The sequence below is a fragment of the Diabrotica undecimpunctata genome, chromosome 9 (assembly GCF_040954645.1).
Source record: "Diabrotica undecimpunctata isolate CICGRU chromosome 9, icDiaUnde3, whole genome shotgun sequence".
Classification (NCBI taxonomy): Eukaryota; Metazoa; Arthropoda; class Insecta; order Coleoptera; family Chrysomelidae; genus Diabrotica; species Diabrotica undecimpunctata.
In genome coordinates, this window is record NC_092811.1 from 43,778,953 (window position 1) to 43,851,041 (window position 72,089).

The following is a 72,089-nucleotide window of genomic DNA, read 5'->3' on the forward strand; positions in this document are numbered from 1 at the left end:
TGCGGCCGAGTCCAATGTTTATGCTCTTTTCCCCATTTTAGTCTATTTTTCTTTTGTTGTAATGTTAAAAGTGGCTTTTTATTAGCCTAAAATTAAATAAAATTTATTAAAAACAATTTGTAGGTACTAATTTTTAAACTACTATAAAACTTACTTCTACGATTACTTATCTAGAAACGTGTCTTCCAATAACGTCACTTCATAAAACGCTTAACTCCGTATAATTTTTTACTATATTGCATCTTAATGCCCTTCGATTTGCTTTGGTTATTTCACTTTTTCGTATGTTTCTAGGTTTTGTGATGACCGAACCTGCAGTTTTGTATCTTCTGACTATATTTCTGACTACGGCGTGACAATTGCAACATGTTCGCGATTTTCGAATTGGATTTTCAAGACTTAAAAAATCTAATAATGATTGAACAAATCTTATTATCGATAACTTTACCTCGATCCATTGTACAATCCACAAACGGCACAAAGCTTTACAATACTACAAAATACATTTGATATTAACTGACAATATTATTGTTTTGATGTCATTTTTCTATACCTATCTCGGGATTTAATGTAATTATGAAAAAATCAACGTATGTTGACATAAGTGAATGTATAGCCAGAGTTTAGTAATTTTTTTGTTGAAAATAAATAAAAAACCATAACGATAATGCTTTTAATAAATATTAATAAAAATGCCATATTAATTAATATGGGAACTTATAAAAACATGCAGAGTATAACTTGTTTATGGTAATCGACTTAAATTGCAAATTCCATAGCTGGGCCAACTGATATAAGAAGGGGCTCGTATAGGTTACAGAGTAGATGTTAGAAGGTAACTGTTAATCATTACATTAGAAATTTATAACCGCTTGACGGTAAAGTGTGATAAGTTTTGTGATAAGTTTTCTTAGGCTATATTATAGTTCACCGGTTGCACTTTAGGAGAGTTTGTAGGACTTTTTTGACTTATTTTAAAAAATCTTTTGTAGTGTTCAAATAGTTAGGCTTCTGAATATCAAATAGTGATATAAATAGTATTAAAAATGATACTGGTGAGTATTTTGAAGGTCTTTGAGTCTTGCGTATAATTTATAATATGCTGGCCAATCGTGGTAACTAATCAATATTGTTTCTGTTTTATAAAAAATAACGAAAAAGAGAAATTCTTATCAATATTTGAGAGTTTAGAAGATGACGATACTTTGGCTCAGGAAATTGACCAGTGTAACGAAGTTCAACTCACGTTGCATTATCCAAATGACGGAAATGATTCTGAGAGAGATGATGACGAAAGTAATGGGGAAGACCAGTTCAATTACACTTTTCAAAGTATTGGCCGAGGTACAATATCTTAAAGCATAGATATTACAGCAATTATGGCCCGACCTATCATGAGTGCTTCATTAACTATTGTTACGATAAATATGATTCATGACTTGAGCTGTAAACATATTGTTTCTAACATTTGTTTTCTAGTGGATTCCCCTACGATAAAAACCTGTCTGGGTCGATGGCAATCGAGAACATTTAGAAAGATTAAAATCCGTTCAAGAAAGGTCAACACAGGTCGCCGAGGGGATTCCAGAACAACGGTATTTTATATAAATAGAGGACCTTTTCATTTTAAAGTTAGTCTGAATAATAATATCGAGTTTTGAAATGTAACGCACGTATTGTCGGGGATATAAATTGTAATAAATGTTGTAAATAAATTATATAATTATAGTGTAAACTAAATTAGTGTATTAGTGTAATAAATTTGTATAAATAAAGACTTTAATAAACTAAGTGTTAGAACATTTTTTATAATAAATAAAGTTAACAAATTAGACTAATAAACTCAGTTCACTATTAAAAACCAATGTTCTAAAATAAAATAGATCCAAAATACTTATAAGAAATAGATAGAGCAAGGTTTGAACTTGAATTTAGGTTCTATTAAAAATACCTTTTTATTTGTGATTTTGAGCCTTGAAAGTCGTAACTTTGCGTTTTTCTCAAATTTAAATTATTTATAACTCAAATTTGCAAAAAAACTACAAGAAACTTATTTTGTTGAGAATAATCCAAAAAGTAAAAGAAAAACTTGACCGGGTCAAAAAAATGGATTGTTTTAAAAATTAAAAATTTGTTTTAAAAAAATGTTTAAAAAAATTTAAATAACTTTTCGTCTGGGCGATATCGTGAACTTTATTTTGGGGTATCTCATGAAAGTGATTAAGCAAAAAAATCACAAGGGAATGTTACTCCAAACGAACCAGAGCTTTTCGCCTTGTCTGATATATTTAGTTTATCAATTTTATTTTAAAAATATCGTTAAAAACGAAAGTGACGATGTAACAAAGAAGGTTGATGAGCCATAATTTTTAAATTAGAGAGAAAACAATAGATATAAAAAAAAAAGCATTATCAATCTTAAAAAGTGAATTACGAGGACGTTTTATCATAGGGTTAGGCATTTTATTTTATAAAAACAGTGCAGTTCAATACAAAACTAAAAAGGGACTGGTATTAGGAACAAATCAACGATTTAAATTTGGTAGAAATTATGAAGACTGTAATGTTAGAGAGTGTAAAGCTCATATTGCTTTATAGAATTTTACCAAATTCGCACAGTTTTAAGGAAACATGCATATTATGTGTATTACACTGCTAAAATTGTTTATTTCGACACAAAGTATTTCCCCGCACATGCAGTTATTCTTTTTGTTTTTCGAGAACTATAGAAAGTCGGCACATTCACTGCTTTTTCGGGTTTTCATAGAAAACACCCGATCTTTATCCACAATTGCACATAGTACGCCGTCAAAAAATGATCCCGGTAAAATCAGTAATTCAGTTAAAAAGAAATTAGTATTTTTGTAATGTTATAAACGTCACATCTTTATTAATTTATATTTAAATAATTACTTTATTTTAATTTCTTTATTAATTTATTAATTCCTTTACATTTAGTTTCTTTTTTATTATTTTTTCTTTAAAAAGTTGTTGGCCCCCTCTGTCTTTCTTTTCTTTCTCTTTCTCCCCGGTAGAATAAATATTTACTCTCTGTCCGGTAGACTAAGTATTCTGTTCTATGTTGACAGAAAAGCTAATTCCATCATATAGGAACATATATGATGAAATTAACTTTTATATGACATACCTATGACATCTGTGCTAACTTCATGCAGTCCCTTCCTACTTTTGTAAATCACCTTTAATGGTGGGATTATTTTTTGTTTATAATTAAAATTTATAAAAAGCTTCATTTTATGGTCTACAACATTCTCTTGGGTTTATTGGCTGAATTAATTATCCATATTCACGGTTTATTGACCGTATTCCAGACTTTATTGGCCACATAGGATGACAATTTATTGACCATTGGAGGACCTAACCACTTAATTTGGGAGTCACTCACATGGTATAACTGCAGCACACAGAAGGACCTAATCGTCCAATTGGGAGGACACACAAGCAGCCTATTGATGCCATCGTTGCCTTAAGTATCATCCTTACTATATTTATTGTTAAGCATTGGAAGGTTTGATTGTTTCCTGTTTTTAATAAATATGAGTGGTTAAAATTTGTTTTATTTGCTATTAGCTGGGTGTTTAGGTTTGATTCCTAGTTTAAGACAAGACGAACTCACACTTGAGATACTGATCTAGGCAAAACATAGACGATAAACTCCCATGGTTGATTGAGGTATTATTTTTATAATAGCATTTCAATTCTCTTTGGTAGTCTTATTAAATTGATTTTGGTGTTGAATTTTCAGCTTGAATAAGTTATTTTAAATACGAACCAATTACCTCTGTTGATGCAGAAAGAAATTTCTCCAGTTATAAAAATATTTTTTGACATCAAGGGCAATGTTTCCTCGTAAATACTTTGGAAAAACACATTGTAGTTAATTATAATCAAATGTACATATAGTGATATTGTTGTTTGCTTCTAAATAGGTAGGGTAAACTGGTCCATAGTGGGAAGTTTTTTTTTTCAAAAGTGTATAGCACCGTGATTAAGCGTTTGTAAATTATAGTAAGGGTACCTATGCATGGGTATGGCTGTAAGGAAGCAAACTAATAATAATTTCAAGTAATCCTTTATTTATAATAAATGTTATTCAACAAGTTCCACTATGGACCACTCGTCCCACTATAAACCCTTATATGGGTCCATTGTGGGAATCATAGTGGTCCATTGTGGGATTTTTAATAAAAAACCATTTTACCCTATTTTAAATTGGAAAAAATTCAAAGGGAACATAAACTGGCGAGCAGCCCTAGCTGTACTTCCACTATGGCAGGAGGGGACAGCTTTAGGAGAATATCTTCTGCTTCTACTATATCTACATCGGGTTTGTCGGGAAAAACAAATTTGCTGGTCACAATTCTCTTAATGAAAGAGATATTATATTCATCTCCACTTATCTTAATAACCTGACCGACATAATGTTTAACAATTTTTTTTTGTCATGTATCTTACTATAACATAGTCATGACTTTGAATAGGCAAATCTTGATTTTCTGATGTGAAGCTTTTTAAATCGCTAGAATCGTTGCAAATCTCTTCACTAACATCATTGTTTGAACTAATGTCGTTATTAAAAATTTGACTCTTAACTTTTTTAGCCTTCTGATTTTTTTCTTCTTGAAGTGTTTTTTTAACCAATCTTTCTTTATGCTGTTCCTCTATGGCATCTTTTATGGGGGCGTCTGTTATTATTGCCGACTGTAGCTTCTTTCTGCTTCTCCTAAGGTTTTTCCTAGGAGCAGCTTTGGCATGTGGCCTAATTTGCTGAGGGGTTATTATATTGGATGGGCCATTATTTGGTCTGACATGTCGTGGTCCTTTTACATCCTGAACATCTACATCCTGAACATCTTTCACATCCTGAACACCTTCGTTAGCCTTATATTCGTTACCATTTCCGTTTTCATTTTCTTCGGGCCTCTCTGTGACATAAGAGGACATAAAATCACTTTCTGAAAAAATTTGTAAATTCAGGGGTACTATGTCTGATTTTTAAAATCCGTTGAGTATGTTGACAGGAGTGAATGTTTTAGGGTAGGCGGTACCTACAATATTACAAACATCATAAATACTCATAGGTATGGTGGATGATTTAGCATCCAGTTAACAACTCCTTGGTTATAATATCTTTTAAATGGAAAAAAGCAGCTCACGTCGAGCGGTTGTAATTTATGACTGCAATGGGGCGGCAATATCAATAAAATAATCCCATTCTCTTTACACAAAATCAGCACATGTATATCGTAACGGCTCCCATGGTTGTCAAGAATTAATAGAACTAGGAATTCTTTAGTGCATCGCACGTGTTTGATAAAGTGCTCTATATACTTCAAAAAATTATCTCCTGTCATCCAACTAGAGGGAAACGCTGCACCGGCTGATCCTAGAAGACTCCCAGTAAGCATGAAAGGCTTAAATATTTTCCTCGGAAATACAAGAAATGGAGGCACAAAAGTCCCATTAGCGCATATTGCAGTACACATTGTTATTAATGTGCCTCTTTCAGCGCTGGTCACTTTTCCAATTTCTTTTTGTTTAATGCTAGCAAGTACCTTCCCGGATTTATGCACATTGGTGACACCAGTCTCATCACAATTGTATATCTAGTTTGACTGGATATTATGTTTTGTTATCACACTTCTCAAGTTTGTGAAAAATGTAGCCACATTATACTTGTTAAAGCTGGTGGCCCTGCCAAGGCTAGTTGCTATTGGTTTTCGAAGCGATAACATGGGGTGTCGTTTCCTAAAATTATTCAACCATTCGACTCCAGCTCGTTTTTTCTCGTGCCAAGTTCGAGGCACCGTTTTATTGTTAGTAATGGCATACTTATAACCCAATTCACGAGTATGTATTAATGTTAAGCCGTAGCACATTTCATAAGCCTGAATTATGTACGCGCACAATAGCTGTTCCTCTCTACTTGTAAATATTGCTTTGAAACCATGGGTTCGTCCATATTCAAAATCATTTGTGTTGTTTTTATTAGCTTCATTAGCTAATTTAAACTTATTCACTTTGCGCTATAGAGCCGACTTCCTTACACCATGCTTTTTGGATGCACTCATTAATAACATTTGATTTTTTACAACATCTTCTACTGCAGAGTGCATAGACCTTGCATACAGAATGCATATACTTCAAGATTCTTTATACTTTTTTCGAAAACTGCTAACAATTGGGATCTTGGATGTCTCGGCATATTCTATTCTGCAAAGAATAAAAATGTTTAACATGTTTTAGTATATTTCAGCATAGACCGCATTATGTTATCATATCCCAGTATGGACGGCTTTTTTATTCCCACTATGGACCATGGAGCATCAAAATACAAATGATCAAAAATTTTATCAAAGTGGTAAAGCTAGGTTTAAAGAGAATAAGATGATATTGAGGTTATGTATGTTTTAGATATCCGAAACCAAATTCAAGTTAAATAGGATACATTTCGGCGAATTATTCGAAAAAATCTGAAGATGGAAATAAAAATTTTTAGCTGATAATTCACCTCAATTTCCAAAATATCGAAAAGCATAGTACTAATTAAAAAACTAACATGAGATTCGGAGGCGGCACTTTTATGATAGCACACATACTGAAATATAGCCCTACCGCGAAAATAAAATAGCCAGGAGAGTGAAATTCCCACTATGGACCGCGTCCCACTATGGACCAGTTTACCCTAACTACTTCATTAATATCATTTTTTGTAAAAAAGGTGAATAAATTGCGTATATACAGGGTTTCCAGAAACTCTCCTGACAAACAAAGACCGAAGATTTCTCAGATAATTTTAAGACGGTTTATTCCAAATCACCAGTCCAAAAATGCTTACCAAGTTCCTAAATGCCTTGTAATTAGTTTTTTTAATACCTCCAGAACGCTTTTAGTTAGAAACACGAAAATTGTTACAATTATTTATCATCCAGAGTTAAATCGATTGCATTAATTGCAAATTATAGGTCATAGGCTTCCGTTAAGGGTAGGTCAGCGGTTATTTTAACGCATAACTTTTTGTCTTTAACTTTTAAGCATTTTGTGATAGTACATTATTAAATTATCAGATATTCTAGTACTAAAAAGTACTTTTACCTTGGTTTTTTTAAGTCGGTGGGATACACCGTTTTCTAGAAAAATCGATTTGAAAAATTTTCACCTAACGAATCCGGTAAAACATCTTGCAGAAAATGTAAGTAATCAGCACCATTTAACCGTTATGTCAATACCCAAGTACCTGATACGGGAATCTATACCCGTGCTACCCAGGTACCCGGCATTGTTTCGGTAAACTTCGCTTGTACATTCCGAAAATAACAGACAATTGGGATTTTTCTTTGTTTGCTATAAGTGTTTATTTAACTGTGCTTACAAGTTTTTAATATTTTTGTGACTATATGCGTGTTTTATGTTGTAATTACTTGTAATAATGGCAAGAAGAGAAGTGAGTGCTAGCGAATTTAGAAGGTAAGTTATTACTGTTTATTTTTACAATGTTTTATACATAGACCATTCAATTTTAGAATGACGTATGAAAAGCAACAGAAGTACTTGCAACAATTTATAGACGATATAGATGAGGAAGTAGACAAAAATATCGAAAACCAGGAATCAGATGAGGACTATGTTTCGCAAAGCAAACCGGATGGAGATGAAGCTTCTGACGTAAAGGACGTTTTTACTGATATCAATAATAAGATTGAAATCGATACCGACGGCGACGATAGTAGTGATGAAGATTTTGACGATTTTCAAGAAAGTTCTTCCCAAAGTGATGTTCTGGTTGCAAAAGATAAAACGATTTGGCAACGAAAACCGTTTACTGCAAGTCGAAAACTGAAACGTAACCTTTTGCGTGACAAAACGGGCCCAGTACGTTCTACTAAAACTCTTTCGATTAGAGATACATTCAAATGTGTTTTCAGTGACGTAATGTGTGACATAATTATACGCGAAACCAATCGAAAAGCTAATAGCGTTTGTGAAAAGTATAATGTTGAAAACCCCGACAAACCTCGAAATGTTTGAAAGTCACTCACAACAGAAGAATTTGATGCATACTTAGGTATTCTTATTACAGCAGGAGTACGGCATTCAAATTCAGAGCACTCGAAAGATTTATGGAAAACAGACTCTCATCCTTTGTACCGAGCAAGTATGGGCATAAATCGCTTTTGGAGCATCAGCAGATTCTTACGGTTTGACAATGACAAAACACGTGCAGAACGTTTGCAAAATGATAAAGCTGCAGCTATTACAGATATATTTCATCTTCTCAATGATAATTTACGTCGTAACTATGTACCGTCGGATTCTCTTACTGTGGATGAACAGTTATTTCCTTTTAGAGGTAGGACACGTTTCACGCAATATATGCCAGCAAAACCTGCCAAGTATGGCATCAAGGTTTGGTGGGTTTGTGACGCCAATAATTCGTTTCCACTTACTGGACAAATTTATACTGAAAAAAATTCGACTGGACGTTAAACTTATCAAGGTGAACGCGTAGTAAAAGATTTGTGTTACCGATACAAAAATTCTGGACGAAACATAACAATGGATAATTTTTTCACAACTCTTTCACTAGCCCGTCTCCTGTTGTCTTGGAATTTATCATTAGTTGGTACTTTGAAAAGAAACAAACCATATATTCCACAAGAAATGCTGCCTTCGCCAGAGCGTGAGCCTGAATCGTCATTACACGGATTCAGTGCAGATCGTGTTACTATTTGTTCATATGTACCAAAAAAGAAAAAAAGCGTTATCTTGCTGTCGACAATGCATGACAACGATAATGTAAGTGGCCCAAAAAATAAACCTGAAATAATTCAGTTCTATAATACAACTAAAGGAGGCGTAGACAACATGGACAAAATGGTTTCTCATTATTCCACTAAACGCAGAACTTTGCGTTGGCCAGTAGCCTTCTTTTACAATATCCTAGACGTAGCTTGCCTAGCAACCTATATAATTTATACAGAGAATAATTCACAGAGTTCTACTAAAACCAGTAAGCGTAGAATTTTTCTACAAGACTTAGGGAAACAACTAGTGATGCCTGCAATTTCTGCTAGATCTAAGGTACCAAATCTATACCGAAATTTTTCATCAAGGTCAGGAATTGAGTGTATGTTAGGAAAACCTCTACCTACAGATTCAAGTAATACTGCAGAGTCATTACCACTTCGAGATTTTACTGGACGCCTCAAAATTGTTGGAAACTGCTACATTTGTATGTCTTTAGCGAAAAAGCGGCTAAGAAAGACACGAAAATCATGTAATGTTTGTAATCGTCCACTATGTAACGAACACTCAGTAAATATAAGTAAGTGTGGACAATGTTTTTAAAATGTAACTTTTATTTACGTTTCCATATCACTTTTATTATAAAAAAAAAACTAGACAGAGCTTCATAATTTACTAAACATTAGTGTTACCCGGGTGCCACGGGTGTGGACGTAATGGTGTAAAAACTTTGACAGGTAATTTTAATATATTATATGCATTTTTTTCTTTGGTTTTTATTATAAATCTCTTCGTTCTAAATAATTTTAGGAATAACTAGAAGCTCGAATAAAAATATTTATACTATCGTCAATGATTCAGATAAAACAATTACCAAGGATACCCAGGTACCTGGGTATAGACACAAAGGTTAAACGAGTAGGCAATTCCACAGGCCCAAGTAGATAATTTCCTCTTCAGATATTTATACTAAACCTATGCTGATGCTTAAATTCTTAAAAAACGTGGGGATTGTCACCAACGTACGAATAATATTGTACATTATGCACATTAAAAATTACGTTTTTGTATATGTAGCTTTGTTGCAAAAAAATGTATCTCAAAAAATCTTCATTTTGATTTTTCCGATTTCGTAACCTAGCAGGAATCTGATCTGGTGAATTCTTCACAAGCAGGAAACCTTTTTGTAGCAGTGCTTGTAAATGTATAAAATGAAAAGGATATAAATTTTCATTGTGTAAGATATTTCCTACGGAAGATTTTGAAATTGAGGGATACATGGCAGAACGATAATTTCTAAATTTTCCTCAACTTCCATTAAACCAATATATGTCCATGTGCTACTGTTAAATTGTTACGTTCCCTCTTTTATTATTTTATTATTTTTGGGAATACTAAGCCTGTCTCTCTGAATCGTTGATGAAGAACTTTCAGTGTTAAGTAAGTGGGATCACGATTGGAAAATTTTTCAGGTTATCTACGTAGTGCGTCTCGAGCGTTACACCCCATTTTGCCATAAACTAAAACATATTAGCGTATTTCTCGTTAGTAAAAACCACTTTTGTTGAATTGAAATTATTATATTTGAATGTCAAAAAGTGAAAAACTAAAAGATAAACTTCCAGAACTGACTACAATTTGACAATGAAAATCGTAATTTAATACTTCTATTGATAGGTCACGGCCAACTAATGCAAGAAATATTAATTTAACTCTCATGACGACAAAACGGAAAATTTTCAAATCTATTTTTCTAGGAAACGGTAGAGTAAAAGTATCTTTTAATAATAAAATTACTAAAATTTAATAATCTAGTTTTACGAATTATTTATTTTATTTTTATTTAGCGTATGCCTACATCACAGGTTCATATACAGTGATGAGTGTCTTATCACCCGGACAAAATAGCGGAAAGGATAGAAGACAGATTAAGTTGTGAGATAGTACGAGATAAAGCTAATTTTTAGACTTGGCTATTTTACTTCAGTCATAATTATACGGATGACCTCGAAAATATTTTATTTTAATAATTTTTGATGTTAGAATAAATGATTGAATAAATTAAGATATATTATAGTAAAAAACATTAATTAGTAGCGATTTTAAATTATAAATCTTTAAGTTTATTTAATAATAAAAATAACTCAACTGAAATACTTGACTAAACTAAAGGTAAGTATGTTCCGTCAAAAAACAATTATTGTATGTAGAATTGGTGTAATAGTAAGAGACGTGGTCTATTGACAAGAAGATTGGGGTTCAATTCACATCAAGGATAAAATTTTTGTTTTACTCAATCAAAAAATAATAGAAAATATGATACATATTAGGCAACAAGTTTTTTAAAAACTCATTATTTACAATTTATTCTTATTCCAATGTTATAAAATAGAACTACAAAATAATTCAAATTCAATTCCAGTTTTACAGTCTTCAGTTGTGAATGCAAAATAATCCGGTGAATCTCAGTGTTAATATCAATTCCTCTGTACAGGTAGATTTACAGTTCTGTCCTCTGTACAGTTTATTTTTGTAGAATTTTTACTTATTTAAACATTCTTTAAACGTTCTTTTAATTTTGAAGAATTTTTACTTTATTTTCGAAGTACAACGATACTGTTTTTTCAAGATATTTATGTTTAACTTTAAAAACTTCTAATACTAGTAACGAGTGACATAAATGTTTATTGATTCAAAGCAAAACGATCTCTGCATAATTTCAAATTATTAAAAAAAAAAAAATAAAACCACAATGTGGGTTTTGAACTCTAATCGTCTGCGACGTCTGTGTCGCAGTGCTGAATTTTTACCACTAAGCCACGAAGAATTCATAATTATTCTGTGACAAGAGTATATAAAACTCCTTAAATCATAGTAGTAATTATCCTTGGTTAATAATTTAAAACTTTAGATTAAATAATCACTATTAATTACATTATTTTATTCACATTTTTGCTTTATTGTGGTGAATCACATTTTACTTTATGCCAAATTAAAAATGGAAATACGTCACACAAACGACATTACACATAATAATTATGACCGAGGTGATTTAGCTCGAAGCTAACGTCTAAAGGTGTGAGACTATCGATGGTGGTAATGTAATGTAATGTAAATTATAGGTTTCTACCGATTATTTCCCACCTCTACGAGTTTTATCTCTTTTTATTTCACAAGGTAACTGTGTTTTCTATCTCTTACGTTAAAAAGCCGGGTGGTAAGACACTCATCACTGTATATACATATATATATAAATTATATAAATTACAAACAACAGTAAATACAAAAATTATTCTATAAACAAACATCTAGATTATAAATATATTCGATTGACTCCAGGAAATCCGAAGGGTTGCCGTTATAGGATCTAATCGGGCATTCCTCTACCATGTGTTTTACTGTTTGCCTTTTGGCGCCGCAGTCGCAATTTGATTGTATTTGTATAGTGATTGTATTTTTCCCCATCTAAAAAGTGAGTCGGAACATCTTCCACAGTTCGTCCTTATTCTATTGAGTGTGGTCCAAATTCGTCTCGGTTGGTTAAAGCCCTCAGGTTTGCTTGTAATACATGGCATGTTCCAGTTAGCTGGTGCAGCGTTATTCTCCCATTGTTCTCTCCACCGTTCAGTTACATTAAAGTTTTGATCTACTAGCCTTTTTGCTGTTTTTAGAGGCGGGTGTCTTGAACGGAGCCTATTTATGTCTCTGGCTGAAGTTCCGACATGGGAGCGGAGCTCAGGATCAGTATTGATTTTTAGGAATGCTTAAAAGGTACAGACAAAAAAGATGTGCGTTAAAATAAACGTTAATCTACCCAAAACGGACGCCTATGATCGGTACTAGAAATTCACAATTGATGAAATCGATTTAATTCTGGGGGATAAATAATCGTCCCAGTTTTCGTTTTTCTAAACAGAAGCGTTCTGGAGAAACTTAAGGAAAACTAATTACAAGGTGCCATCTTCAAAGAGCTCTTGTTCTCTTAGAAAGAATTTTCGGTTTAGGTGAATTGGGTTAAATTATTTTAAAATTATCTGAGGAATTTCCAGTTTTCGTTTTCCCAGGAGAGTTTCTGGACACCCTGTAAAAAAAAATGTTTTCAAAAATAGAACAGAAAGTACGTGGTTTCTCGAAATGCACGTTTTTAAAATTTTTGTGCATATCTTGCACATATTTCGTAATTTTTTATTGCATATGTATGCACCTATTTCATCAAAATTGATCGCATATAAATCCGCTCTCTAGTAATGGTCTTGAAAGTAAGTTATATAAGATTAACAAAGGGTCTAGCCGGTTAAAATAGTGAAAAATGCCCCAAGCGATATTTCAAAAATAAAAATACCGTGTTGGTCCATATCAAAAAGTATCCGACCAAAAAATTTTTAGACCCCTAGACCCAAACATATCCTCAGAAAAACTTGTTTTTTGGTTCTTTGAACATATCTGCGAATGTAATCACGATAGAAACTCATTATTTTTTTAGTTTGTAGTGTATTTTATTATCTATATCATGGTATTTTTTACAAAGTTTTTCGAGGAAGATTTACATTTTTAACCCTAGAAAGGTGGACTATCGTAAATTTGACGACGCTCCTCGGTTTTCGCCGCAGTTCGGGTGCAGTCGCGTAACCTCTGCCCATACACTTCTCAGTAGCTGTTTCTTTAGTCTTGATTTAACAGGCGGTGAGTGCGTTTCTCCACTACTGTATTTATGTATTAGATTTTTTGAGGGCACGTCGTCAATTTTACGAAAGTCCACCTTCTACGTTAGTTTTTTTCTCTCAAGTTTATTTGGACGCCGGTGACGTTTTTGGTAAGTCATTATCTAATTCTTTTTTATATTTGTAGTAAATATTATTTTATTTAATTGTAGCACTATGTCATCACGAAAACCTTTAACGGCAAGTGAAATAAACGATGAAATACAGCGTATAATGAATGGTGAAGATAGTGAGCAGGAACCTTTTGAAGATAGTGGAAGTGACTGGGAGTTAGAAGAAGATGCTTTGGAGTTTGAATCGGACGATTCAGATGAAGAAGATGACTCTAAAAATAGTGATAATTCCAAAATTTTCCAGCCATCCAGTGTATCCAGTTCATCTGTAAATTTAATGGATGCAGATATAAAAGCAATAGTGGTGGAAAGCGAAAAATCTACAGAAGAAGTACCTGGAACATCAGGTGAGAACTCCACTGTTTCTCAGTTTATTGTAAATCCGGGAAAGGCTCTAAAAGGTAAAAACGGGCATAAGTGGTCAAACAAAATACCTTCATTGTCAAAAAGAACGGCAGCTAGAAATATTATTCATTTTATAGCTGGTCCCAAAGGAAATGCCAAAAACTACACAAAAGTTGAAGAATATTTCTTACATTTTTTTTCAGAGGATATATTATGTCGTACTCTGTTACACTCAAATACTGAAATTACAAGACAATCTAAAAAATATGCCAGTCGTCCTAATATTTCTGACATGAGTAAAAATGAGCTACAAGCTTTATTGGCAATTTTGATAATGTCTGCAGCAAATAAAGACAGTCATCTATCTGTGAAATATATGTTTGACAGTAATATATCAGAAAAATTTTATCAGGCTTGCATGAGTGGTCAGCGTTTTAAATATCTCATAAACTGTCTTAGGTTTGATGAAAAAGAAACACGAAAAGAAAGGCAGCATATACGCGAAATATGGGACATTTTTATTACCACCTGCAGAGAATCATATACACCTTCATCCTATTTGACTATTGATGAACAGTTAGTAGGATTTCGAGGACGTTGCCCTTTTCGAATGTATTTACCTGATAAACCTAATTCGTATGGTCTCAAAATCGTAATGATGTGTGACAGCTCTTCGAAATATATGATCGATGCTATTCCTTATTTAGGCAAGAAAACCAATACAAATGGTTTGCCGTTGGGTACATATTTTGTAAAGGAACTTACAAAATCAGTTCATGGTAGTAACAGAAATATTACCATGGACAACTGGTTTACATCAGTTAGCTTAGCAGAGGAGTTATTAAAAGATCAGTACAAACTGACAATTATCGGAACTCTTCGCAAAAATAAAAGAGAAATTCCACAGAAATTGTTAAATGTAAAGAACAGAGTCCCCAATACATCTATGTTTTGTTTTGATAAAAGAAAGACATTGGTATCATATATGCCAAAGAAAAATAAGGTAGTTTTACTTCTTTCAACACTTCACGAAGGTGCTGATGTTTCCAAAATAAATGGCAAACCCACTATAATAACTGATTATAATGGAACAAAAGGCGGAGTGGATACATTTAATCAAATGTGTTCGAATATGAATGCGGGTCGTAAAACGAGGAGATGGCCTTTGTGTATCTTCTATAATATGATAAATATTGCAAGTATTAACTCGTATGTTATTTACACCACAAACACATTAAAAGCAAACAGAACAGTTTTATCCAGATACGAATATATGGTTGAATTGGCTCGTCATCTCGCCGAACCCTGGCTGAGAGAACGATTGTGTATTCCAACTTTACGTCGAAATCTTAAGCAAAATATTAAAGATGTCCTCAAAATTTCCGAAGAAGTTGAACGTCCGTTACCTGAAAAAAAGAAACGCAAGGCATGTTTCCATTGTCCGAGTAAAAAGAGGCGCATGACTACCACATATTGCAACCAATGCCATCACGCTATATGTGGCGAACACCGAGGTAATATATGTACAATGTGTGCAAACGAGTAGTGTACATCGACTTTATTTATATGTGTACCACTTACTAATACTTACATTTTTTCTAATTTATTGTAATAAAAGTGTTTATAATTATATTTGTATTTTTTTTTCAATTTTTTGTTAGATGTCGTAAAAATTACGATAGTCCACCATAACTGTCAGTAAATAATAGTCCACCTTTCTAGGGTTAAACGCTTTTGAAATTTTTAAAATTTTATTAAAAAAAACTGTCTTAAACGACATTCCAAAACAATATATATTATTGGTTGGGCGTCAAGTTATCTCTTTGATTTTTTTCAGATTCTTATAGGTTAACTTCTATAGGATTCTTATAGTTGAAATCCGTTAACTAATTTTCGAAACCAAATTTTTGATTTGATCCGTTAAGATAGTAAAGTATTTAAGATAAAATATTTCCCCAGCAATATTCCAAAAATAACCTAGACCCAAACATAACCTCAAAACTAAAATTTAACGTGTTTTTTTTATTTTTGCGATATCTTATCTATCTATTTTTTAACGCCTGTACAATTTTTAAATTCGTTTAAAAAAACTGTAAACGCGATCACAAATCCCAGAACTAAGAATAATACTATTACATAAATTAATATTACACTCACTGGTCTTCCGGGTTGAACCGCGTCGATTATCGCCGAGCTTTCGACATCCTCCTCGATGTGTTTTTCAGTGCTTCCGAGGTCTTAGTCTCCCGAGCCCCCACACACTACCACACTGATCAAGAATCAATGCAAGTTTGTTGAGTAGAAACATCTTAAATGGACATCTGCCATGAAAATCAAGAAGGTGTTCGTCTATGGTAAAATAAGATAATGGCTTGTATGACGTTCTGCAAGTCTCAGTGAGTATTTCCCATATTTCACGTATATGTGTAAAAGGATTATTTTTCTTTTTCTTCCCTCTACTTTCTTTATCGTCAAACCTGAAACAATTAATTAAAAAGTTAAATCATTTAACATATGCAGGATCTGCAGATTGCACCGGAAATAGTACGATCAAACATACGTTTGACGTTAAGATCGGTATATTTTTCACTGTAGAGATGATTAACACGGCAAATAATGCCGCTAGTTGATCTTTCGAAATATATGATACCCAGGATTCGGATTTAGCATACTTGGAACATTGTCTGTTAATTTCTTCATTAGTGTATTTAAGAATTATGTCGATTATACCATTGAAAATAAAATTCAAGAACTGATCTTCAATAGTTATACAGTCTGCAGCATTTGGTTTACTATCTGTCAAAAAATAAATATTTATTATACTTCCATTCTATTGTGATATTTTAAATAAGAAAAAATATTTATCCCTTTTTGGTGTAACATTTTTTGTGCTACTTGTACTTGTAACTAAACTATGTACTTCAACATTATTATCGCTAAACTATGCAACATCTTTCATGTGTGATACTGCTAAATTATGATGTGTTGTGCTGACGTCACAACCAAATTGCTGTCAACCTCGTCATCTCAATCTTCTTCCTCTATATTAAGTATCTGGTTAAAATATTCCGTCCATCGGTTTAGTACGTCTGTTCTTGTTGTTAAGAGATCGCCATTTAAACTTCTACATTGATTTATGTTTGCCTTAAATTCTTTTCTGTTGATGTTAACTTTCTTATAGAATGTTCTGAATTCTTTCTCTCTGTTAAGGTTTTCTATATATTGAAGTTCCTTTTTTAAGTGGTTTCGTTTCTTCATTCTGTGTATTTTCTTTTCTTCTCTTCTCTTTGTCTGGTAATTCTCTATACTTGTTCTAGTTCGGCGGGTAAGCATTTTTGCATAGGCTTCATTTTTTTCTGTGTTGCGTCTTTGCATTCATCGTCAAACCAGTGATTTTTTCGGGTACAAGTTTCTGTTCCTATTTCATCTTGTGCTGCTGACTCAATATCTTCCCTTATCCTGTTCCAGAATGAGTCTATATCTCTCTGGTCTTCTTCGCCCAGACTTTGATTCCTTAACCTATTGGTAACATTTTCCCAGTAATGTTTTGCAACAGTTGCATCTCTCAGCTTCTGTACATTCCATTTCTTTCTATTTATTTCTTTTTCTTTGTTGGAGTTTGAAATTCTAGCCCTTAGTGTTGAGATTACTAAACAATGGTCTGAGTCTATGTTTGCGCCTCTATAACTTCTGCAGTTTATTTACTACCAGTCAAAAAATGAATAATTATTAAACTTCCATTCTATTGTGGTATTTTAAATAAGAAAAAATATTTATCCCTTTTTGGTTCAACATTTTTTGTGCTACTTGTACTTGTAACTAAACTATGTACTTCAACATCATTATCGCTAAAATATGCAACATCTTTCATGTGTGATACTGCTAAATTATGATGTGTTGTGCTGACGTCACAACCAAATTGCTGTCAACCTCGTCATCTCAATTAGGCTCCTCGTTTTCCAAATTATCATCATTCACTTCCACTATTACCAGGGTTCTGAGTTCCTCTTTTCTTTCTTGTCTAATTCTAGTATTTTAGATAGAAAAATCTCTTACCTATTGATATAATATAGTTTTTCTGTAACTCTGCAAATCTCATGGCTATTATACCTGAAGACCACTTCATCGTAAAATTGACAATACTTATAAATAACCAATATTCGAAAAAAACTTGTGCGCGCACACTAACGTTTCGCTGACGACTAATTATCCCAGTTTACCCAGAGGTTTACAGATTTACAGATAACCCAGAGAAAAATCATCCCGAATTCCAAGAATTTACGGCCTTCCAAAAATCCATAAGTCCAATGTTCCACTAAGACTCATCGTCAGTGCATACAACTGCCCCACTCAGAAATTGGCAAAACATCTCGCCTTATCCTTACAACCGTTAACCGAAAACGCCTCGTCCTTTGTCACAACCTCTTTTCATTTTATTTATCTTTTTAAAAAAATTTCTATTTCACCCATAGATATACTTACTAGTTAGTTTTGACATTGTTTCTTTATTCACCAACATTACTATTGATAAAACCATTTCCATTTTGGACTTCGCACATCAAATCCCCCAAGACAGATTATTTCTTCCTGCTAAGTATGTATTAGACTGCGTGTCTAATACATACTTTTCATTCCAAAATCATTTCTATCATCAAATGAAAGGTGCCTCAATGGAATCCCCCTCTCTCCCGTAATAGCTGATTGCCATGGAACATTTCGAAATAACAGCTCTGCCCTCATCAAATCTCAAACCCACCTACTGGTTACGGTTCGTTGATAATACCTTTGTTATTTGGCCCCATGGTAAAGACACATTAGGTCTGTTCCTCTCCTACCTGAATGGAATATAGTTTTGATAATCGATCGACGATATTTTTGGTTTAATTATAAAACAATAGCTCTTTATTTAGTTACGAGGCGGAAACATGAACAATGAAATCAGACGATAAGAAAAGAATTGGCTCCTTCGAGATGTGATGCTGAAGAAAAATGCTTTAGATCTTATAGAGCAGAAAAAAGATCTCGCAATTCTCCAAGAACTTAATCTTCAGACTAAACTCTCCTCTATTTAACCCACAGGAATCCTAAAGTTTTTCGGACATATTGCAAGAAGAAATAATGATAACCTTGATAGACTCCGGTAATCTTGATAATTTCGGAAAACGTTGGAAGTGTCAGAGGTAGAGGTCGCTCACCCACTTGATGAGCAGGTCAAGTTTAGAAAGGCAGTGCCAAGACATTCTCTAAGTCCATAAGAGCAGCGCAAAATAGAAACTAATAGAAATATAGATACTCGTATGATAAAACATTTTTTAAATGTAATACAAATGGAAACCTTAAAAAAAGGTACTAATTATTTTAATGAACATTAAATAAACTAATAGCAAATATTGCTTTATTTATAATAACAAATATATTGTGTAAAGTAGATATTTTAATAAAAAAGTCACTTCAGATCGCTATTCTTTTTTCCCCGTCCCTGGTAAGGAATATCAATTTTCTTCATTAAATATCGTTACTGGAACAAAGGCTCAAATTCCCCACATTTATCTTCCAGATAACGGTCTCATGATGTCCGTTTACTTATTAAAGAATGCTTTCAAACCAGTCGCCCTATATTTTAACCTTTTTACAGGGTTATTTCATTCCTGTCACTTTCATAAAAAAATCAAATTAAATGAAATCAATTTTGTCGGGGAACTTGTTGATCATTGTTAGGGAATTGATTGGAATACTTTAAAATGAGCAATGACAAGACATAATAAATTAAACCTTGGAAACATGGGTAAATATTTTATTATTGCAGATAGAAGCCTAAAATATTTTTAATTGTTTTAATAAATAAACTTGCTAGAGCTGCTGCATACATTTTAAGTTATTAAAAGGTAATTACTATTTAAATGGGAATAAGCCACAATTAAAGGTTAAAGTACGTTTATTGACGTTTCAATTTCCACTTCGGAAATCGTTATTAAAAGGTGAAAGGGGAAACTTGATATTAATTTATAAGTAAAAACAAGGTAAAATATTTGCTTTAATGCAGACGAAAAAAAAAGCCCTGCAAATTGAAGCAGATATTATCATAGCCGCAGAAGGGAATAAAAATATCTCAAAAAAAATCGGTTGGATCTCCGATGACAGAGCAGATATTGCTGTATTTTTGGTAAACAAAAAAGTATGCATAAACAAAATTACGACGAAAGAAGGAATTTGAAACATAAAAATAAATTATACTAGCAAATATAGCCTGGTATATCTCACCTAATATAAACATGACACAATATGCTGAGTGGGGTGAAAAGATCATAGAGGCGTCAGAGAGAGAAACAACCTATATATTTGCTAGTGATATAAACGTCAAATTCATTCTTTGGGGGTCCCTAAAAAATGACAAAGAATTGAAAATTTAGAACGAATGTGTTTTATCCGCAAACCTGACTGTGTTAAGCAACGGTAAATCCACATTCGAAAGAAGTAAGTCGCGAAGTTACATAGACAATATACTAGCAACCAATAACTGTGCCAAGAAGATCACGGAATGGGATGTGCTTGATGATAACATCTTCACGTTCCACAAGTACATCTCATACGAAATCAGCATCAAGGTCACAATCAGACACGGCAGGAAATTAACCCTTAAATAGTCGCTACATGGTCAAAAAGACCGCATGTATTAAAAATTGCTAATTTTTCGGAAAAAAATTACATTTGGCAACCACTGCCTTCAGTAGCTTACTCATTCGAAACAAGGAGCCTCAGTACTAAATCAGAGTAGCGGGAGGTTTGTTGATTAGGAGTTACAGCGCAAAGGTCATAATTTCCGGGCGCGTCTAGTCAACTGAAAAGTTTTTATAAATCGTTTTATTGTGTTTCTTATCACCTTAAGGTATGTATAAACGCTAGTTTTTTTTAATAATATACGATTATACTTTTGTCTTATTGTTTAATAACCTGTTGAATATACCTCTCTTTCTTTTATTATGTAATTAGTCATCATATTTTAAATTATTTTGCAGCAAATTACTATTACGATATTTCATAATTTTCTTTGTTCTATTATTGAGAATCAAATATTAATTTTTTTAAATTTTAAGCTACAGCAAACTTTTATATATAACGTGTTTGGCTTTATTTTTAGAATGAACTATCAGAAGGAGCAAAGGAGACTTCAAGCCCTCATGGAAAAAGAACCACTTGATATAGAATCTGACGACGACGATGACGAGAATGAAGTAAATCCGGAAGTTATTGATGAGAGGTCGGAAGATTCGTAAAGTGAACAAGAACACTATTTAGAGAAAATAGGGGAAGTTTTACTGAATAATGTACAAGAAGAAAGTGTTTTTAGGGGAAAAGAGTACGTATGAGCAAGCCTAATTTAGTAAAACAATCACCTGGGCCTAATAGATTTACGAAAAAGTTGAAAGACATTTATGAAATATAGAGTTATTTCATTGATGAGGACATGATTTACATAATGACATAATAAATACATTGAAAAAAGTATAGCAAGCAATTTCTCTAGAGAGAGGGATGCAAAGCTTACAAACCCATCTGAAATTCGCGCTCTTATAGGCCTTTTATATTTGGCAGGGACATATAAAGCCCATCATCTGAATACAGAAGATATCTGGCAAACTAATGGCGAAGGTATCGAAATATTTAGACTAGTTATGTCCTTATCCCGATTTCGGTTTCTTCTAAGATGCATTAGATTTGATGATAAGGTCGATCGTGAAGAATGTAGGAGACTAGATAAGATTGCCGCCATCCGAGTATTTTTTGACAAATTCGTAGAAAAGTGTAAATAGGGATATAACTCTTCGAAAAATTTAACATGCGATGAAACGCTTTCTGGATTTTTAGGGAATTGCCCTTGGATACAATATATTCCAAGCAAACCCTCAAAGTATGGGCTTAAAATTTTTAGTTGATGTGATACTGAAATGTATTATACCATAAATATGGAGGTTTATGTGGGTCGTCAACCAGATGGCCCAATTACTGTAGACAATTCCCCGAAAGAAGTTGTAAAAAGAATGTGTGCGCCAATAAAGAATTCTGGGCGCAACATTACTCTAGATAATTGGTTTATTAGCATTCCTGTAATAGATGTTTTAAAAAAAGAATTTGGATTGACTGTTGTGGGGACCATTAGAAAGAACAAAAGGGAACTGCTCCCTGAATTACTTCAAGGATCTCGTCCTCTAAAATCAAGTATGTTCCCCTTTAGCGATACATGTACCTTAGTGTCGTATATCTCCAAAAAGAAGAAAGTTGTATTGCTTGTTTCAAGTCTACATGATGACGACGCTATAGATAGAGAAACATTTGAAAATTATAAATCAGAAATTCTGACGTTTTATAACAAAACAAAAGGCGGGGTTGACGTCGTTGATCAGCTATGCTCCTTTATGATGTTGCTGATAATAAAATTCTTAGAAGAAAATTTTTGAAGCATTTAGCATTTTCTCTTATGGATAAACATCTATGGGTCCGAGCAATAGTAGACAATTTAAATAGAGATCTGAAGTTACGTATTAAGGCCATATGTAATATTCCTAACACAGACGGCACTCCAACGAATGAAGGAGTACATGGTAGATGCTACTTTTGCTACCGTAAAAAGAACCGGAAAACGACTGTTTCCTGCTGTAAATGTAAAAAGTTTTTATGCAAAGAACATACCTACACGTGCAGTATGCGAAGATTGCCAAACTGAACTTATTCGGATTAACCAAAAGTTTCCTTTTTTTTATCGGAGTAGAAAATAGTTTTTTTTAATGTTCTGTCCAGTATTTTTAACATTAGTTTACTTTTTATATTATTTTGTAATATGTTACTCTAATTATTAAACCTTAATAAAATCGTGTTTTACTTAAACTGGTTCCAAATACTTTTATTAACACAAACTAAGAAGTAAAAGACCAAACGGTCGTTTCGACCGCGCGCGACTACTAATTTTCAAAAATTCCTAGCGACTACTGAAGGGTTAATGGAGAAGTTAACTAATCAGATACGGAACCTACAAGACAACTTTGGAGACAACATAATGAAAGCACACAAAGCGAGCAGCAAGCATATCACATAATACAGTACCATACTGGTGGAATGAAAACATTCACCAAAAGCGGACAAAGTTCGCAGAGAGATTACCTCTTGCTGTTTCTCTCACTGTTAATCCTGGGGTCGTTTCTGTCCGATCTAAAATACAAATATTCAAGACCTTACAGTTTCAACCCAGACGGAATAATATAGTTTTACCCGTATTGTCTTCCCTCGGTTTAATTGTATCTTCTTTCGCACTTGCTTTTTGCCTTGTCAATTATTAATTGCTCGTCAACGTCAGTGGTTTACGTTTCACTTCCGAACTAATTTATAAATGCTTCTGCACGTCTATACGGTTTGGTGCTCAGATTTCAACTATACTGATCTACTACTGAACGGAAAACTAACTTTCCTTGTCGATGCAGTTACTTACGTACAAAGCTTTTTATGATTGTTTCTGTCTGTATATATGTAGAAGGGGTCCCACGACTCGGTCTTAAGGTTTGGTGTATTTTTCACTTTTTCTTTAATACTACTTTAGAAACTGTTGGAATCCTTTGAGCATATTCTCTTTGGTTTAGGCTGTTGGAAATTTTTTTATTGATTCTCTGGTATAGCGTTTTCTTTTCATTTCAGAGTAAGCTAGCACTGTAGTTTGGTTTAGGTTTATTGTATGTCTGTGTTTGAGATATGTTGTGCAGGGACGACATTTTTTGTCTTCTTTCGATGGCATTTCGATGTTTTTCTCGTCTAACATTAATTCTTTGGTTGGTCTGCCCGATGTTCCATTTGTCACAATCCGTACATGGAATTTCGTATTTTTTAACCATATTTTTGTTTTACCGGATGGTAACATAGTTAAGATTTTTGACTAAATATTAAATATCGTTTCTATTTTGTGTTTTTCTAGAACTCTCCCTATTTGCTCTGTTATACCCTTTACATAGAGTAGAATGGCTTTTGCAATCGATTTTTCGTCTTTTATTGGGTCCATAATTCTTTCTTAAGCATTATGGGCCTTTTCAATGATATATATTAAGAAGCTGTTTTTTCCTAGCACTGTTTCCCATTATGAATTTCCTTTTTTATGTTCTTTATCAGTCTTTCGGATCCTATCATCATGATTTTAATGACTGAATGTAATTGTGCAGTATTGTGATGTAAATCGGCATGTATATATCTGTCTGTATCAGTGGCGGCTGGTCCTATGAGACAGATGAGGCAAGATAAGAGACAGATGAGACAAGAGAATAAAAATAGGTACGGCCCTGATGCCTTATCTTTATATTAAGGCATTCTTCATAATCTATCAGCCGAAAAAAAAAATTCATTTTCTTTTAAGCACGCTTTTTATAGAAAAAAAAAAACGAAATAAAAAACCAAAAAAAAACAAAGTCTAACCCTTAGTTTATTTAACATAAAAATCAATCTTATAATAGTAATTTGCTTACTTGCTTGTTTGTCTTCTTCTTCTTCTGGTTCCTATCCGTTTTGGATGTTGGAAATCATATTGGCAATCATGACCTTGCTCGCTGCGGTTCGAAACAGCTCCGTTGAGGTTTTCTTAAACCATGTTCTTAAATTCCGCAGCCATGATATTCTCCTTCTACCGGGTCCTCGCTTACCTTTGACTTTACCTTGCAATATAGACTGCAGCAGGGAGTAACGGTGCTGATTTCTCATAACGTGTCCCAGATATTGCAATTTTATGCGTTTAATCGTAAACACAATCTCTGGTTCCTTCTTCATTTTTTCTAGAACTTTCTTGTTCGCCAGCCTTGCCGTCCATGATATTCTCAGCATTCTTCTATAAAGCCACATCTCAAATGCTTCAAGTTTTTTAATAGTGGTGTCTGTAAGCGTCCATGCCTCCGCCCCGTACAACAACACAGAGAAAACATAGCATCTCAAATGTCTCATTTTTGTATCTAGGGATATGTTGTGACTTTTGAAGATGGCGCTCATTTTGTTAAAGACCGTTCTTGCCTTTCCTATGCGGCACTTTATTTTCTGTACATTGCTTCACTGTTCGTTTATACTAGTTCCTAGGTAGCAATACTGTTTTACTCGCTCTATCTGCGTCCCATTAATGTATAGATGAGCCCCATTTATATTTTCCTTGCTGATAATCATTTGTTTCGTTTTGTGGGTATTAATGTTTAGTCCGTACTGTTGACTGTACTCGTTTATTCTATCCATTAGCCTCTGGAATCCCTCTAAACTATCTGCTATCACCATGGTGTCGTCGGCATATCTAACATTGTTTACTCTTTCACCATTTAGAAGGATGCCTTCGTCTATTCCGTAAAGAGCCTCGTTAAAAATTTTCTTTGAGTACATATTAAATATCAACGGCGATAGGATACATCCCTGTCTAACTCCACGTAGTATTTTTATGTGATCTGTTTCTTCTCCGTTAATTTTCATGTATTGCTTGTTTGTATTTCTCTATATTCAATACATTTACAATATAAGACCGGTTCTAAAATGAAATTATCACGTGTTTGCAGTTATATTGTTTGCGTACAATAAATTTATTTTGGCAACTGATTAATATTAACAGAATCAGTTGTCCGTTGTTTTCATGTAGTATGTAATGTAAATTTTGCTTAATACGGCTGTATAACGCTGACGAGACCAAGGAAGTACGAAACATCTGATTCATACCGTTTTGATATGTAGTATAAGTAATTATTTTTAGATAAAAAAACAGCTATTATGAGTATGAACCTGTCACAGACTAAAAATCCAGAAAAGAATGTGTCTCTAAATATCAGCCTACCCCGTAAAATAGTATCCGAGCTTTAGTTGCTATTCTTGTGCCCATAAAATTGTTATTTAATATCGCTTGCAAGCATTAAAATAAATAGGTACTCCGTAGAGGGTTTCACGTTATGACGTCACAAAATCAACCTTCCGGGCATTAAAAAGAAGCTAACTATAATAATAGTAATATTCCTCAAGTGAAGTGTGCCTCACGAGCCGCCCCTGGTCGGTATGTGTGGTTTTCCCCAAGAGTCTAAACCAAAGAGATGATATTCATATTTTAACAATATGGAAAACGGTAACAAAATACATCAGACTTCAAGATTGACTAGTGAGACTCCTCACTCCTCCTACCTACACCCAGACAGGACTCATCATAAGAAGCTTTGCCAGGGACCGATGGAAAAAAGCGCGCCTCGATTGGCTAAATAATTAACTGTATCGACCAGGAGAGTCGATATTATACAAATAATAAATAAATAATTTAAGGGAAGGGTTTGAGCGCTGAAATACGATCGCAAATAAAAAAATCTAAACAAAATACTCAAATAGCTTAATCGAGCAATTTCACTACAATTTAAATATTTGTGTCCACAGAAAACTTTATTAAAGGCAATAGCCTCAGTTTAATAGACCATAATTTCTACTCTAAATTTTTCGATTTTTCGACTGCAGCCGTTATGGCGTTATACTTCATTAGTAATTTCTGTCTCGTAAAAGTTCCCGTTTAATCCGGCGAATGATGCAGAAAATCAGACATAGATAAAGATCGAGTAATAAAAGTCCGGCAGCGTTTGAGTGTTTATACAATGATGGTCGTAAAGTTTATGTCGATAATTCAATTTATTTTATAGAGCTGCTGTTGTAAACAATAACACTGGTGTTTTATTTGGACAACAATCCAAATACTGAGTATGACCTATAAATGGGCTGTACTTTGATTGTGTAGAGCGAAATTGTACAACGTGCCGCTATACAGCGAAAAATAAAAACAATTATTGCGACTATAGACTACATTATAGACTACATTATTATTATAGACTACATTATTATACACTACATTATAATGCACAGCCTAGGTTTGGCGTAATTGGTTGGTGGGTGGGTCCCAATTTAAAAATTGGCGGGTTTCATGTTTATTAAAGTGACAATTGAGGTATCTCTTAGGTTATTAATATAACTTAGAAAAATTATAATAATTTTATATTTATTTTATCTTTTGGGACTCTGAAATATTTTCAGCCCGAAAATAACTTAGACGTATTTTGCTAACATTATTTTCTCTTTTAGGGACTTCGAAAATATTTCAAATATTTTATTTCTTTTTCAGGTTAAAAATAACTGATCTTATTATTTTTCTGATATTTATATACTGTTTTGGGACTTTGAAACATTTTTACTATAAAAATAACTTAGGATTATTTTTACTTTTCAGGTCTTTTTCGACTTAGGAAATTTAATACGAAATTTGTGAATAACTTTTTATTTGTTTATATTTTGTTACATGTCTTTGTTGATTAGTCCCGGACGCACTACGACAGACACAAATTTCGCATTTTCAGGAAAATCTAACAATTTTAAATAACTTTTGTTTCCCGAAATTTTTGGGACAAAAATTTTCCCTTTTTTCAAATCTTTTTTTGCATTAATTAGTCTTAGGTGTCATAACTAACGACCTTCTTTTACAGATTCTTAGTTCTAAGACTAATTAACACTTTATGTTCAGATTCTTAGTATTAAGATATCTAACCCCTTTCTTTGCAGATTCTTAGTTATAATACTAATCAACTTTTATTGCAGATTCTTACTTGTAATAAACATTTAATTGTATTTTAATAAAGGTATTTTTCCTGCTAGCTAGGGTTCAAATATAACCTATATGTCCACGGACCGTGATCCCTATATGCTCCGGTCCAACATAGCTATGGATAGTGCGACTGGACCACCTTCCCTCATTCCCGAGGGTCAAATCCAGCGACAATTAGTAATATATGTAGTAAAATTTCATAATGTATAAATGCTTAGTTTAGGCCTGAATTTTAAAGCTGTGGTAAGTAATGATGTTATAATGATGTTATATTTGTAGGCTTTTATATACGAATTGTATTTTTAAATCGGGATGTACTAGGCCCTAGGCGAGGTAAGAGGGGTTTTCCTTCGCCATTGCACCAATAACGGCCCCCCCTCCCTTTGATTTCCCAGATTTTTAATAAAGAATAAAGACATTTTAAACATAGCTGTTTAGTGTTTTATTTGGTTTGCAATAGTTATTTCCAGTAAACCTCTGCTTCATTTTATTGACAATGACAAGTTTTCATAGTACTCGATTCACAATATATCTTTTTATTATCCTACATTTGTGGTGAAATCTAACATAATTTAGTGTTCTAAAAAATGAAAATGGATATATGTCAATTTGGATTTATGCAAGGGGGCAGGTCTACATTTTTATTATAAAACAGCTAATTTAACAATTTAGGGTGAAAGATATAGACTTGCACATAGTATTATTAATCTCGAGAAAGCACATGATGAAGTTATCAGAAACCTACTGTGGCAGAGATTTAGTAGGAAAGGAGTGCCGGCTGAATATGTGAGTAGAGTATGAGCAAGTAACAACTATAATAGTGTTAGAACTACTATATATAGTTAGAATAACTATTATAGTGTTAGAACGATACAATTGTAGGTGAAACTGGCCAATTTTGTGTGAAAATAGGGCTTCATCCGGGTTTCGCCCATATATATTCTCATTTGTGCTGGATTAGATAACCACTGAACCTCTTTGGTATAGACTAACAGAGACAGGTCCTTAATGAAAAATGATTAAAATTAAGTTGGATACAAACAAAATATTTATAATATTCTTTTAAAGATGATATTTCAAGTCTAGATAGAGTAGTTGGCTTGAATAGACAAGAACTCACAAAAGATGATAATTTTCAGCTTTTAGGATCGGTATTACCGTTTTATTTATCATACTTCAATTAAAGGTAAAGGAAAGAGGCAAATTGAATAATGTGTGATAAAGAAGGTACCAAGAAAACTAAAAGGTAATTGTATAGGACTGCTTTTAGACCAGCTATGATGTATGGTACTGAATGTAGGGCAGTAAAAAAGAGGATGAACAGAAATTGCATGTTTCTAAAAAACTATAATCTCAGAGAAAAAGCGGAGAGGTACTTAGTCCCTGGAAAAGAACAGAAAAGTTCACAGGAAAATAATTAGAGAAGCCGATCCCACATAAAGAAAGCTAACGAGAATAATAATTTTAATGAATGTTCTAGAAATAAAAATAATAAGAAGAACCTCTAAATCTCAATAAAAAAAATTACCTAATCAAAAAAAAATTAAAACAATATCTATATATCTAATAAAAAACCATCACTAGCATATCAAAATAAAAAAACACAAGTCAGAATTTAATTTTACCTACATAATCTCAAAAGAAAAAATAATTACATTTCTAATAAAACTGTAATAGCCAGCTTAATCCTAAAATGTGAATATCATCCGCTTTGTACCAATACTACATTATATTGCTACTCTGTATATTGCTAATAAATTCTTTAGCGATATACTGTGTCACAATACCTCAATTGTCATTTTAATAAACATAAAACCTGCCAATTTTTAAATTGGGACCCACCCACCAACCAATCACGCCAAACCTAGGCTGTGCATTATAATGTAGTCTCAGTCTTATGCTCCAATTATCATATTATATTTTATAAAAACTTTTTGTATAAGTATAAGTGTATATATTTATTTATTTACAACAAAACTAAAGCATTGGTGAATTACCTTTTCCATGTCTCAAAGGATTAATTAAATTGTATTAACCGTTTTAATCTTAATTTTTTTTCCAATTTATTTTTTGTAATTTTTTTAGCCACATTATTTACTTCTAAGGCGGTAGGAAGTTCACCGAGTTAGCTATGGTTTTTTTTTTAACCAGGAGGAATAATTTAAATTTTTTTTCTGTGTTATTCCTTTAATTTTTAGATATTTGTTTACATTTATATAAAAAACAGTCCTTTTCAGAACTATTTAGCGACGTGTTAGTGGTAATTATTCTTCTCCGACTAAAAAACGCCGAGTGGATTTGGGTCATTTATTATCAAATAAAAAACAATGCATTATAAACATGTACAAACAAATAAAAATTGATAATTCCGGAATAAAAATAACAGCCATGGGAGCAAAAATAAAATTGGCAAAAGGTTAGTTTTGCAGAATAGTTATTGTTAAAATGAAGACTTACTAACGTAATATGCTAATTTTAGGTGTTGCGAATTCAACTATTTACAGAAAACTTAAGGAATATAAGAAGACTGGAACAGTAAGATGTCCTAAATATATTGGCGGTCGATCTTCTATCCTTACAAGATACGATGAAAGAGTTAAAACATTTGTACGACAAATAGTACACAGTTTCTTTTTTAATAATGAACTGCCCACTTTAAATAAAATTTTAAGTGAAATTAACAACCGCCTAGATCTTTCAAATATGTGTCGTTCATTATTATATAAATTCTTGAAACAAATCAATTTTAAGTAAATAAATATGGGTTAGCCGCAATTATAGTAAAATTATCTAAAACATTTTAGAGGTTTCATTTTTATAAAAAAAATTATACAAAAGCAAAACACTTCACATTTGAATTTAGGTATAAAACATTATAATTAAAATTTTTTAAAAAGTGTCAAAATTTATACAGGAGCATAACGTGACGTTAACGTGCTCCTGTATAATGTTAATGATCTCATAAAGTAAGTTATTAAAAAAATATATATATATTTTAAGTTGTAACAATAAAACACTGAAAACTTTGTATTCAAAATTTCCACAAAATTTATTTTAAATTCTTAGCACTACAGCTGTTCCGAAACAGCTGTAGTGCAAATGACAAATGCCAATCTATTTTTAACAGTTATTGGGGACTTGGAAGCTGGGACCTTCAAACTTCTTCTTTATGTTCTTGCATTAGCCTTCAGGATCCTACAAGAAAAAAACCCAATGCGAACTACGTAAAGAGAATAAGCTGTACTTACACATTAGAAGGACATAGAGTATGTAAGGCTTTTTTTATAAAAACCCTTGATGTCAGAACTCGGTTTCTCATAAGAACCAAAGAGGTATACTAAATTCATTTAACAAAAAAGTAGCCGTCAACAAATGCATGCACAGATCATGCGAAACCTAATATTTATATAATTATACAGGGTTGTATTAAGATTCTCGCAGTCTATAACATTTAAATTTGAAATGAATTAATTTATAATTTTTAGGATTACTGTTAAAATAATAGTAATCAATGATTAATCTTCCAAAGAAGTATACTTTAATATTAGTTTTTGTAAACTGTCATTCACACATCATTAGATAATTGTGGTATTAATCAAAAGGTAAAAAAAGAAAGTTGTTTTTATACATTTTACGCTTTAAGACCAATATTTGGAAATAAGTAATAATATTATCATTAATGATATAAAGAGAGACCTCTTCTTGTGTAAAACTTAGGGAAAATACTTATACATATATTTTTGGGTAGATAGACTTATACATTTAACATTACATTAACATTAAAAAAATAAAATTTATTAAGTCGACGTTTCGATTTCGATTTAACATTTATTTGTGTCAGCAGAAACGAATGTACATTTAGAAGAATTGTGACGTCACTATTTTTGACTTTGATGCCGGTTATGTCGAAGATGGTTCGACATATCAAAATGCCGTTTTCAGATTTTAATTCAGGAGACAAAACTATATATGAATCCATTGATAGATCGTCCCCAATATTGCATAGGTGACAACGCACAAAGGAACATACTTTGCGGATGTAAAACGAAAAGTTTTCTTTGAAAATGATGAAAAAAACTTTTTACTATTGCATATAAGTAATATCCAATTACGAAAAATAAGTACTGGAAAACTACATAGGTACAATGAGTAAAATGGTTTACAGTTTTTCATTTTTAAAATATTCCATTTTGTTAATGTAATTTCAAATAATTTTGTATCTTTTATTTATCATTGCTACTCATTTCCACATCAAAAGCTAGATCCATCTTCAACCGGATGGGGCCTTCTTCAAGAGCCACAACCTCTCTCTTGCTATAAAAGTAAGAATGCTGCGATGCTACGTCTAATCTGTTGTTTTTTATGGCGTTGAATCGTGGACCTTGAACGAAGATATGTGCAGAAAATTGGAAGCATTTGAGATGTGGCTGTATCGGAGGATACTTAAAATCCCGTGGACTGACCGAGTCACCAATGAGGAGGTCCTCAGAAGAATGAAGAAGAACCGAGAGGTACTGACCACCATAAAATCTCGAAAGTTACAGTATTTTGGACACATTATGCGAAATGAATCCAGATATGCCCTTCTATAAGCCATCCTGCTAGGAAAAATATTTGGACAACGGGATCCAGGAAATACATGTTGAATTTGTCAGACCTGTCGAGAGTCCATCCAAAAATGCTTGTCTTGATGAGGTGACTGACTTATCAATCCATGTTTTTCATTTAGTATGACCGGCGTTAATCCAAGTCTCATCTAAATAATATATTTTACGATTGCCATTCCTATAATCTTTTATCTGCCTTAAAAATTCTCTTCTCCAGATTACAAGGTCATCTCTGTCTGTAAGCATACTGTTCCTGCCACGTTTTTCAAATTTGAATTGAAGTTTTTTCAAAATCTTGTAAAAAGTAGTACGTTTGAAATCAGGTAGATTGGGTCGTCGTTGACCTGTTGTAGAACTCTATCTATCGTGGGAATTTCATTTCTAAAAAATAATTGATGCACTATTCTTCTTATCGCTCTAATAACTTTAAACACAGAACTATCCAATACTCCAACTTTATCGGCTACTCTTTTCTCAACAGCGGACAATATTAACGCCAGATTTTCTTGTAACTCGTATTTATACACGTTTACAATTATTTCTTTAACGTTTACGCTTAAATGGCCTTTTTTCAATCTCTTTTTGGGGGGAGTTAAAGGTATGTTTACGAGTTCATCGGCAGAATCCGTGTCCGACATATTAATTTGTTTTAGTGACTGTGCAAACCTGCAAAATATTATTAACAGGCTAATATTCTAATAAAATAATTGATAATAGATAGATAATAGATAATTGAACAGGTGTATTAAAAAGGTCAATACTCAAAATCTTTATTTTCAAGATGTTACAGAAGCGACCGATTTCGAGGCTTACAATATTTGCCTCATCCTCAGGCAAAGCAAAAAGTTTGTTTTGTTAAAAAACAATAATATAGATATCGGCAATAAGAAGTTTTCCGCTTACATCCAGGGTACTGTCTGTCTTCATCTTTTCCTTTATGACTCTATCTATTGTAGTGAGCTGATATGTTGATCATTATATATGCTGTTGTTGTCAAAGTTTTTTTACTATTAAAAAGGTAGGATTATCTTCTGGTTTGTAATAAAATTAAAAGAAGTTAAAGACAAATACACATACAGTATAAGCTGCCACATCCGGACTTTATATAGTTTAAAAACTTATGGAAGATGGAAAATCACATATTATGGAGTATGATGTCCTTTTTTTGTTGTTTTTGTCACAGGTTCTTACAAGGTAAAGACCTAAAGCTCTTTACTTAGTAAGACCTTTTATTTACATACGTATATAATGATCAATATATCACCTCACTACAATGATAGTGTCATAAGGAAAAGATGAAAACAGATAGTACCCTGGATGTAAGCGGAAAACTTATTATTTGCGATATCTATATTATTGGTTTTTAACAAAACAATCTCTTTGCTGGGCCTGAGGATGAGGCAAATATTGAAAGCCTCGAAACCGATCGCTTCTGTAAAACTTTGAAAGTAGATGTTAGATTGTGAGTATTGACCTTTTTAATATATCTTTTCAATTATGGACTGACACTTGCAACCCTTTTATTATCATAACAATTATTATAATAAAGTCAAAATAATATTAAATTTACTTACTTCAGTTGAGAGAAAACAGCAAACACCTTAAAAATGTTCACAGTTATAAGTTTATTTAAATAACACTATAATTATAAACCGACACTATAATTATACCAACACACACACACACATATATAGAGCTATTAAAAGTAAAAATTATATTTATATAATTAAAACATAATTATATAATTATCAACAGACATAAATGTGATTCGTAAGGATTACTGAATCCATATCTGTTAAAACTGCAAATTATGCGTCTTTGTTTAGAGGTGCAGATTGTCGTTACTTGTTAGTTTCTACTTGTTACTTTTGATACGCTTTTGTATATAATCAGTTACAGTATAAGTGATTTTGTAACAAGGAGATACCTCTTCAGCATCTCTAGATTTTGGGAATGAATATATCACGCGTCCGTAGTGTTGACTTTCTACTTTTCTGTTAGGCGAATATAATATAGTAAAGCTCCATCGAATAAAATAACAGATGAAACCATTTACTTAATCAAAGAGCACTTAAAGTCGCTTCCTAAGTACAGTAGCCATTACTCTAGGATTAGATCTCCAAATGTGAAGTATTTGAGCGTGGAACTGACAATAAAAAAAATCTACACTTTGTATGTAGAACTTAGTGATGTAACAAATGTCAGTTTTTAAACATTCGCGAATGCGAATGCGAATGCGAATATATGCCACCGACATTCGCGAATACGAATGCGAATGCGAAGATTCAGTTTTTTTTTAATTTGGTAATTTTAATTGTCTCCGGCACTGCCGGTAGTCTCATTTGCGTGAGGTGTGTAGTTGGATAAGTTCAGATAAATTTAGTAATTCAGCAATTTTCAGAACAATTGTACAAATCATGTACTGTATTACATTACAGTGTAGTGTACATTATAATATGTATCTTGTTCCGAAAATTGCTGAATTAATAAATTTATCTGAACTTATCTAACTTAAGTCGAACTGTTTATGTTTGTTTGTTTAAACTTTTACATAAAAACACATAGACTTTTTTTAATTTGTAGTGTAATAATTCTTAGACTTTTTCAAGATGATTGTCTAAAATTAAAAACTTTTGGATAATAAAAGTTTCAGAGAATAATTTGTTTTTGTTTGTTTACACTGCATCATTTATTTTTTGTTTTCCAAGTTTATAGTTTTCTAAGCTTGTAAAATAAAGTGAGTTTTCTTAATAAAAAACTCAGAAGTGAATGGATTTTTATTATTTTTTTTTTATTTGAACAAAAATGACCCTGCATCAACTACTAAGAGTTATTAGCAGGGGGTACAAACACAAATTACAAGTATTCCATTTCTTACAATGTATATATAACTTAAATATATTCTATTAAATATTGTAAAAATTAATGTCTTTCAAATATTTCAGCACTTGGTTGAACTGGCAGCTTAGTAGATCCTTCATGTTGGTAGAGAGGTTATTTTTTCTTCTTTCTTGGGTGTATGTTTTGCATTATAACAGAATATGTTTCACAGTGATTTGTGTCTTAGAGTTGTGGCAGAAAGGGATGGCTTCTTTATTTATTAAGTGAATATGGGTTGGTATAGTATGTCCTAATCGTAGTCGAGTTATTATCACTTATTCACAACGTTTGAGTGGGAGTGGTAAGGTGGTGCTGACAATTTGTATGACATCTTTTAATTTGTTCAGGTTCAGGAGTATAATTTTTTTAGGTTTATTATAGAATTCTCTTTGAAGTGAGTTTCTCGTATACACAGTATTAGTGGAGAATATTTTTGAATTAATAGTTTGAGTGATTCGAGGTGAGCGAAATACCCATTTGGGTTCCATTGAAGGATTAGTGATTTATCCATCGGATTTTTCAGTCTCTTCCGTTGAAGATGTGTGAGTGGGGTTAAGTTTTTTCTTTAATCTGGTAATATTGTTTTTTAATTTAGAGTTGTGAGAGTAGTAACAATGAATAAAGTTAAGGATATCGGTTAATTCGGAAGGTTCATTTCAGTAGTTCTTTGAGATAGTTTTAGGATGTTTAGCATGAAGGGTATTAACTAGAAAGTCGCATATTTCATTAAAATTTAATATGAATGGGGGTGATCGGTTTTCAATTTTGTCTTTTATCAATTCTAGAGAACAAATAATGTCGTCGTTAGAGGTTTTAGTTTGTTTTTTAGGTTTTTTTAGTTTATGTGTGATAGGAGGAGTAAAGATTTGTGAGTCCGTTTCTGGGTTATTTTGGTCGATGTCAGGTGAGGATGGGATTTATCTTTTAACTTGAGTAGATACTTGAGTAAGTTGTTTGTTAATATTAACTGAAGGTTGCTGAGCTACAGTTTCAGCAGGATTATTAATATTATTTAGATTTGATGATATTGTTTCTTTTGGTAAGGAGGGTTGAGTTGCGTTTTCTATAGTTTCAGTTATGCTGGCGTTCGTTTCCATGTTTTGTTGTGTTTCAGGATCTCTATCATCTATTTCAGGTGTCGTATTTGGAGAGGTTTCTGAGGGTACGGTTGAGGAGTTAGCAGTTGTTATGATGGGACAATCTGTATCGTTATGTCCAATAGTCTTGCACTTAGAGCAGTTTAGTCCATCAATAGAAAGGAATAAACGATAAGTTTTATTGTGGAATACATTGAAGGAGTCAGGAATGGAGGTATTATCAAGGGGCGAAATAAATACTTGCCGTCTGAAGCTTAGAACGTGGCTATATTTGGTTTCTGCCATACCAACTCTTAAGAAAGTCATCTTGGAAACTGCAGTGATGCCTAATTTTTGTAATTCTGCTTCAATGATACTGTTTGGAATTGAAGGACATGCGTTAGAAATTACAAGTCGTTGTGCTGGTGTGATTAATCTTCTTATCTCTATTTCTGACTCATTTATATTAATATATTTGTAAGAATGAAGAAGCATATCGACTATATTTTTGGTAGAGAGGTAGATACATATTCTGTTATTTGGAATTCTAGATGCAAACAAGACGTTGCGTGGACCAACCAGTGATCCAATTGCTACGATGTAATTATGGATTTTGATGCCTTCGATACTGGAGAGTACTACTGCTTGGTCCTCTGTTGGGTGTTTGAACGTATTTACTACATTGGAATAAGTATTTTTTGGTGTATTTGAAGTAGAAGTGGTCATGTTTTTAATTGAAGTCATTTTTATTTTGTTTCCCGCGTTGCCGCAGGTCCGGTCCTGTCACCGGCCAAAGAACCGGCGTGGATCAGTTCCGAACGGTTCCAAAAAACCAGTTGATAAAACCAGTAGGTTGAACTTGATTCGAATTGTATAGGTTATATTTACTATTGTAATATCTTATATAAAGGTTTTTTGTTACTCACGTCGGGTTGAGTTGATTGGCATTATCACTGCACTATTGTTTGTTGATAGTATTTAAGGATATCAAATTTTTGTTCCGTATTATACATTTAAAAATTGAAAAATAACAGAGCGGTTTAAAACGTGGTATAATCATGCCACTGTCAGGGCCGTCTACGGATTTTTATTTTATTAACCTAATCTTCAAATTATTTTTTTTCTTATACATATTTATATTCGCAAAACATTTGCACAAATTTCGCGATTGCGAATGCGAATATGCAAAAATATGCGAACATTCGCGAATGCGAATGCGAATATTCGTTACATCACTAAGTAGAACTGTATATTGAAAGGAACGTAAACCCTGCGAAGGAGAGTTACTCTAGGTATATTTTCCGTACTAATTTTAACCTTTCACTCACACCGATACGTGTGACAAATTTGACACACTACAGAATATTATTAATAATGATGTTGATCCAGAAAAAGTTGCAACAGCAAAAATTGAAAAAGAATTACACTTGCGCAAGACACAAGCTGCAAAAAATGCACAGGATGATGATGCACCGAATTTCAAAGATGACCCAACTATAGTAGTTGTATGCTCTGATTTACAAAAGACGCTTCCAACTTCTAGTTTAACCTGCAAAAAAGCATACTATAGCCGTCAACTTTGGACTTATAATTTTTGTGTGCACAATGTTTGCACTGGAAAGGCACATATGTATTTGTGGCATGAAGGCCAAGGTAATCGTGGTTGCAACGAAATTGCTTCCTAATAATTGTAGATCCTTAAATGCTCTTTTACTCCCTTCTTTATTTGGTTATTCAATTCTTTAAAACCATCGGTATGTCGCTTTTCTTCGCTTAGAAATGTGTGTCTCTTTTTTATCTACTGTTGTGTTCCATCACTTATTCTGTCTTATTTATTTTTCGTTTTCTTTGCAACAGTCAGTCCTGCTTTCTAGAGCTTTCGGTTTATTACTTTATTAATTGTGTTCATGTCAAAATATTCTTGTTGATAATGTTCTACAAATTCTTTTCTGGACTTCTCTGTACTCATCTCACTTCTATCGCGTTTTAGTTTGATCTATTTGATTACTATAATTATGTGGCCTGTTTCTACTGCTTTTCGTCTATTTAACACAAATCCTTGCTCTTAAAAAGCGATGATTGCTGCCAGTTTTGAATCCAGCTGTGAAGGTGTATCGATTATCTTTAAAAAAAATGTCTTTGTTCCCTCACAAGAAGTAATCGATCTCGTTTTTCGTGTTTTTATCGGGAGATATCATATTTTTACCTAATTTTGCGTTGAAATCTCCCATAATGATGGTATACTTTGTATTATTTCCTTCTAATGCTGTTATCAGATCTTCGTAGAACATTTCAACTACTTCTTTCTGATGTATTGCTGTGGGTGCATACACTTTTATAACCTTAATCTTGGTTTTATTATCTAGGTCTACTATAATATAAGCTACTCTATCAGAAAAGCTTTTATACCTAGAAATGTATGGTATAAGATACTTTTTGACAAGAAATCCTACTCTACCATATGTTTCGTCTATTTTCCCTGTATAGTAGAGGCGATTTCCAGAGTTTAGATGCATGCATTGTTCGCCTCTTGTTTTCACTTTTGCCAGTCCTAGAATATTCCACTTTATCTTGGATAGTTCTTCTTTAATTCGTAGACTTTTTCATCTTTAGCCATCGATTGGATGTTGTATATGGCTAGTAGTAACTGTTTTTTGTTTGTTCGTACCTATTTTGGCGCATTTTGCTGAGCTTGTGCCTCCCCCAGAATCCTTTTGGTTTTCTCGAAATTTATCTCCAGCCCAGTTTCTTGTAGTACGTCATTCAGTTCTTGGAGCATGTCTTTGATCTCTCCCAGATTATCTGACAGAAGCACGATATCGTCCGCAAAGCGAAGATGGTTTAATCTTTCTCCATCGATGGATATTCCTTTCTGTTGCCATGTTAGTCTTTTAAATGCATACTCAAGAACGGTAATGAACAGCTTTGGTGACATGGTATGACCTTGCCTGACTCCCCTGTTTATCTTTATTATATTAGTTGCTGAATGTAGATTTATGGTTGTTGTGGCATTTTCATATATATTTTTAACTATATTACAATATCTGTGATCGATCCTGCAGTCTTGTAGTGCTCTTAAGATGGACGGTAGTTCCACTGTGTTAAACGCCTTTTTAAAGTCTACAAATATCAATGCCAAGAGACGGTTATATTCGTTAGTTTTTTCTATCAGGGTTTTTAGGCACTGCAGGTGATCGTTTGTGCCGTAATTATGGCGGAAACCGGGTTGTTCCCGAGGTTGGTAAAAATCCAGCTTTGTCTCTAATCTGTTCGTTATTATTCGGGTGTATAATTAATAAAGATGGTTAAGGAGACTGATTGGTCTGTATCTTTCCAGGTCTGCTATATCTCCCTTCTTGTGTAAGAGTACAGTTATTGAATTATTTCACTTTGTTGGGATATTTTGATTCCATAGGCATAGATTAAAGAGCTGTTGAATTTTGGCTATCAGTACTGAGCCTCCTATCTTTATCGCTTTCGTGACGATACCGTCCTCCCCCGGAGCTTTGTTATTCTTCATCTTTTTTAGAGCCTTGTAAATTTCGTCCAAGGAGATTTCTGGGATATCTTCGGATTTGATACCGAAGATATCCTGATTTTGAACCTTCCCCTGCTGATATTCAACTATATCTAGAGTCGATTGGTTGCTATATAATGTCTCATAGAATGATTCCACAATTTGTAACAAATGTTCTCTGTTTGATGTGATGTTGCCATTTCTATCCTTGAGTTTGACTATTTGTTTATTTCCATTTGTGAGTTTGCGTCTCATTATTTTCATACTCTTATTTTACTCAATGGTTTTAATGATTTTCTCATCTTTGTATTTTCTTAGGTCTTTTCTGATTTCTCTTGATACTTCCTTGTTCATTTTATTTATATCGTCGTTACTAGAGTTTTCGTCGCTTCTCAGTATTCTTCTTTGTTCCATTTTTTTCTGTGTTTCCAGACTAATTTTTTTTTTCCTTTACGCTTTTGGGCAGCATTTCTTTTGAGCTTCTGTTATTGCTTCTACTATTATGTCACTTAGGATGTTAATATCATTTGTTGATGATTTTTCTTGAAGGAATTTACCGATATGATCTTCAAAATTTTGTTCGTTGTTTGGATGTGTCCATATGTTTATTTGCTTCTTTTTTATCATATTGTGTCGTTTATAGTTGGTATTTAACACAATGGTGGCTCTCACCATACGATGGTCGCTTGATTTCGCAAATTTATTTAGCACTGTCACATCTGTAAATATGTATCTTTTATCAGTAATAAAGTAATCGATCTCGTTTGTCATCTTCCCATCTGGGCTTTTCCACGTCCATCTAAGGTGAGGTTTCTTGTAGTAGTAACTGTTCATTAGGAATAGGTTTTTCTCTAGTAGGAAGTTTAAAAGAGTGTCGCCATAGTCGTTCCGTCCCTGACTTCCCAAATTTCCAAGAGCAGTTTCTGCTGGATCCAGTATCTCAGTATCGCAGTATCACAGTATCACAGTTCGCAGTATCACAGCCGGTTAAATCAGTATTTGATTTTAGGAATTGTATTTCTTAGCCACAAGCCACTAATGACATAGCTACTGACCTGTGTCATGTCCTCAGTTGATTTGCGGGTACTTATTTGGCGAAGTCTTATTCATACCTGTCCTGTACATCTACAGGAACGTTCCCTATCAGTGATTGAGACGCGCCGTGTCGGGGTTAAGGACTTCTTCGTCCAGTCTGTCTTGCACAAAGTACTGAAGGACCCCTACTCAGTTCAGCATCCCTCCTCTACACAAGCTGAGACCGGCATGGTCAGACATCTGATCAGATGGCCTCTTGGATCTAATTCATCGTTACTAAAATCACTAAAGTGGTATTTAAAACTAGTGATAGAATTCATTCTGGGGACAGCGGTTATAAATTCTCACATAGTATACAAACAGCTGACTAAAACGTAGAAATTACAGCGTTTCGGGAAGAACTACTAAGATCCCTGCAAACTTATGATGAGAAAAATGATGAACATGAAACAACACGAACGACATAAAAGAAATCAGCACAAATTCATAGATTCCTTAAAAAAAGAAGGGCATTTTAACAATCCCAGAAAGTATTGTAAAGGCTATTATGCAAAAAAACTTCGTGGAGAAATATCCAAAAAATCGTGTAAAAATGTTGTGACCTATTGGAATATCTGCGAGAGCAAGCCTCATTTTTGTTTATATTATTATAATATGCGTTTAAAGTAGTTATATTTATTTGTTTATAGTATACTGTAGCCTTTTTGTTGTTGTGTATAATAAAAGTAGTTTAATTTTTTATTCAAAAATAAAAATTGCAGTTTTCTTTAATATTCGGCTAGCAATTATATAACTCACAATTATATGCGAGCCTTGTATGCCACAGCGGTCGTATACTGTATCTAAAATCATTCTAAATACGACCGCTACAAATATAGACATAAAATTATGTCGAGTACATAGCGGGCGTATACGACCAGTGGGACATATTGAGAAAATTACGAAGCAAGCGTATACGCCCGCCGTGGTAGGCAACCTGTTAACTTTGTGATATAAATGTACACAAACCAAATTTGTAAGAATTATAATTTATATAGTTTTGAAGTCTTGGATTGTTTCTGCTACAATCAACAAAGTGATCAACATCTGCGCCTACAATAAACTTAACGAGATAAGTGATTAACGAACCCTAGATGCTAATATCATTAGCAGCAAGCTGTAAACAGGAATGAACCTGCGACCTTAAATATTGATTTTAGAAAAAAAAAGAAAGAGGTATAAATTGAATGTCCTAAAGTTAATAATAAACGAGATTAAATTAGAACAAATTCAATTATTATCCCCATCTTCACTATTTGCCTCCTTAACTCGGAAAATATCGACCGCACGAAAAAATTTGCAGAAAAGAAATTTTAGGCAATGTTTGCCAAAAAGTGTAAATTGGCGGTGATATTGAGCATAACCGGTGTTCCTTTAGATGGGAGCTAACGCGATGGCGGGATTCAGTCGCTATTTTAAATTTAAACTATTTTTAATTACACCTAAAGGTTAGAACAATAAAATTTGGAGTATCTTGCCATCTAGGATCAAATGACATCCCAATTTGACTAGTAAGCTAGAATCGAATAGCAAACGATTATAAGTTAAAAAAGGCTTTTGCAAATATTATTGTTAAACATTTATGTAGATATTTTATGAAATATTTTTGCTGTTGTCAAAAATAGCAATAAAGTTTTATTTAAACAAAAGTTCAAATATATTACAAAATATGACAAAATTGCATCGTATATTAATTTTATCGTTCTGTTTTGTTGATTTTACCCCGAATAACTTGGTTTATTTATATATTCCGTCAGCCAAATTAAAACGGTTTTAATTAGAGAATTTAAATGACAAAGTAGGCAAATACGCTCTAGTTAAATGGCTAAATTACTAATAATATATAACATGTATTTTCGATATAAAAATAAGACAATCCTGGACACGAATTGTTATTTTGGTATTAAACTTCCGTCAGAATAATTTTAATAATTCATTTTACGGATTTTGTCCCATAAGTGAAATCATACTCGAGGCTCTTAGCACTACATCTCTGCCAAATACAGCTAAGTTATAATTAGACTTAGCCAAATATGCAAATAAATAAGTATGAAGTATGCAAATAAATATGCAGTATTTTATGCAAAGTATGCATATTTATCTATACTCGGTTCACAATTTGTTGATAGCTCACTACAAGTTTAACCCTAATTAGAAAACTGAAATACAGAGAGGATAGGTAATACGATATAATAGTAAAAACCAACCTAAAACTGACGGTTTAAGACATTTTCGACTAACACACCTTATATCTAAAGGAATACAATACCTTATAATCCTATTACGGGGGTATTTTGAGTGGTTAGAAATGAACGACCAGTGTCGTTAGAGTATATGATTGAAACATTTATTTGAACTAAATAAATATATTTTTTAAATTGTACTTTTAAAATGTAAATTGTATTTTTTAATAAAACTTTTATTTTATTCAAAAATAAAAAGTTTCTTGCCATTTGTAAAAGATACATTTATTTAATTAAGGAAAAAGGCGCCAAATGTCGCCTGGCAAAATTTACAATGTGTTTTAAATGTATCCATTATTTTCGAATCCGGAGAAAACTAATAAATATTTTTGAAAAATTTAAACGCAGAATGAAAGATTACATTATTACTTAGGGCAGAAAGTCCCTGAAAACTTCTACAATGTTTATTTTAATATGTTATTTAACAGGGGTGAAAATAAAAGAGAAAATATAGTATAATTTTTAATTGAAAATATTGCATGCAAAAGAAACTTTTTATTTATTCTAAAAAATATTTCATTCTTCCTTTAAATTTTTCAAAAATGCTTTTTAGTTTTCTCAGGATTTGAAAAAAAAATGGATACATTTAAAACACATTGAACATTTTGACAGGCGACATTTTGCGCCTTTCCCCTTTAATACCTTACGATTACAACTACTATTACTTACCTTATATAATTACGATTAGAAAACTATTCAAATTCAAAATAAATAGGATCAACTTCGGAATCCGAGTCGTCTTGAGGGTTAATGTTGTTAATGTCTTGATGTTTCGCCTTTCCGCCATTTTGTCAACTACGTATTTCTTGAACTTAGATTTGTGTTGCCGGGCAATTTTTAAAAGTTCTGCTTTTACCATTCCATCTTCGTAAGGCAGATACTTATTCCGCAGCCAGTCAAGAATATCCTGTTTCTTCCACGCATTCGTTAGAAGTCTTTCTACTAGTCGTGAATGATAAGGTGCATTATCTAATACTATAATTGAATTTGGTGGTATCTGTTCAATCATTTGCTCAAAATACTCTTCGAAAACATCAGCTGTCATCTCCTCGTGATAGTCTTTTGTGCTTTTGGAATGAAATTCCAACAAACCATGCTTAACAAATCCTTTTTCACTGCCAATGTGAGAAATTATTTTTCTACTGCCTTTACCAGAAGGTGGGGGATACCAGTAGACCAACCTTCCATAAAGGCTTGCATGGAGCTTAATATATTTTTATCTGACCAAATTTTTTTTAGAGTATGACCTGAGTTTACCCACGTTTCATCCTGGTAGAAGATGGGCCTTTCTTCAGCCCGGAATTTTCGTATGAATCTTAGATAATTTCTTCTCCCACATCATCTTCTCCTCCCGGTCAATGAAAAGTGATTTTCGGTCTGACTTCTCCCACCGGAAATTTAATTCTTTTAAAACTTGCCACAATTTAGTTCGTCCGATATGAGGCAAATCCGGGTCGTCTCTAATTTCTTGTAAAATTTTGTTTAGGTTTGGTATTTCTTTTTTGAAAAAAAAAACCATGAATTTTCCTTCGAATACCATTTTTGGCAAATTCATCAATTTCAATAGGCTTTTTCCCTCGCTTTAAGTTTTCGTTTGTGTTTGGGTTAGCTATACCGTGTTTTTTTCTTTCTGATAGGAACCTATATAAAGTTGACTCTCCTACGCCAGTCATGTTGGCACAACTTTCGACTATGTTGCGAACAGTGTTTGTAGGATTCTGAGAAACCAGAGCATCGTGAACATTCAGGACAATAGTGTTCTCTCTTGGTGAATAGACAGACTTACTGACTGTACGCAACAGTACCGGTGTAAAACTTGATGATGAAGCCATCACAAACAATCCAACAAAACGAGCACGAGCGAAAGGTACGTATATGTTCGTAGGTATATGGAATAAAAAATCACTCACGCACTGCATATAATTCACAAAAGAAATATTCGAGACGCTAATTACTGCCGTAGACGCGGAAACACCGACGAGCCGTAAATTACATGCGATCAAAAACGTACTAAACAAAAAAATTGTTTTCGTTCGTAATAACTTCACCCTTTCAAGTTAAGTTTCGAATATAATTATATTATTAAAAATCTGGGGAATTCCATCTTAATTATCTTGCAACGAATAATACCTTCGGATATGAATTCCAGGTTTTCTAGTGAAGTGATTAAACGCGAAGATTAGTATTGAAATATCCAAAGAGATAAGGTATTCTTATTTACAAAATTGTTAATGGTTAAATTCTTATTTTTATTAATATAATGTAATAACCAACATTAGTCGTGAAAGTTTTATTTGTTTTTTTGCTAAATATATTAGTATTAAAATATTATCAATATTATATATAACAGTATTAAAACATTATATTATTATTTAATGAATAAAAACCTTAGGAACGCCTATGATTTACGACCGTTTTATGAGTTTGAGGCATATTTCGTGCTCTCAACAATTTGTGAACGAAGAATAGAAAATATACATGTAATAAAAAATATTTACAAAATGTTTTTATTTACAAAAATACTTACAATATTATAAATACATAACATATACAATTATTTTAACATATAAATATTATTTTGATTTGTGGTAACAATAGATTATCAAATGATGTTCAACATTTTTTAATAAAAATTTATGGCTTCTATCTGAATACATAGATTTGTAAATAGAAAAACTTCTTTCGACATCAACTGATGTAACTGGGGCATTTTTCAAATTTACTATAATAGATGGTTTTAAATTAAGTGGTTCGGAAAATGTCCCAGCTAGTACTTGAACCACTTCAGAAAGAAACTGGTAACCTTAATTTTTTTCCATATTTACTTTAAATTTTTTTAAAATATTCTTTCCAATAGTACATTTAACGTTTTGACACAATGACTCAAATTCTTTTATTAAAACTGTACTCTCTAAAAATGATAATTTAGAGGATTTTAATTGAATTATAGTTTTCTGGACAAAACTATAATTTGATTTTATGAATGACAGTTGCTGTTGGAGGATGTTATTTTGGAAGGCTTGCTTAGCTTTCAATAAAGATTGGCAACTATCATCCGTTAAAAGGTTAATTATTTTTTTTTAAATTAACAAAATGATCAGCATCTGCTTCCAACCATGTTCCCCAACGTGTTAAAATGGGTTGCGGTGGCAGTGCAACAGAACGAGGCATATCTCTGTAACATTGTATTCTTACAGGTGATTTCAGGAATACCTTTTTGACGCTCGCTATTAAACTGTTAACTAGTGGAAATTTTTCCGTTTATTCCATGCATAGCAATTTTCAACCTAAAATAGTACAATTCATACGCTATTTTTACTCGAAATTAACTGTGACAACTATCAAAGTCGTCTAGATGTTAGAAATTAAAATAATTAAGTCGTCGGTGGGATTTGCGTCTCCCTGGTTACAGTTGTTTGACAGTTGTTTGCAATTATTAAAGACAGCTTATTGTTGTTGCAACCGCAAGCGCAAGTTTAGTACGAAAATGGAAAACCTAAACGAAATTGAGTCTGCGGCTAATGATGCAGTAGCACGTTTGGGGCCCTCCAAGTCCGGAATAAAGTTAGCGTACAAGCACTTCCAAGAGTGGTGCGATACAAGAGGAGTACGGCAAGTTACCGAAGACGTTTTACTGGCATATTTTAATATAATCGAAAATGAAAATAAATGGAAACCTTCTACAATGTGGTCACGATACTCTATGATAAAATCCGAGTTAGTTATTAGAAAAAATGTGGATATAAGCAAATTTTTAAAGTTACGTGCCTTTCTGAAAAAAACAAGCGAAGGATATACTGCAAAGAAGTCTAAAGTTTTCACTAAAGACGAGTTTGATAAATTTTTGTTTGAAGCGACAGATGAGTTGTATTTAGGATTAAAGGTAAAAAAAATTATATTGCAAAGCATGTAGTATACTCTACTAAATTATAAAAATATTTCACATTGTTTTGTTAATTGGGGTTACCGGCGCCTCTCGATGCGACGAAATGGTAAAAATGAAGACTGTGGACATTGAGGATAAAGAAAATGTAATAATTATCAAAATCCCAGACAGTAAAACACGACAAATTAGATCTTTTACGATAATTGGTCAAAACTACATTAAACTGTATAAAAAGTATGCATCACTGCCTGAAAATTTCACAAAAAACCAATTTTTTATCAAGTACCAAAATGGAAAGTGTTACCGAAGCATCATGGGAATACATTCGATCAACGCAGTAGCCCAAAAAGTAGCTAGTTATTTAAATTTAATTGATGCAAGCGCATACACGGGTCACTCTTTACGACGAACTTCAGCAACACTTTTAATTGATGAAGGCGGAAATCTAGAATGCCTCAAACGACATGGGGGCTGTAAATCAAGCACGGTTGCCGAAGGATATATAGAGGATTCAATAAGAAATAAGAACGATAATGCTCAAAAAATTTTAAACCCTCATGATTCGCCAACATCGGGAATGATTGCTGAAAGTTGTTCTTGACCATCAGTATCATCAATAATTACCAATGCGTATCAAGAGTCGGGAACATTTTTGCACGGTTTCAATTTTGAAAATGCCTCATTAACTAATTGTACTTTTAATATTACTATAAATAAAAATGATGTTTAATTGTTGTTAATGACATTTGTATTGTTGCTTTGTGACATGTTTCATATTGTTGCCATGACAACATTTTTCCCTCCGCCGTAAAGAAATGGGAAAAAAAACTGCTGCCGGCGGAGACATCAAACTTTGACAGGATCAAGTTAGATAAGTAATGTCATCATTATTTGACGTTTAAAGAAAAAAATTTTTACCTAGAGACATAAACTGGCAAACACAAACCCTTAATTCCAGGACAAAACGTGACAAAACTATAAGCCGCTGTCTTTTATTAGTAACTATAGGTACCAAGAATTTGAATACCAAGTGATTATAAAACAAAATTAATAATATTGGCATTTTTATCCGTAAGTTTGAATATAAAAATATATAGTTAGCACCAAATTTTCAAATTTGACATTTTTGCATTTTTTATGCATTATATGAAAAATATGCAATTTACATATTTGCCTAAATCTAGATAAATTTAAATACAGACGTATGATTTCTAATAAAATCGCTTATTTAAGAAATTCCACAAGTCCATAAATATGATATTTCGACGTTTTTAGCTTAATAACATCGACGTTTTAGCTTAACAGTATATTCTCATATAGTCGCATAGATAAAAGAGAAATCACACAATGTTCAACCCATATAACACTTTCGACGCTAGTTTAAAATATACATTTATTTGAGAAACCCTGGATATGTGGTGTCTCTTGAATAAACGTCTTCTAATGTCTAAGTGACGTGAATACGTTTATGTTTATGTCTATACTCAGGTACCTAGGTATCCTTGGTAATTGTTTTATGTAAATCATTGGCGATAGTATAAATATTTTTATTCCAGCTTCTGGATTTTCCTAAAATTATTTCGAGCGAAAAAATTTATAATAAAAACCAAAGAAAAAAATGCATATAATATATTAAACATACCTGTTACAGTTTTTACACCATTACGTCCATACCCGTGGCACCCGGGTAACACTAATGTTTAGTAAATCACGAAGCTATGTCTAGTTTTGTTATAAGAAACGTGATATAGAAACATAAATAAAAGTTACATTTCAAACACGTTGTCCGCACTTACTTATATTTCGTCGTTGAAAAACAAAAACAGCCTAAGTGCCAGTAAGGTAATTTTTCAGGATCCAGAACTACTATTTTGATTTCTTCTTCTTTAAGTGCCGTCTCCCGATCGGAGGTTGGATATCATCATCACTATCTTTACTCTATCTACTGCTGCTCTGAAGAGTTCTATACTGCATTTAAACCAGTCTATTAAATTCTTCAACCATGACACTCTCCTTCTTCCTATACTTCTTTCTCCTCTTATCTTTCCCTGTATTATCAGCCTTAGCAGTTCATATCTCTGACCCCACATTAAGTGTCCCAGATATTGTAACTTTCTTATCTTTATTGTGTTTATTATTTCGCATTCTTTGCCCATTTCTCGCAATACTTCCGTGTTAGTTTTCTTCTGTGTCCATGCTATTCTAAGCATCCTCCTGTAACCTTCTTCTTCCTATGCCGTCCCCATTAACGGAGGTTGGCGACCACATTTTTAAAAGCTTCTCTGTCTTTTGCAACGTGGAATAATTCGTCTACAGTCATGTTTGTCCAGTCTCGAATATTTCGCAGCCATGACTTCCTCTTTCTACCTATTCCCTTTTTGCCATCGACTCTACCCTGCATGATAACCTGCAGAAGACTATATTTATTATTTCTTAGTATGTGTCCAAGGTATGCAGTCTTGCGTACTTTTATCGTTCTCAACAATTTTTTGTCTCGACCCATCCTTCTCAGCACTTCCTCATTGGTGACCCTGGCAGTCCATGGAATTCTTAACATTCTCCGGTATATCCAAAGTTCAAAGGCTTCAATCTTTTTAACTATTTGCGCTTTTAGTGTCCATGTTTCTACCCCGTACAATAGTTGCGACTAGACGTAACATTCAACAAACGTCAGTCTCAGCGCAGTATTCAGATTTTTGTCACAGAACAATTGTTTGAATTTTAAGAACGCTGCCCTTGCCATTTCTATTCGTACCCGGATCTCTTGGTCTGGATCTAATTCTGTGTTGATGTAAGCTCCCAGATATTTATATTTTGTCACTCTCTCTATTTGCCTCTCTCCTGTAACCCCACATTTCAAAGGACTGTAACTTATTTATGTGTTCTTGCTTTAATGTCCAGCTTTCAAGCCCATATTGCAGTATTGAAAACACGTAGCATCTCTTACTCTTAGTTCTAATCTAAGGCCCTTGTTGCAGAGAATTGTTTTCATTTTTACAAACGCATTTCTTATGACTAATTAATTAGAAATGTTATCAATAAAATAACACAATTTTGACCTAAATAATTAAGTGCTGTTAATAATCTTGATTGTTTAAAAGGGTGTATCATTATTTTAGCAAAATTACATAATTACAGGTTGTTTTGTTGTTTAACCCGTAACTCGTGATGCGGAGTCATACGAGCCCCAACAGATTTTTAAAGTGGCATACGTCCTAGCTTATTTAGCGCGACTACTTGACCGCCTCAGTATCTTTCCGTCAGTGTGTTGTGTGATATCGAGCGGGATAATCGTGAGCAAATAGGTAAATTTTTACAAATTATACGGAAATAACTGCGCCGTGGGGACACTGTGACCCCACCTCACCGGTTACGTTTTTTTTTTAATAATTAGTTTTTTTATTTTCAGTTGAAAATGGATCTGTCACGATATAATAAAATGGTTTCAGATAATCCTAGGTTTGAACAATGGGCTCAAAGTATTCTAAACCCGGATGAGAGTGGAAACCGTGAAACTTCTATTGGATGTTGAATATAATATCCCGCAAAATGCAGCACCTTCGGTGGTTAATTCGAACTCGGATCCACATGAGCAGCAACAAACTCCAGGCCCTTTGAGAACGTACTATGGCAAAAATCGATACAAGTGGAGTGCAGAAGCTCCACCTTCAAATGTAAGAACAAGAAGTTTCAACATTATCTCTCATCTTTCTAGGGTTATTGGGCCAGCCAAGTCTCTTGAGAAAATATTGTGTCTCCAGAAAAGTGCTTGGGAATGTATAATAACAAACGATATTTTAAAAGTGATTGTTGTTAGAACAAATAAAAAACTTACCAGGATTAGAACGAAATATACCGATACTAATAGAACGGATCTAACAAATTTAGACATTATTGAACTGAAAGCGTTTATCGGTTTGTTATTTTACTCAGCCATATTTAAATCCAATACGAAAGACTTAAGTTCGATATTCGCCACCGACGGTACTGGTAGAGAAATTTTTAGATGCACCATGTCAGTAAAATGATTCTTAGTACTTTTGACAGCGCTTAGGTTTGATGACAAAACTACACGGGAAGAACGTAAAAAAACCGAAAAACTTGCCCCCATTTTATCAATTTTCAATAAGCTTGTAGAAAACAGCAAAAAAAATTATTGCATAGAGCAGTATGCTTGTATTGATAAAATGCTCATTGGTTTTTGGGGAAGATGTTTATTTCGCATGTACATGCTTCAAAAGTCCCGAAAATATGGCTTAAAGATAATGGCACCAACTGACGCTCGAACCCATTACTTTTTTAATGGGTATGTATATACAGGTGCTAAAAGTGATGGCCAAACATTGTCAGAAGAGGAAAGAAAATTTAATAAACCAACGCAATCAGTTTTTCGTCTAGTAAAATGTATTGAGGGTTCTAACAGTAACGTAACAGTAGACAACTGGTTTACATCCTTAGAAGTGATAAATAAGATGAGGAACCAAGGCCTAACTTACGTGGGTACTGTTAAAAAAAAATAAAAAGGAGATACCTATTTCTTTTTTACCAACTAAAACAAGGCTCACGGGATCATCTCTATTTGGATTTGGCGATAGAGTTACATTAGTTTCATATGTACCTAAACCACGAAAAGCGGTACTTTTGACATCTTCAATGCACTACAGTAATGCAATAAATGATGAAACAAACATACCCGAAATTATCGAGTTTTATAATCAAACAAATCAAACAAGAGGAGGCGTCGATGCATTAGATGAAAAATGTACAGTGTATTCTACACATCGTAGAAGTCGAAGATGGCCTCTTACTTATTTTTATACAATTTTGGATATTTCTTTCGTCAATGCGTTTATAATATACTCATCCCTACTTGGAAACCCCCAAAAGTCGAGGTATGAATTCATCAAATCTCTGGCTCGGCAGCTTCTACAGGATCATATGGAAAGAAGACTAACTATTTCTCAAATTCCAAAGCAACTGAGACATAATATCGCCTTCATTTTAAAAACAAACATTCCTGAACAGAAAAATGCTAGAAAATGCTATTGGATAGAAGAACGAAGATAGTTTGCGTTAGTTGCAAAGCGCCAATGTGCCACCTGTGTGAAACACGCATTTGCAAAGATTGCCTATAAGAATGGATTGTATTTTTTATGATGTTTTTGGTTATTTTTTTGTGTTGGTACGTTAGATTGAAGTTTCTTTTTTTGTTACAGGATAATGTTTAGTCTAGTTACAAAATAACTCAGTTTTTGAGGCTGTTTCTTAGTTTAATTTTTTATGCGTGATAAGTATTTCAAATATTTGCTAAATTTATGTTTATAACAAAATAAACGTCTTCAAGTTATTGAAGTCATTTTTATTAAATATAAACAAATATCAGTGTCTAATTTTGCAAAACAAATTGGGGTCAGTGTGACCCCAACTCACCATACGCGGAACAAAAAATGGACCTCACCAATTACGGGTTAAGCGGTATTTTGTATAAAAAATTTATAGTCCAGATAGTAACTTCTATATGGAAATGGTTTACGTCGGGCATCTTTTGTAATATCAGAATACCGACCGGGAAGAAAAATATCTTTATTTTAAAATTTTGCTTCGATCGCGCTATAAACGGAATTGCATTCCATCTGCGTATGTTCCTTGGTCAAAAATTTTTGCTTGATAGTAATATTCTATTCTTTACTGAAGTGAAGCAGTACGTTAGATAAAACTGTATTTCTGTTTTGATAGTTATACCCATCCGACCAAAGGATAACTGGTAACTGTTTTTCTTGCAAAGCGTTTTCCAAATTATGTATAATGCAATGTGCAAATGAAGAGAATAACCGATTCTGTGGCTGTTTCGTCGAACCAGTAACAAACCGCGTCATAAGTGTGTAAGTTATACATAGTAAATTTAACTTTTTTTATAATAAAATGCGCTGGCTTGAGTCATCGGAGCTAATCTAGTGGCTAGAAGATCTTGCGTAAACACATGTGTTTCACCTTGTAAGACTCTTTCTTTGTCTTGTTCTTTTTCAATTCGTGCTCTTGCTTTATTTTGTATATGTATATGATACTCAGCTTCAGAATATTTTTATTTTTATGAGCATAACATAAATCGCACTGATCTTTCCTTGGATTAAACAGTGACAAATTCTCTTTTTTAAAAATCGATTCAAAAGTAAATCTACTGACTTTTTTCAAATTTTCTTGTGACAATCTTTTGAGATAAATACTGTACAGTTGTGAAAGTGATGTTACGATAGGCACTAAGTACTTCCTGATCGTTGTTTGTCTGCAATAATGGGACGGCATCTTTGGTAAAGAATTGAAAAAACTTTTAACAAAATAAAAAGCAGGAGTAATACCATCACTATTTTCTTTAAAGTCAAACCAGTAGCGTACAGTCCATTTTTAATACCAAATGTACTTAAGTAAGTTATACAACAAACTTGTCTTCTAGTCCCATTAATAATTAGGAAATATTGTAGCGATGAGTGGCGTCTAGAATGATCAGCTTGGCTTCTTCGTCGTTTTATAGTGTGTTTTTCAACTGTATTTACAATAAATGTTTTTTGTTGTTTCAATGTCATGGTTTTCCAAAACGAACTAAAAAGTTCTCACCTCTTCTGCTCGGTAATTTTATAACAACCTTCGATTTTCGGCACATATCAGAAGAACAGGGTGATCCCATTTTTCGTTGAGCTCTCTCAACATCTTGATATATTTTGTACTCTTTGGTTCTTCGATATCCTAAATACGCTTGCTCTTGCATCCTCAAATTTTTGTTTTTAGGTTTTTTCCATTCCTTTTTGTTGCAGAGATTTCTTTTCTTTAGTGCATTTGCATTTCCATTAAAAAGTGTCTCTTCCGCATCTTCAGAAGATGACCTAGCTGGTTCTCTATTAGTACCATCCATTTCAGGGTCATTAGTTCTATTTGTAGCAGTCTCCTCTAATTCAATGTCTTCAGGATCAATTTCAGCTACAATTTCTTTGTCGGTTATAGTACAGTCCAAATGAACAGTAGATAAATTAGCTGGCTCATTTTTTTTTAAATATACTACAAACCAAAGAAACGGTTTTCAATTCAGAAAATGATGTTGATGAATTTTCGGCATGGATTTCTTTATTGTGTATGGTTAAAATTTCCTTGTCTAACGAAAAATCTGCAGATGTTGAAGCTCCTGGAGATGAGAATAGCAGTTTAGGAGTTTTTTCAATATGATCCTTAATATTGGAAATTTCACGACCTTTCTCCATATTTGATTGATATGCATTAAATGCAGACATTAGTTTGGCATTCAAGAAAAGACCATCATATTCCTCTATTTTATCAGATTGGTGACTATCTTCCAGTTCCCAGTCCATATTATCTGAAATAAAAACAACGATTAAATATTTGTTTTTTTAATTAACTCACAGAAAATAAGTTTATGCATTGTGAGATGTATAGAAGAATATAATTCTAAATAATATGCCAAGAGCTAATATAATATAAATATAAAAACAAAAATTTAAGCTACTATATAATTTGTCTTCATTGGATTATTAATTTCACTTAAATAAATTTTGCTTATCTACTTGAATTTTGATACGTATGTAATGTCTCTTACAAAGAACAATACCACCTAACCCCATGGTTAAGTTTCAGTACAATTTTTACAAATAAACTTTGTTATTATAAGGATATTTTTATACCTTAATAATTATTACAATTTATGAATTAGCACATATAATCAATTGTTTGTTGTTTGTTTGTTTATTTTATTCTTTGTCTGTCGTAATAAATACACTCGCGATCATAAAATCCGGGTCACCTTGAAAATTTTAAGTTTCTGGAATATTTTTGCCTCTGGTACACTAATAACCTTTTTTTAGGCTAACGTATTGTTTATTTGTCATCAATGTTTGTTTTCAAAAAAAAAAAAATGATTTTTTATTGTTTTGATTGAAAAAGCAGAAAACAAACCAAATTGTTGATAAAACAGGCATACGAAAAAAAAATGGAAAATACAGAACGTGATAAAATGTCAGTGAAATTTCAATGACTAATATCGTGTATTGCCTCCACTTGCTCTAATGACCTCTTGCAGACGACGGGGCATACTCTCAATTTTTCTCCGGATTACATGTTGTGTTAAGTTATTCCACTCTCTCACTAACAGATCCTTAAGCTCCTGTGCGTTGTTAGGAGGAGATGTTAGGGCTTGAATACGTTTTTTCAAATCGTCCCAGATATGTTCGATGGGATTCAGATCCGGAGACCTAGCTGGCCAGGGTAACCTCGTAATTCCAACCTCGTCCAAGTGTTGCATACTGATCGTGGCAACGTGCGTTCGCGCGTTGTTATGCATAAAAACGACGTTTTCTCCAAGCCTTACCATGGTATGCATAACATGTTCTCCCAGAATCTCCGTAATGTCCCTTCGTGCAGTTAAGGACCCATTTCCGATGAAGGGTAATTCTGTGCGGAAGTCAAAAGATACACCTCCCCAAGCAATGACCGAGCCTCCACCAAATGGCATTCTTGGAGCAATGCAAGCTTGTGAAAATCATTCACCGGTTCTCCTCCAAACTCTTACACGTCCATCGGATCCAGTTAGGCTGAAACGGGATTCATCTGAGAATAAATCTTTGCTCCAATCGTTAATTCCCCAATACGCGTATTGTCGAGCAAAAGCTAGTCGTGCAACTCGATGCGCCAGGCGAAGTGGCGGTCCTGTAGCCATTACCCGAGAAGATAGTCCAGAAGAACGAAATCTTAGCTGAGGTCCGGTTTCGTAAAACCTGAAACACAAGAAAACGGTCATCCCGTACCGTGGTCATTCTTCTTCGTCCAGAGCTAGGTCGTCTGGATAGCAAACCCCCTCCGAAAGCGTTGAAGCACTCGCTGAACCGTAGAAAGGCTTACGCCAACAGTTCTTGCGACTTGCCGTTGAGTGTGACCGTCTTTCACAAGCGCATCAATTTGTGCCGTTTTAACAACAGTCATGGGTATTTTTGGCAAAAAATAAACAATAATAAACACTAATAATGGCACTAATAAACATTAATGGTGACAATAATAAACGTTTGTTCGTTGCGTTTGAACAGAAAGTCGAAGCACAAATGAGACATTTAAAACAAGCGGCAGTTACAGTTACCATTCATTTTGGAAATGTGCACTTTTCCGCGAAATCGGCACTATTGAAATTCTTTGTTGCTAAAGAAACCGCTTAGCCGACAACAATTCTCAAAAACATGCATTAGTTTGTATTTGTGTTATTATTATTTACGATAAAGCTCGCTAAAAATGAAATATCGGTGATTTTCAAGGTGACCCGGATTTTATGATCGCGAGTGTATAATATAATGTCAGACAAATCAAATACACTGCTCAAACTGATTAAATCTTACTAAGAGTTGTACCATTTTTTTATGAACCAGCTGTAATTTCTATAAATAGAATAATAGCACTCGCTATCGAAAACGATGTCTTTAACCACAAAAGTATTGATGATATCGAGGCAGCTACCAACCCTACTGGAGGGGACGATTGTCCCGTTCGGCTGACAGTTAATTGCGGAGTGGACCTCCTCCCCTTAAACACAACTGTCTTGCTTGCCGATGGAGCTCGTCTCTTCGATAACTGAGCAGCCTCCATCTCTACTGGATTAAACGAATATGCGTTACTGACTGGCTGAAAAACTGTGGTTAGTTCAAGCCTTAAGGCCGGTTTTCACGCTACGTCTTATTGTACGTTTTGTTGGATAGGACAAATCCTATACAATAAAACGTGGCATGTAAACAGCAAAACGTACGTCTTGTCGAATCGAAATGAAATCCAAGGTCAGATCGTAGAAATGATGGGAGAAGCATAGTTTTGCGAGAACTGATAGGATAAAACGTTACATGAAAATACATGTTCAGACAAGTCGTCCGATCTTGACTTATTTGACGACTAGTTCCACTGCAGTTCGTTTCATTTTTCCCAAAAAAGCCTAATAATATCAGATTTGCGGCAATGCACCCACGATTTTCTCGGGGAATTTATTAAATTGTATAAAAGTTTTTAAGAAATTATGTTTTAAAACCAAGTAGATTGCATTACAGGTTTCAGGAATTATTTGGCTTAACGCTATAATATGTATGGTGTTACTAACTCTAGCAATTAACAATAGGCTGAGGTGTCCATTCGCAAATAATTGCGCCAATCATCTGGTTCGCCTCTTTTAGTAACGAGACGTGGGAATACTGGCTTCTTTTTAGAAGCCCACTCTCTTGACCATCTTATCTTTTCCCTCTTCATCCCCTTTTTCCTCAGTCGTAGTATCTTTATAGTGGAAAAAATAAAAGAAAGCAGCCGTGTTTCCTCCATAATAAAAAAAAAACACTAAACAAACTTCACACAACTCAAGACTCTGAATTACAAATGAGGTAGAAAACGGAAGGAAAAACATAGTGAGTATACACTGGACAAAACTTACATTTTGTCGTACATTTTATATGACCCACAAAACGTACAATAAGATGTAGTGTGAAAACGGGCCTTTAGACCATTAAAACTTATAGACACGCCTTGTACCGAATCGTTGAAGCAAACACCTTCTGCGCAAGTGACGTCACAATATGGTAAGAACTCTAACATTTGATTGGATTTTTCAAAAAGTCCTAATAAAATTACCTAATTTTAGATGAATTTTAATAAAACTGTAATATTTTGTAAAATATATGGAAGATAAATCATTTAGCAAAGGAATTAATGAATATTTTTGAACTAAAGTAATTTTGTAAAAATAAATGTTTAATTTGAAAGTGTACCTACCTCTTCTTGTTTGATAATGAAAAATAAATATAAAGGATAAAAATTTTACTTGTGGATGGAAGTTTCATTTTAGGGGACAAACTATGTAAATAAATGTATTTATTGACCACAAAATAAAATAGATTTGTTAACTTACTTTTAAGTCTATTGACATTATTAGTAAAGTTCTTACTTTTATTGTAATAATGAAAATAAATTATCTTTTTTCAATAGCTAATGTTAAAGTGTTGCTATAACAACTGTTTTGAGTAGATAAAGTATCACTTTAACCCCAAGGGTAGATAAAGTGACACTTTAACAGCAAGAGTAGATAAAATGTTTTAACTTTTTTTTTATTCAATAAAATTTACAAATTCAAAAATAACTGAAATTTTACAATTAACGTTATTAAAAATATCTATTTTTGGAGCATCCCAACTTGTACTCGTTTGCTTAAACGCTTGATTCGAGGTACTGGATTGATTTTCTGGTCCGCCAAGTATACACTTGGATACAGCAATCTTATTGCTTATTGACTCTTCAATGTAAGATTCTGCAATTGATGACGATTTCCATCCACCTAATCGTTTAACTTTTACTAGATCAGCTCCAGAATTTGTGAACATAGTAGCTGAAGAACGACGGAAACAACGCCCCGTGTACATTTCTGAATTTGCAAGTTTCAAAAAATCTGCAATCTTCTTGGGGATATTATATATAGTGTTAATCCCCACCGGTTGAGTAGTGCACTTTTGCTGTCGGTAATTTACAAAAAACTTACTGTGAGGTACGTTTTTGGGGCGCAAGGCAATATACTTTCTCACAATTTCCAAGAAACTCAGTCCGCTTTTCTTGTCAGTAATACAAAACGACCTTTCCTGCTTAGTTTTATTATCAGATGATGAAACGATTATCACCGATTTTCTGTCGTCCACGTTAAACATTTCTGACTTGTACAATTCATCGGATCTAGTCGCTCCATGCACACCAAAAATAGCAATAACCTTCATCAAAAAATAGACGTCATCAGGAGCTTCTGTCAGAAATTTAATAATGTCATCTGACTCCAGGATTTTGGACTTTTTAGCTTTGTATCCTTCACTCAGGTTTTTTAGTAAGGTGGTTAACTTGCTGAATTAAGAAATGTCACAATTTTCATTTACCAACAACGTACGCTTCAACATCGAGTAATACGACCATAATGACGATGGCATCGCTTTCTTCGACTTTTCAGAAAAATACGCCAGAAGTATTTTTTCACTCACGATATTGATATTCTTAATGCTTTTCCACTTTTTAAAAGACTGGTATTCTTTCTCATACATCATCCTAGATTTTTGCGACAACAATAAACTTTCTGCTTCCAACGCTGCATTTTCTACATCCGATGGCAGGTTTTCCTTTTCTTGTGTCAATTCTTTTCCATTGATTTCGTATTTATTCACTTTGTACACATAACGCAACAATATTCTCCGCAAAAATCAAAACGTAACATTTGTTTGACATTTATTGACAGAGTAATTCATATCCCTAGCAACGGAGCAACACAATTGCGATTTTTGTTCTAAAAATTACAATTTTCTTTGAAATTTTATTTTTCACCTGAACTTGAAGTCTTGCTATAGAAAAAAACGTTGTACTGCACACGACGATAAAATCGCATTATCTGCTCGAGCATAATTAGCGTCTCGACTGACGTCTCGACGCTAAAAAATGTTCTCGAAGATAAAGTACAATTTTATCGTCTTGTACAATAAATAACTATTATTAGATTTTTATAATATTTCCTTAAGATGTTCTAGTAAACATTTTAAGGTCTTAACTTTTTAACAAGCCTTTTATTTTGTTGTTGCAACATTTTAATTTGTTTGTTTTTTTTTTAAATAATTTGTTTACTACCACTTTATATTCCCGATCTCTGTTAGATGATTCTTGTTTAACAAAATCAGATAATGTCTTCGCGTTTTCAATGAAGGATCTTTCTAAGGTAGTTTCCTCCAGAATTTCTACTGGAGTCTTTATGGTACTAGATCCACTCGTTATATTTATATTTTCACTTTTAACTTACTTAATTAATTCGATTTTGAAAATCGAAAATGCTGGGTACAGCATCTTTTTTAAGTTGTTTTTTTAACTCCATCCGCGAGTAATAAACGAATCCGCCATAAAATGCTTGGAGCAAATTTTAGAACTATTAGATGGTTTAAAATTTTCACGGTGCATCGCTATAATTAATTTTTTTGCAACTATAAATCTTTAGGAAATCTAAAACAATTTATTTACTGTATCTTTTAGTTTTCAAAGTAATTATAAAATAAAAATTATATAAGACTATCATATATGTCTATTTTAAACACTTTGGATGCTAAAGTTCTGGTAGGTTTCTAGTAAGTTTAATATATTTTTTTTACCCATTAAATGATATATCTGTCCCCTTTATGTGTCGCTGCGTACAATTAAATGCACTGAAAGATAATATGATATTTTAAAAAAAAAGTAATGTATTGAAAAAGTTTTAAATTGGAACTTAAAACTTATAAAAAGTTTACAAATACCTATAAGCACTTCTAGTTTCTAACGTTCTCTGCTATAAACTGACGTCACGCATAGCTGCGCAAAGCAATTTATGTTTTCTTCACTCTTTGAAACGGGGGTTATACCATATGGCGTGTCTATAAGCTTTAATGGTCATAGTGTGCGTTCATAACGAGGCGCTAACTCTCGGTCGGACCATAGGATGGTATCATAGTATCATCGACACGTAAAATAAATGCATTACAGCAAACGCCAGTTAACTTGGCGACGGAATACGCACAGCGTCACTGATAAATAGATTATTTTTACGCCCCATGATTCTCCTATTGCTTTACTATTTCTGCTAAGTAATTTCAGTGGCGTAACGGTATAGTTCAAATAATTATTACACAATTAAAAAAGTAGTAATATTTTTTCGCAAGCTTTAATATATCATTAGAAAGACGAAATTGTTATTATTTTTTTAGTCAATTTAAATAGGAAACCACTGGTTTATAATATCTCTTTAATTTGACATACAAACACAATAATAATTATGACTGAATTTAATTAACAAATAAAACTACGTTGATATTGTCTTTCGTATTAAATGGAGATTATTGTATAAATAAATGTAACACAGTAATTATTTAATTTTGATATTTTGGTTTTATTATAACACTAAAACGAGTATCAAGTGTAGAAAAATAGTAACTGAAAATAATTTTCTAATGGTTAATTTCATTATCATCAGAAGAAAACTCTGTACTGGAAGATTCGCTGTTAATATTTATAATAATAGGAGCTATTTACATGGCGTTACCAACTACTATCTCGCTGTCCATGTATTCATCTTCCTTCGTAATGACATGGTCACATCGTTTTCTACACTCATTTGCATCAATTTTATTCTTCCTCAGCCAGTTTTTGTACGTCAGCTAATTCAAATAACTCTTTTCTGGCTTACATTATTTTTAACTGTAGCCCATGTAAGTTCAATTGGGTTTAGGTCAGGATGGCACGGAGGTAAACGCAAAGGAATATGGCCATGCTCGCGTAAAATTTCGTCGAACTTGTATTTTACATGACGGGGTTTATGATATTTAATGGTTTTATATAAATCCGGTTTTAAAGGGGTAGGTATAAATGTAATATTTTTCTGTATTAACCATTCAATCATTTTTTTTTGAGTTTGATGTAGGCGCTTGCTCTAACTGAATACTATGATAAGATACGTTATCAAAAACTAGTACCAAGTTAGCAGGTAAATTAGGTATTAAACATTCTTCTAACCATTTTCCATAATTATGTGCATTCATTTCAGAGTGGAAATCCCCTGATTTGTACCTGACTTGAAGATTAATAATCCATTCTTAATGAATCCCATGTCTCCACCGACATGCACTATTATTAGTCGTTGACCTTTGGAAATATTAGAAAATAAAATCTTTGTTGATTCGTCAGTCCAGTTCTTCGAAGAAGTATGACCGCTGTGTAAGTAAGTCTCGTCAACATACACAATTGGTCTATTTTGTAAAAATAGACCAAATAGACAAAATATGTGTTTTATAAAAATTGTATATTATTCATTTTGCCTCTCTAGTTATATTTTCGATTGTTGTGATGGAAATTCCTGTAAAATTAACTATAGTGATTCATTTTATCCAGTGTGTAAGTATAAAAAAGTCTACATTTACTGCCATACCGAAAGACAGTACACAATATATTCATGTGCTAATAGGTGTAATAATTTAAGTTTGTTAAAAAATATCTTTCAATTATCGAGAGTAAGACCGGTGTACATACAATAATTATAATTTCACAAATTTTTGCAAATATGTTTATTTAAAAAGCTATGCCCTGGCAAACTTGAATATTTTGGCCATGTTATGCGACACCCAGAGAGATATAATATACTCCACTTAATATTACAAGGCAAGGTAGACGGAAGAAGAGTAGACAGGTCGAAGAAGAACGTCATGGCTTAGAAACCTGAGAGAATGGTTTAACAGAGCATCTGCATCACTTTTCCAAGCTGCCGTCAACAAAATTACTATAGCCAATTTGATAGCCAACGCTCGATAATCAAGCACGGCACATGAAAAAGAAGAGTACCATATGATACAACCACGAAAGTACGTTGTAAAACTAAAAGATAATGAATTAAGCAGATATGACTAATAAAATATAAAGGCAAAGTTAAAAACTCTCGATTATTTTCAGTTCATTTGATAGCGAATTAAAATTAATTTATTGTACAAACTTACCTGTTGCTTTAGCTGTTGTTTCTTTCACAGTTTACAAGGTATCTGCTTCGACCTTAAAATTTTTGAAATAATTAAACACATTATATATGATCTTACGAGATTGTCCATCAATAACAGAATTAGTCTTTCTGTTACTTTCTAACGCCATCATTTAAAGAAACTGCCGCAAACACACTTAACTATCCAAAATAATAAGAAGTCTGAAAAATAACAGCCGCACTTCATTTTGTGTTACGCACCTGACTACTGGGAGGAGACTTATGACAACCACCTAATCCACCCTAAGCGGACTTCAATTTTGAGTTTGTGCGCCTCGCCAACTCAAGTGGCGTTTAAATTTAAAATTTAAATTTAAATAATAATTCAACTTTAAAAATTCCAGCGTTCACCGTCAAAGCGCAGCGCCTAGCCTAGGGCCAGGTATCGGACCATGGACTTGGACCATAGTATTCCAGCTTAGTATTTTTTCGATTTTCGTCCCTAGTACTCTACGATCGACACTACGAGGTGCCGAGCACCGAGCCTCGCTGCGATCAAATAAATGCATTTTATTTTAAATTCGAGCATTCACTCTTCACTTCACTGTTATAGGCCAGGGAAATAAGCAAAAAAGTATCCTGTTTTTGACAATCGTCCGGCCAGGCAAACGATAATTGTTTTGAGTAGTATGGTCCTCTGTAACAAAAACCATATGTTTACTGCAGTCGATTTTTTGGACTTAATTAGTTATTAACAAATTAAGGTCAAAAAACGGAAATTTTTTTCGTCTGTCAGTAAAAAGTAAAGCATTTTAAAGTTTATTCGTTTACCAAATTCCCATCAGTAAACATGAGCACGTGTTGATATTCGCCGTCTTATTCGTCAAGAGGCTATAAAATATAATTTATTACCGTAAGCGAGATTCTCATGTTACAGATCCCAACTTGTGATCATTTTAAATTCTAATTGTATCGTGTTGATTTAAGTTAATATATTGTGTTATATTTATGTTATAGTTATTGTTAAGTTATTTACTGGTCGTGTTATTTTTTAGAGTTTAGTTTAATTGTGATATAATGATTAAATTTCAAGAAATTCTTACACTAACAGTTTCAAAAGTAAATATTTTTTAAAATCATATGATACATAGGTCGTACATCAATACGACCCTGTTCGGCTTACACGTGGTTCTATTGACGATTGGGAATTTGTAGAATGAATAGGGTTTAAACCAATTTTAGAAGAAAAGAAACTTATAAGTCATATGAAGTATGCGCTTTTAAATAACGCTAATTAGGTTTCTTAATTGTTATAAACTAAGCTAACTAGGCTAATTTTGTCCCAAATTATTTTTTTCCCTTATAAATTTGGGAAAAAATTCAGGCTTTTTAAATATAAAAAAGTATTATTCTAACAGGCAATGGTTAAAAGTCTTTCTAAATGTTTATAAGCAAAAAATCGACATGTTTTTGCAAAATTATTTTGCAATATGTGAAATTAATTTTCTTAATTTTTTTTTAATGTAAATATAGAACAAGTCTTTTTCTTCCAGAAACTACCCTTACAATTTCTAAAACTATATAATTTTCTAACTTATATTGTAGCAAAAAATTAATTTGGGATAAACAAACAAAATAACTTTTAAAATATTTAAACAATAACTTTGAAATTTTGACCGTATTTTAAGTACTATAAGACACAGCATTTCATGCAAAATAAATGTTATAAGTTTATTTTCAAAAAAGTTATTAACATTTATAAAAAACCAAAATTTTTGACTTAGTTTGCATCTTCCTAAGCAACAAATAAGGATATAAAAATTTAGAAAACGCCATTTAAAAGTTTTTGTAGCTTATAAGTTTCTTTTTTTCTAAAATTTGTTTCAAATGCTTTAATTTCTGCTGATATACGAAAAAAGCAAAAATTTTCCGTTTTTTGACCTTAATTTGTTAATAATTAATTAAAAACTAATCGACTACAGGAAACATATAGGTTTTTGTTACAGAGGTCCATACTACTCAACACAATAATTGTCGTTTGCCTGGCCGGATGGATGTCATGATAAAAATGCTTTTTCCCCTGGGCTATGAGTGCTATGATCTAGGCAAGGATACCATGCATTTTCTTCGTAATGAACGCACCTTAAGGTTCAAGCAATATTTTTTTTTACCAGTTGCCGATAGGTGTGGGCGATAATTATCCAAGCAATCTGCACTTTTAACGAAAGCCACTGAATTTTCTATGGCTCTTTGTTAAAATATAATGTATGAATAAACAGTCCAGTTCATTATACCATTATACAACAACCATTTATTGTTCGTAAGCGTCTGTATTGTTGTACGCAAATCCTAGGATAACTATACGAAGTGAATCAAAATGAGTAAACTGTCTCTTAATAAATTGGTAAGATAGTTTCGAAACAAATTCAGATTTCTGCTTGAATCTGGAGCCTTCTAAAAATTGCAAGGCATAGCCAGACGTTGATAAAGATGTTAATAGAGACATGGGGAATCTAAAATTTGCACTCCACGACATGTCTCGTCAACTAAGCAGAAATCCTTAACGAATTTGTTTCGTGTACTCATACAGAGTAGATCCGAATAAAATGAAAAAGACAGAAAAGATTTGATTTCACGTTCAAATCGTCTATGTATCTGTTAATACGTATTTCGACTCAATAAGTCTCATCAGAACAGTTATTCATAGCCGTTCTTAACGTGAAAAATAATCATCTCTGTCTTATTAGGAAACAACAATAAAATGACTTCGTTATGGACGCAATAGCGACATCTGATAGAAAAATCGGTAAGATAGTTTCGAAACAAGTTCAGATTTCTGCTTTAATCTGGAGCCTTCTAAAAATTGCAAGGCAAGTCGTGGAATGCAAATTTTAGATTCCCCATGTCTCTATTAACATCTTTATCAACGTCTGGCTATGCCTTGCAATTTTTAGAAGGCTCCAGATTAAAGCAGAAATCTGAATTTTCTTCGAAACTATCTTACCGATTTTTTCTATCAGATGTCGCTATTGCGTCCATAACGAAGCCATTTTATTGTTGCTTCCTAATAAGACAGAAAAGATTATTTTTCACTTGAAGAACGGCTATGAGTAACTGTTCTGATGAGACTTATTAAGTCGAAATACGTATCAACAGATACATAGACGCTTTGAACGTAAAATCAAATCTTTTCTGTCTTTTTCATTTTATTCGGATTTACTCTGTACTATGAGTACAAGAAACAAATTCGTTAAGGATTTCTGCTTAGTTGACGAGACATGTCGTGGAATGCAAATTCTAGATTCCCCATGTCTCTATTAACATCTTTATCAACGTCTGGCTATGCCTTGCAATTTTTAGATAGCTCCAGATTAAATCAGAAATCTAAATTTGTTTCGAAACTATCTTACCGATTTTTCTATCAGATGTCGCTATTACGTCCATAACGAAGCCATTTTATTGTTGCTTCCTAATAAGACAGAGAAGATTATTTTTCACGTTAAGAACGGCTATGAGTAACTGTTCTGATGAGACTTATTAAGTCGAAATACGTATCAACAGATACATAGACGCTTTGAACGTGAAATCAAATCTTTTCTGTCTTTTTCATTTTATTTGGATCTACTCTGTATGAGTACAAGAAACAAATTCGTTGAGGATTTCTGCTTAGTTGACGAGACATGTCGTGGAATGCAAATTTTAGATTCCCCATGTCTCTATTAACATCTTTATCAACGTCTGGCTATGCCTTGTAATTTTTAAAAGGCTCCAGATTAAAGCAGAAATCTGAATTTGTTTCGAAACTATCTTACCGATTTTTCTATCAGATATCGCTATTGCGTCCATAGCGAAGCCATTTTATTGTTGCTCCCTAATAAGACAGAGAAGATTATTTTTTACGTTAAGAACGGCTATGAATAACTGTTCTGATGAGACTTATAAAGTCGAAATACGTATCAACAGATACATAGACGCTTTGAACGTGAAATCAAATCTTTTCTGTCTTTTTCATTGTCTCTTAATATTTTAACAATGTTTATATAGAGTTGCAAAACTGCAACACGACGGCCCATCTGATCATCACGTCAGAGTTATAAATTAAGAGTCTTCTCACTCGCATGAGCAATGATTATGTTCTACCCAACCAATAAAAAACAAGTTCGTTTACAATATTTTATCTCGTTTCGCCCTTTTATCTCGATTTGCTTACCAAAGAAGCTTTGATTTAACATTAGAAGAGAGATGGAGATGTATGTAAATTAAGTAGCTTAAAAAAAAAACAAAAAGAACAAAAAATTTTTGTAAAATTCGACAAAAAGGTAAAAAATGTGGTAACCATTCAAAGCTATAAATAGATGCAACATTTCATTATATTGTTTAGTAATTGCAATAAATATTAATAATCATGAAAGCATATCTGCATCCATTCGTATATGATTTCCATATTAAATATATCAACTAAAAAATAACAGCAATATTAATAAGCAAGTACCTATTATGTTAATTTTATATAAATAATTATTTTCTGCTTTAAATCATTTCTAATTAACTATTTTTGGTATAACATTAATTATTGTTTAATATGTACAATTAACTAAAATTGACTGTATAAATACTTAAAATCTGTTAAATTCCTGGATAAAACTAATGCATTTAATAAAAAATTTTGTTAATCCATCCAAAAATAAATTTAGCCATTTAGCAATGAATTTCGTTTTATTGTCTTTGGCGTTTAGCCCAGGGAAATAAGCATTTTTTCATGACACTCGTCCGGCCAGGCAAACGACAGTTGTTTTGAGTAGTATGCACCTCTGTAACAAAAACCTATATGTTTCCTGCAGTCGATTTTTTTTGACTTAATTAGTTATTAACAAATTAAGGTCAAAAAACGGAAAATCTTTGTTTTTTCGTCCATCAGCAAAAAGTGAAGCATTTTAAACAAATTTTAGAAGAAAAGAAACTTATAAGTCATATAAAAACCTTCAAAATGGCGTTTGCTAAATGTTTCTATCCTTATTTGTTGCTTGGAAAGTTGCAAAATAAGTCAAAAATTTCGGTTTTTTATATTGTTAATGTTAATAACTTTTTTGAAAATAAACTTATAACATTTATATTTCATGGAATGCTGTGCCTTCTAGTGCTTAAAATATGGTCAAAATTTCAAAGTGATCAGTCAAATAGTTTAAAAGTTATTTTATTTGTTTATCCCAAATTAATTTTTTTGCAACAATATAAGTCAGAAAATTATATAGTTTAAGTAATTCTAATGATAGTTTCTGGAAGAAAAAGACTTGTTCTATTATTAACATTAAAAAAAAATTCAGAAAATTAATTTTAAATATTGCAAAAGAATTTTGCAGAATATGCAGAAATAACACATGTCCAAAAAACGAATTTTTCAGGAGATGCAAAAAACATTATATTGGAAACGAAAATAGATGTTTGGTAAATTTCATGGTTAAAAATGGTAAGTAAAGGTATTTTTAACAGAGCACAATAATGGTTTTAGTTTACAAATAATAGTTGTAGATTCTGTGGTACATTTTTTAAGTGGAAATATATACTTTCTGCATGGCATTGATAAAATTAATAGACAAATTTAACTCATTTGTTAAATGTTATTTATAAACTCTCTAAAAAACTCTCAACAGTTAATTATTAGCAGTAGTAGGCCAAAGAAGTATTCAATTGTTAAATTCTTCGTATTGTTGTTCAACAAATACGGAACATTTTTTGATGTCCTCCATTTTTTTAATTTGATGGGCACTTTTCTCAATGAGTAGGCAGGTTTCGACGGTAAAACGATACAAATTTTTCCAGGCTGTTGTAGCTGAAATGTATATTTGAAGGCACCATCTATAGATTCCGAAGCAATAACAATCTCCCTTTTTCCACTCTCGTAGATAAACTGTGAAAATTTGCTGATATTGAAGTGTAGTTTTACATTGCGTGATGTACTTCTGGAAGCAGTTTTTTCTAATAAGCACGTTTTCTTATATAAAGTAGGTCACCAATCTTTAAAATTAATCAGATGTTCTGTTTTTACTTCTTTTACAGAAAATTTTCTAATGTTACTGCTATTTATAATCATTTCGGTTATTTGATGAACCTTAAAAATTCTATCGAATGTTCCCATGTTTTTCTTTACGGTTGCAAGATCCCTATCATAGAAGAGAAAGAAATGTCCTCTAACTGGAAAATAGTGTATAATTTTCGAAAATCTAGCACTGTCTATTAGAGAAAGGAGTATGCGAATGAGTGTGTGATTTTTATTTTGTCCCCAGTAGTTGTCACTAAACTTCGTTTATATTGTCTGAAATTTCATTTCTGTAACCCAAAAGAAACGAACAAATTTTTTTTAACTTCTCCTTTATGGTAAATAAACATTCTAGCAGTATTGTCTTTGAGATTGTGGATACAGAATACAGAGACTTTTAATTATTGATAAAAAAAGACTTTCCCTACAGGTGTTTTTGGCAACTGAATATTCTCCATAAAGTCAAATGCTAGTGCTAATATGTTACCATTGTTTTTTTTTTTTGGAGGAGGAAATCTTCAAAAGACCATCAGAGTAGACTGCAGCGCCCCAAGGAGCTGGTGTGCTGCTCTCTACTCTGGTGTGTGGGATTCAGTCCGCTTTCCCAATTCAGACACCCGTAATGCCGAGCGAATCAATCGTGAGAACGCAACTGCCTACCCACTAAAACCCCCTCGTTCCAGCCGCGGACACCCGGTACGTATTTTTAGCAAATGCCACTTCGGTTGCCCCGCTGCTGTCCCTATCTCTACTCCATGTCGGGGAAACCGGCTGTGAGGAGTAGTCATTCTTTTAATTTGTTCCATAAGTAAAACATTGAGTACTGTGTACGATAAAAAGTATGGAAACAATTAATATTAAATGAAACATAAGTGTAAATAGCTAGTATAAAGTCAGATAAGATGAACATATATGTTTTCGTGAAGCAGTGTAAAGATAAAAGTGTATAGATACAGGACGTATAAGTAAAATAAGGGATAAAATATCCTTGATAATGTCTTCTGTCCTGATATCCTTATTTCCTCTCATCTCCCATCTTGTCTCGCTCTCTCGCACGCTTCCTTTTCTTTTATTATCTCTGTTATTAGGTCTACTATTACTTTGAAATTATCTTTGCTTTGCATGGCTATATTCATTATAGTCTCTGGTGTTGTCTCTCCTAGTTTTGCTCTCATATCTTGTTGTTTATCTTGGAAAACGTTGCAATGGAATACGGAATGTTCTGCGTCGTCGCACACTTCGCATTATATACATAAGTCATCTTCAGTTTTCCTTATGCGATATGTGTAGGACCTGAAAGAGCCGTGTCCGGTTAGGAATTGAGTAAAAAAGTAATTTGTTCTTTTAAACCTACATTGATACCACTGTTTCACGTCTGGAATTAGTTTCTTCGTCCACTGTGCTTTTTCTGTCTGTGTCTCCCATTCTTGTTGCCATTCGTTTAGCATTTGTTCTCTTACCTCGGCTTTGACCCCTATTAGGTGGCTGTTTACACTGTCGTAAATGATCTTACGTTCCTTCGCTAGGAGGTGGATGGGGGGCGTACCTGCAATCACCTGTAGGGCTATCGTTGATGTAGTCCGGTACGCACTTACTTATTTCAAGAGGGGTTTTCTTTGAGCTCTTGTTAATAATTCCTTATATTTTTTGAAACTCAACACGCCAAGCCATACAGGTGCCCCATATAGGAGGGTGGATTGTACTACCTGGAGATACATTTTTCTTTTATAGGTACTTGATCCACCTATATTTGGCATGATCTTTGTCATAGCAGCGATTCTCTGTTCAGCCTTCTGAACTACATTTATAAGGTGTTTAGTGTATCTCAAACCCGAATCAAGGTGTATGCCCAGATATTTAGCATAGTTTCTCGGTTCTATAATACTACCATGTAAATCAAAACTCAAAGTTGGTCTCTGTCTTGGTCCCTTTAGTACTACTATATCTGTTTTGCTACTTGTCAACTCTAGGTCATTCTCTATCATCCACCTGTTGACTTTTCTGTAACAACTTGTCACTTTATCTTTAATATCCCCATTTAAGTTAGCTTCTATTAGGATTGCAAGGTCGTCTGCATACGCTATGGCGTAGGTGTCCTGACCATAGTCTATTTCTAATACCCCGTTGTACAGTACATTCCATAGGGTAGGTCCCATGACGGACCCTTGCGATGTTACCATTGTTGGAACCATCACTTTCATTTTTCAATTTGGTGTTAACTTTTTTACTCTGACGCTCGTGGACCATAAGTTCCGCCACTGCTGCTCATTGGCAGTTTTATTTAAATTGGGGTCTTTAATCTTATTATTCAAGTCTCACAAGTTGAACAGACATCAATTTGTGGTCGACCAACTCTAAGAGAAAAGTTTTCTCTAAAAAATCTCGTGTAATAAGGATAACTTATTTTTAACCCAAGATGTTTCTTCTTAAATAAGTCAAAAATTATACTATTTCAATGGGAATAAGCCACAATTAAAGGTTCTAATGTTTGTATTTTGAGAACGATTTCCGAAGTGGAAATTGAAAAGTCAATAAACGTACTTTAACCTTTAATTGTTTGCACATTCACATCTAATCTCTTACTCAGCAGAAACCATACATGTCCAGGTCTCATATTGTTTCTGCTGATCACCAAATAAATATATCGTTGACTACTAGATAAGTTAAATATGGACATGTGTTATTTTGCTGTAGTGCGATAATTAGAAGAATAATTCTACAAATTAATAGAAGAATTCTACAAACAACTTGAATACATTCTGGAATCGACCAAAAAAGAAGAGGTTACCGTAATCATGGGCGACTTCAACGCTAAAGTTGGCAAGATGAAAACTGATGGATGCACTGGTGAATTTGCACTTGGACAACGAAATGACCGAGGTGAACGTCTCATACAATTTTGCCAAGAAAAAGAATTTGTAGTAATGAACACAATGTTCAGATTACCAAACCGTAGATTGTACACGTGGACATCACCAAGGGATAATGCAGACAACATCGTCAGGAATCAAGTCGATTATATACTAATCAGAAGCCGGTTTAAAAACTCCATCACGTCTACAAAAACCTATCCAGGCACTGATATAAAATCGAATCACAATCCGGTGGTGGCTGTAGTAAATATAAGATTCAAGAAACTACAGAAAAGTGCAGTTAAACAAAAGATAGACGTTAAGCAACTGAAAAACGCAACTATACTGGAAAGGACAAGAGAACAGGTAAACAACAATCTTAGAAACATCGCTGCAAAAAATAGGAACACAGACAATGTAGAAAATAAATGGATGGAGATAGAAAAGGCTCTTATGACAGCTGGTGAAGGCTCCTTAGCTCCAAGCAAAATTAAGAAAAAGGAATGGATGACAAACGAACTTTTGCATCTCATGGAGGAAAGGCAAAGAAATAAAACCAACAAGACAAAATACAAAGAAGTAAACCGTGAAATTAAGAGAAAAATTAGAGAAGCCAAAGAGAACTGGGTTCTGGACAACTGCAAGGAAATAGAAGAATATGATAGAAAGTACGATAGCTTTAACATGCATAAAAAGATCAAGGAAATAACAGGTAAAAAAGTAAAACAAGCATCCATAGTAAAGGACAAAAAAGGTAAAATAATTACAGATTTAAATGAAAAACTGGCAAGGTGGACAGAATACATTGAAGAACTTTTT